At 42.1% G+C, this 72,089-nt stretch overlaps 1 protein-coding gene and 3 pseudogenes across 1 annotated transcript; 2 read left to right on the forward strand and 2 right to left on the reverse strand.

Annotated features, from left to right (window-relative positions):
- The first annotated feature begins 8,463 nt into the window (after positions 1-8,463).
- Positions 8,464-32,037, forward strand: LOC147451334 (DHHC-type zinc finger family protein). Its single transcript, XM_086520297.1, has 7 exons — positions 8,464-8,968; positions 26,812-26,904; positions 27,225-27,326; positions 27,548-27,658; positions 28,292-28,390; positions 30,067-30,162; positions 31,517-32,037. The coding sequence occupies exons 1-7, from the start codon at positions 8,696-8,698 to the stop codon at positions 31,631-31,633; spliced, it is 891 nt and encodes a 296-aa protein (XP_086376423.1). The 5' UTR covers positions 8,464-8,695; the 3' UTR covers positions 31,634-32,037.
- A 3,125-nt stretch (positions 32,038-35,162) lies between these two features.
- On the reverse strand, positions 35,163-35,843 carry LOC147451335 (uncharacterized; annotated as a pseudogene).
- Positions 35,844-46,742: 10,899 nt separating this feature from the next.
- On the reverse strand, positions 46,743-47,677 carry LOC147451336 (pre-mRNA-splicing factor ini1-like; annotated as a pseudogene).
- A 29-nt stretch (positions 47,678-47,706) lies between these two features.
- Positions 47,707-48,273, forward strand: LOC147451337 (uncharacterized; annotated as a pseudogene).
- Positions 48,274-72,089: the final 23,816 nt, after the last annotated feature.

Below are 72,089 nucleotides of genomic sequence, written 5' to 3' on the forward strand. Positions count from 1 at the left end.
GCTTTCCTCAAATTTTATGTTATGCTTGTTATGCATGAAGCTTTCCATCTTCATTGCATCACCTAGGTCGGAAGGAACACAAAGATTGTATTGTAACAAGTCTCTCTTAATGGGAGAAATCATCATACAAATGCCTATTGGAGGGGGGACCGGCTCCACATAAATCCGGTCCTCAATTGTTGTCATGTTCTCTAAATTTTCTCTCTTGCAATAGTATTGTTCATGCCAAGTTAACTAATTGCTATGTTTATGTTGCTATCTTCAATTATGATCACCCGCTCTGCTCACAAAGTAATTCTCAAGAGCACTCTCATTAATTTCCGCTACTCTCAAGTTAATAGGCCAATTCCATTACACTATGTGTGAGCAAGTTCATGGCACACTTCCATCGAGCTACTATCTTCCATAGCTAAGCCATGGTTGATTATATATGCTAGGTTTTCAATTGCATTGCAATTAGGGTATGCATTAAGCAAATATTCCGATGCTAGATTGATCAAGAACCCTCTCTCCACTTCCCTATCAATTGTCAATTCAATTTCATCCCATTTTGTATGCATTTTTTGTTTTTGTTTTTTTTGCATACTTTAACCCTCTAGTTAATTTTGTTCCAACAAGTGCTCACATTGTGTATGAGTGGAGAAAGGCTCAGTTGCAAGCTTTCAATAGAGTTATCAACATTTGCAATCCGAGCTTGGGAACCCCTTCATCACCATTGCCTAATCTCTTTTCTTTTTGGGTGTGTGTGTGAGTTCTCGTATGTGAGCCTCTACCAAAGCCGATTTAAATTTGTTTCTTTTGGCTCCCCTTTCACATGAGGCCATGTGCCCACTTGACTTAGGGGGATGACTCCTACAATAATGTGGTGGGGTTGTGGACTCGAATTGGCAGCATTTTGTGAATTGGGTAAAGTGAATGGATCCGAAGGGCAACACTTAAGTGGATTTAACCTACTTGGTGGGTCCGCGAGGGACCAACCATGCACCAACTCTTTTTTTTATGCTTGGATGTGAAGGCAAAGTCTGCTGTTGGGCCACTTTCAACTCCACACGCAACCAATCCGCAAAGCCCAAACCCCGCAAGGGTGATCCCATGGTCTGCCTCCTCAACTATCCAATCACCCTTTGATGCCATTTCCCACCAACTGGGCCACACAAGACACCTCCAAGCCCTAAGCCTAAAAACAATTTCTCGCAAAAACATTCAACTTCAAGGCAAAAGCTTTGAGGGGGACCCTCCAAGCTTCAAAAGGATCTTCAAAAAGGATTTCAAGGAACCTCAAAGAGGAGCTAAAGCTTCTATCTTCAAAGAATTCAAAGGCTTCTTTGAGCACCAAAGAAAAGAGAAATAGAATTCTCTCTCTCTTACTCTCTTTTCTACCCCCCTAAGAGCTTCAAACTTAACAAACGTTTATATCCAAAACACAATATTGCAATGTATGTATTCATCATCATTTACGGGGATGATCTTGTTCTAGTGCTCTTGTGAAGAGGTAGACATTGGCATTGGCACACCGCCAATAGTGAAGGGGTAAGCAATGTGCCCATGCATGCGTCAGTGAGAGCCTTTAGGGGAAACACTACATAGTACAGAGGAGTGTGTGGATTGTCTGTTATTCTACATACAATTGAAAGTGCCCTACGTATGTAGAAATTTGAAATGAAAGATTTGCGAGATTTGCGTTAGTTTTTTTGGGCATTGAGATTATTCACACACAAGACAATGTATTGTTGTCACAAAAATATGCTTTGGACATGTAAAAAAGTATGATATGGATGATTGTAAGCCTATTACAATTCCCTTGGATCAAACGTTGAAGCTGGGGAATGATTTAGGTGAAGTACTTGAGAATGCTACCATGTACAATAAGATTGTGGGTGGTTTGATCTACTTGACTATTTCACATCTAGACTTAAGTTACACAGCTAGATTGTTGAGTCAGTTTATGCAGTCTCCCAAGAAGCCACACTTGGATGCAGTGAAATGCACATTGTGCTATGTGAGTGCTACATTGGATCATGATGTTGAGTTGCATCCCTATGTTTACAAAGACGCGGATTGGGTTGGTAATACATACGATTGTAGGTCTACCAATGGATTCATGTTTTCACTTGGGAGTGATGGTATCACATGGAGCAGCAAGAAGCAACCTACGGTTGCTCTGACGTGTATCGAGGCAAAGTACATGAGTTTCATAGTGACGGCATATGAGGTAGCATGGTTGTGATTGCTACTTTAGAAATTGGGAGTACATGTATAGAGGCTGATTGCCATCTGTCGTGACAACCTTAGAAGCATACAATTGTCTTAGAACCCAATGTTTAATGCAAAGATGAAGCACATTGAGGTGCATTACCACTTTATCATGGCGAGGGTCTTGGCAAGTTGTAGATATCTTCACGAAGACCGTTGGAGCATAGAAATTGCGGTGATATTTTGAGTGATGCTTGGCATATGGGAGATGGCATTGAGCTTAAGGGGGAGTGTTGAGATCTGGAGCCCCTTGGTGGATAACATATCTTTGCAATGATACTACAACTGGACTACACCGACTTGGTCTACCTACTGGAGTGATGGCAATACAATTTGTATTGCCATGATCCTACCCGCTTGTGCTCAACCTGTGCCACATGCTTCAACGCATAACATTCAGCGTGGCCACAACCTGTCAGGACAAGGGTCCTACGGGGCAAGGCCCAACCTAGGGGGTCAGGGAACTAGGCCAAGGGCCTAGACTTGACCAGTGCGGACTGGGGATCCGCTTAGGGCAAGAGCTAGGAGCTAGGCCTATATAAGGGGTGGTAGGGAGGAGGATCCTATGTTCAGTTACCCTAGGTCTTATATTGGTATCAGAGCTCAGGGAGGGGGCAGCCATGGAGGAGGGGATGAAGCATGGCCTTCTCTTCTATTCGCTCTCTCGATCTCTCTCTCTCTTGATCGCCTTCAACATGAGGCATGGCCTCGCAAGGGCACTCTCTCTCGCTCTCCGTTCGTAGACAAGCCGACGGGGCATGCCGTGGGAAAGAGTGTTCCACAGGCGGGCGGGCGAGAAGAGAAGCCCGGCGTGTGCAGGCCCGCTTAGGAAGGATAGAGCCGATGGGGCATGCCGTGTGCAAGCACCCCTAGCAGAGGGAAGCTCCACAAGTCGGTCACCTCCAAAAACGCCTCAGAGGGGCTCTCTGGGTTCGCCCGGCCCTGTTGGACCTGGTTCGACTCTACGGCAGCCCCGTTTTCTCGCTCTGCGGCGCATCCTCGCATGCCATCTTGTCTGCGCGGGCGGCAAAGAACGCCATCGCTTGTATGGTATTTAGTTTCACACAGAAACGCCCTAAGGCCATTGGCCTTGGGCACTTAATAAAAAAACTAAGGGAGGGTGCCCACGGGCTCACCCCCCCAGTTTTAACCTCGCTTTACGGCACCATACCAAGCCATTGTATCGGGACGGAGCACGGATTTCTGGAACGCAAGACAATAGACGCAATATGTAGATATGCTTGAAAAATTTGAGAAAACGTGCACACACGCCATGATCATCAGGTTTGCTATTTTCGAATTCCCAATGTTTTCTTAATCCATATGTGAATAATTTTTTGCAGCATTCTATGGATAGGTTTCCAGAAGTTATTTTTTACTCAATGGCAAGGCCTACTGTTAGTTTGGCTAGTGGGTCTAAAGTTGTGGTTACCATATGGGCTCTACGATGGCGAATTTTACCAATGGTGTTCGACACGGTTTCAAGCAAGGATGTGAGGCAACAATGATTTCGACACTCGGTTCGAGGTTCATTAACATTCGAGCCAAGCAATCCAGATGGCACGATAGCAGAGGATGGCTTTTACTTCATGCAAGAGGGTTGTTTCTCCTCCTATTGGCCCTGCACCACGTCTATACGGTTTGCCAGATCAAGGGAGCACCCACCTATTCCGGCAAAGACCACGTAAGTTCTTTCGTTTCTTGTCATGTTATTATGTACATTCTCGGCTTTACATCATGATATTTGTCATCTCATAGCACAAAGGTGCATGACTTGCTAGACGAGATTGCTCATAAGTATGTCGATGTGCGAGCGGCTTCCTTAATTCATGCAATGGCAGACCCTTCGAGCAAGGCTCTCAGGGTTGAGTTCTAGTTACGTAAGCCGCTGATTGTCAAATGCATGCAAGCTTAGACATACGCTATCAGTTGAAGCATTATGCTCTTCGTCACCAAGTTGGTCGAATGGTCACACAAGGTGTCCGATTTACTGGAGTCGTGTGTAGACCGTCATATGTAACATGTTGCTTGGGACTCTCTTGCTTCCATGAATTGGTTTCCATCCTACTCGCGTGACAAGGTTGAGCATGACCTCGTATGTTGAGTAAGGGTACACATTTTTTATGCTAGCTCCCTTGTGATTGCATGTACTATGGTTTACTTGCTCCAGTGCTACCTGACACCCTGCTACGAGCGTGTGTTAGAGATTTCAATAGGGAATATGCAAGGCATAATTCAAGGGTCTCCGAGTTGCAACTTTCCTTTCCCCACACAAAGGAGAGACCAAGAGATGGGTTTCACTCTCCTATCTATGAGATAACCTTTTATCAAGCAGAGTTTGCATGCTATGAATGCACCACCTACAAGGCATGTGGGGAGTTGTAAGATGCAACACTAGAGCTTCTTGAGTTGTTGTTATTTCTTGACTTAGCAAGGCACACTTAAGATTTGGTAAGCAAGGCTTATCCGATTTCACGTTAGGCTATGAGCCATGTTTTTAACAAGGAGGCAAGCTATGAGCTTCTTTCTTGTAGGTATACTTGTTTCACTTCAGTGTGAAAAAATACGAATTTCTTTGGGTGTTTAGGAATGGCACACGATTTTTGATTACGAATCACTCCAGTGCCTATCACACTGCTATGAACATGTGTTCTATGTATGCATACACTCTTGCCTATGTGACTAATATGCACGGCATATACCGTATATCAGTCCTTTGCAAATTTACATTCCATTGTTTCTGCCGAGGACGGTATGCTTTGCAAGTGCTTCGGTAATGTCACTCTATGAAGGTGTATACGATATTCTCTACTATCAATGATAGTAATTAATATTTTTATCTGTTTCGTCTAGGAGACAACATCTCATCAAGCATTATTTGCGATCACGACATTCCTCACATGCATGGCATGTTGGTGGGTTTGATTGATTAGAGCTACTTACTTGTGATGGTGTCTCTTGGTTAGTGCAGGATGCACATAAAGTTTAGCAAGCACGGCATATCTAAGACAAAATTACACTATGAATTTTCTCACTACACAGGCAGATGGCTGCATGCTTATAGGGTAAGCTGCAAGTCCGGCATAAGATGCATCAGAGGACACAAATTGGGCATAACATATACACGCTCGTCACTTAAGGAAAGTTCCTCAGCCCAGCATGCTATTCTTCTCTCTCTTTTTCTTATTTCTCTCAAGAATACTAACAACTTCCTAAGAAGCTTTTCATACATGTTTTGTTTGGAAGTCAGCATGAGCCAAGGTGCTCTAACTCTCAGCTAGAAATGGGCCAAGATGCCATTCACATTAGTTTTCATCGGTTTATTGATTGAACACACACATGCTGGCTAAGAGCCATTGGCAGATCTTGGGTAAGATCCAACTATTGCCATTCCTTGGATTATTGTTCTTAGAATCGAACATATTTGCCCAGTGGAGTACACGTCGAACATCTTGACGTTAATGGACGAGCAAGAGTCTTTTCTTCGGAGGATTTCTTGCTTTCTCTATAGCACTACGAGTGTCTATGGCATCACAGTTTTGGGGTATGACCCAACGGGTGCTTACTAAATCACCCCATACGAAATAAGGATCACAATTTCATCTTTTATACTTTCAAGGAAAGAATTCCGCAATCTACCACGCGGTAGCGGGAAAATTCAACTTTTTTAGTTGACTCTCATCATTCTGTACACGTTTAACTAGGTTGGTCACCATTACCTTCTAGTTGCGCAGTTCTACTAAGGGTCTTACCAAGGCGTTTGACTACGTAGCTTCCACCCAACGGGTTTGGATTGCGAAGGCAACACCCAGGGTTTCTAGTGCAATGTTGCTTGTTTTTTCACAGGTGGACGACGTGTTCCTCTGTATTTGAATACGGGTAAGTGAACATTTAGTTTAATCTCCAGGTACGCATCTATTGATTTGGTGTTATTCCAGTTTTTAGTATGCATTGCTTGGTTTTTTCAAGTTGTTTAAACATGCTTGAATATTTCAGGGCATGCCAAGGGCAAGTCAAAACAAGTATTTTGGGCCGTAGAGTCCAACGTACATTATGCTGTTACAAATCCACTTGTAGGATTCGCTTTGGCACATGTTGTCACATGGGATACAACATGGTCTAGGGACTCAAGGAGTTCGGTTTAGCCAGTGTGGAGCAATGAATGAGGGTCCCTCTCACTCTTGTCGTAGAGTGTTCAGAGCTACCTCCACACACAAGTACATCTTATACTTGAAGGATGTCCTTTTTTACACATCCGTACAGGAGACATATTCCACATGTGGAGAATATGAGTCTCTGGATTGACACTGGCGCCATTATTTCAATTATGTGTCACGACAAAATCCCTAGGTGCTGGTCACATCTCTTTTCTAGACCATTTTTAGCAGGACGTATCAAGAGCAATTTCGTGGCCAGAAATTGTCAGATACTTAGAATGACTTGTTAAGGTACAAGTATTACTAAACAACATTACAGATGGTTGTTTATACATATAGCAAGGCTATAAGTTGTTAATGAAAAAGTTTCATTGTTTGTACTTAGAAGTGATCACTATTTCACCTTCTATTATGGTTCAGACGTTTCAGCAAGGCTTGCAAAAGATTGCAATTGAAAGTATTTAGTTTCTTTTTAGAACTATTTACATTCCTCTTTAAAATGTGTGCTAGGCGCATCACATTTGCCATAAGTATTGGCAAGGATCGCCATGGATATACAAGTTCGGATCTATTCTTTGCTAAATGCATGCACACTAGGTGTTATGGGCCCTAGTGTTTAGCAAAGGCTGATTTGGAACGGCATGCATATTCCTCAGGTTGTTGCTTGTGAAGCATTTTGCACTCTATGTGCACTATCTTTATGAGATTACTTTTGGGTCTACTACTCACCAATAGAGGTCATGGCTCGGTTGGGGCGTTTGTGGATTTTTTCAAGTTAACCACGATGGTTGTTTCGGACATTGTTGATTACTTACCAATGTTATACACTACTGTGATTCCCCGTTTACCAGTCATCTGGGACGACTGTCTGTAAACCGTGAGAAAAACACACCTCAATACTGTCAGTTATCCAAGGGGATAGGTAGACTACAAAGAGTAATCTTGTGCTAAAGGATCTGCTAAGAGCATACATTAGCAGCATGGAAAGTTACGCCAAGGTTTCCTTGCATTATTCCAGTACCTTCAGAAGATCTGAAAACTGGTTATGCTTTTGGACAACTCTTAGTTGTGGTCACTCCTTTACAGTACTCAAGTGAATTATAAATGGAGTTACCATTTAGACCCAGGTGGTTGCAAAAGGACAACAATGTTGAAAATCAAGATGTTGCTCTTGGTTTCATTGAACCTCCTCACTGCACCAATTATCGATCATACAGACAACTGGCTCACTTATGGGACGTCAATAAAGAAAACACCAGTATTCTTAAGAAGATATTACTACTTGTGTTTTCGAGGACGAAAACTCTTCCTTAAGGGGGGAGTAATGTCAGGACAAGGGTCCTACGGGGCAAGGCCCAACCTATGGGGTCAGGGACCTAGGCCAAGGGCCTGGACTGGACCAGTGCGGACTGGGGATCCGCTTAGGACAAGAGCTAGGAGCTAAGCCTATATAAAGGGCGGTAGGGAGGATGATCCTATGTTCAGTTACCCTAGGTCTTATACAACCACCCTTGTCGTGAGCTTGCTTACGGGCCACGATATGCATGCTCAAATCCTGACATCTTAATGCGACTTGCAGTCTCATTGCCAATTCTCATACCCTTGTAATGTCTTGCACAATGCCACATGCCTTCAAGGTGCAAGCATTGTTCGCCTTCACTTTTCACAAGCTAGAAATAGAGATGATTATCTCTATTATTAGACAACTAGCAATAAAGTGTTCCATCAAGAATCGGAATCTCTTCACACTGAAGGTTTTTTTATTATTTGGAAATTGCGAGGTCCAGCACGTTTTAGCATCAAGAAATACAGATGATTGTCTCTATTATTAGACAACTAGCAATAAAGTGTTCCATCAAAAATCGGAATCTCATTCAAATTTTCCTCTAAAGCATGTTTTAGCATGCCAAGAACGCCTTGAGCTCCATGCAGCTCTTTCCATCATAGTGTGTGGCCTCTACACTCTGCGTTTCCAGGTAAAATATATAACAAATACAATTCATAAATGGGAGACCAAGCCATATGGCCTCTAACCAATACACCGCCATATGGCCTCTAACCAATACGGGAGCCAAAGTAAGACAGCAGAGCCGGAGAAGTTGTGTAGTTTCGTACAGGAGAACACGAGATCTTCACGCATCGCGGGATACAGGGAAAGCCAAGGGTACGCCAACCACGGCACGGTGACCTTGTGTGGGGAGGATGAGGTGCTGCTTCTGCGGATCCGGAGGTGATCAAGAAGCAGCGACACTGCGCTTGTGCGGCAAGCGCTAAGGGGAGCCGTCATGGGCAGGAGAAGCTGCGCGTCGGTGCCTGTTATCTTGGTGGGCGCCCTTGTGGCTGTGGTGCACTATACTGTGGTCTTTGTGGTGATAGAAGAATGGCTTGGTCTCTTCAGTGCACCCGGCCTCCTCAATGCCCTCTTCTTCTCCTGCCTCACTCTCATGGCTCTGCTATCCTACATTCTTGCCATTTTCCGTGACCCTGGCCGCATTCCACATTCTTACATGCCAGACATGGAAGATGATCACATTTCCGTGCATGAAGTTAAACGGAAGGTATATGTTGTTACATATGTGCATTTCCTTTCAACCTTTTCTCTTGTTCTTCAGTATTTTAGGCAGCTGGCATTAAGCATCATGTAGCAATTATAGCACCGCCTGCTGCTCAAAATATACATCAAACTTGAAATCTGTCTTATTAATTGTTTCCAGACTTCTTGAATGATAATCAGTAATGACTTAACTTGAAGCAAACAAATGTGGACAGACAATAGAGGTGGTCATGTAACCGGCAGGAGAGGTGTTGCTCACAAACCTGCCAGCCACAACTTTGAAAAACTGGCATTATAGCACAATAGGACCTTTTATTTATGTGTGTACTGAGACCATAGGTTGTGAGAGGGCTGCAGAGATCCATCCAAAAGCGGCTGGCAGTTCAGTGAGTAGTGCGGAAGTGCCATTGTGACAGCCAGTTATGATGCAGAACCTATTACATCAAGAAGGTAAAATAAGTGTTCTAGGCCGCTTGAACGCTTACGGAGTTGTTTTGTATAGGACAATACACCGTATTACAATATTGATTTGCTATGGATCTGCTGGTGCAATCGCTAACGCTAGGGGATCTGCTATCTTGTGGTCGCCGAGGTGGCTCTGCAATGCAAAAACGCCAAGGCCGATCTGGAACTGAAAACGCTAGGGTCTCCTGTTGATGCTGAAAACGCTAGCCTGTTGGGGATCCTGCTGAGAAGGTGCTTGTTGAAATGAGTTTTTGCTACCTCTTCTGCCAGAAAGTGCTAGCGCTAGGTTTGCATATATACAAACTTAGAAAAATTGCCCTACCTACTTTCCAACAAAAGTCATTAAAAAATAATAAGTGAAAAATGTCAAAAATAGGGAAAATAGGTCTATGCACTATAAAATTGCTACTGATGCGATCTGACTGGAATTTGATGGTCATGCTGTGTGCAACCAGAGGATATGCATCTAATCTAAGTGTCTGGACATGCATGGTGTGCGAAGAGACTCACAAAAGTGCCAAATCACTTCCTATTCTAGACTGACTTGATTGAACTTAACCCTTGTCATGCTGTAGCTTGTCCACGGACACATAGGGTTGGATGTGTCACGTGACATGCAAGTTATGCTCTTACACGCGGAAAGGGGGGCATGACAAAGTGAGGGCACACTTCCTTTGAGTGCCGCGATATGAGGTGAAATTTTGCGCCAACGTAAGCGTCGCGAAGAGGAAGTAGCTTGAGGAAAGGATCGGCAATTCAATCATAAATCCAAGCCCGCACACAAAGGTATCGACCCGAAGACCCTGATTTTCCCTTCTTCTCTACCTGGTGCCAGTGTTGGTGGATCTTCATCGGGTCCGATTCTTTGTTAAAGGACCCTTGTCATCTCTTGGGACCCAAAGAAGAAGGAAGAGGTGGATGCCACTGTGGCCCGATTCTTCTATCACGACTATATCCCATTTGTCGCAGCGAGATATGTTTTCTCAATCTTCTCTTTCATTTCTTCCGTTATCATCGTTTTCGCCTTTTTGATACTAACCTCTTCTATGTGTGATCGAAATAGGTTGGAGTATTGGAAAGTTATGGTGCAACAGATAGGAGATAATGGCATTGGCTATGTGCCGCCATCTTCAGAGGCTCTCCGAACCACTTTGCTCGATCGAGAGAAGGCGATCGTGGAGCAAGCAACACTCAATATTCAACGGCTTTGGGCAAAACATGGCGTTTCCCTCATTGCCGACGAGTAGAGTGATACAAGGAAGAGATCTATCCATGGCCTCGTTGCATGGAGAGAGGTACTTTGTGCACTCTCCAGAGTGGCAAGTCCGCCGATGTTCTCTCTGCAGAGTGGACAACGGCCATAGAAATGATCGGTGAGCAACACGTGGTGGCCTTTGTCACAGATGGGGAGGCATCAAACCTGACAGCAACAGCTATTGTAGAGGGCCACTATCTGCATGTGACAAGTGTGCTTTTGCATGGCACTCTTGAACAATCTTCTAAAAGACATCGGCAAGCTAGACTCGATCGCTCCAGTCATTGCTGACGCAGTGAAGATTGTTCCTTTTATCAACAATCACAACTTGTTTCAGAGTGAGTATCTCAAGAGGTCAGGCAGCAAAGTGCTTCTAAAGTATTCAGACACCCGCTTCGCATTTAACTTTCTTCTTGTGCGCAGACTGTTTGAATGTCAAAATGCTGTCCGACTGGTCTTTATCAGTGATGAGTTCACCACCTCCCCTATGCAAAGACCGATGCAGGGATTTTGTGCAAGGATAAGACAGAGGATCTTGAGTTCTGGAAGGAGCTCAAGAGTCTAGACACACAGGTATAACCGGTGGTTCATTTGCTTTGAGTTGTGGATGGCATGGTGTCACCAGCGTGTGACTACTGTCTATCCTTTTTGTTGATTTCTTTCTTATTATCTATTTACTTTCACTTTTTGGAAACACCCCTCGGGAAATCTAACTGTCCTGCATTGCATAGCTAGTGTGGAACTGTCCAGAGGGAGTCCAGGCCTGAGGGCAAGAGAGCACTAAGGTTGGACAAGGACTATGGTTAGCCAAGTGGGGTCATTGACTAGCCAAAGTGGAATCCTTTGCTACAGAGGCTACATTTCAGTTCTGGATGTGGCCGCAGTGTACAAAGAGGGTCGGATGACCTAGAAAGATACAATGGCAGCATCTCCTAAAATTTAGGGAACTGCTATTTTGGGACCTGAAAATGTGTTGACGTCATTACCTCCGGAATGACAAGGGGAACATTTTCTTACTCTGCCGTGAAGTCAACTGGGCAACCGGTTGGGATATTTTTAGACGGAAACCCCGAAACGGGAAAATGCTTATAAATGTGCCAAGTGGCACCTTTTGGTGCACTTGCCTCATGCAACAAGAAGTGGCGCTGAATTTAGGAGGGGGAGAGCCTCATTTTCAGATTTGTCACAGGTTAAGAGCTATTGAGTGCTTGCTTTCCCTCTTATGCACAATGCGGTGCCAGGAGTGATGCTTTGCACGCTACGCACTGCCCTCTCTCCCCTTTGGTAGTATGTTATGCCCCTCTAGTGGGCTCTTCATTTGACCAATGTACAGTTGTGTGGGTTCATGCGCGATTGCCGAGGCAAGAGCCTCTTGCACAGGTACTGGATTAGCTAGCGGCTAATTCCCCCGCAGGTACAGGTGAATTCGGAGAGGTTTCACACATGTGTACAGGTAGGACAGCATGTACATAGTGCATCGATTTTCACTATTACCAGTATCAGTGTGTTATTTCTACAATAAGGAGGAGTTGGTAGCGCGTAAAAATTCTCGAGGAAGCTATCCACGGGCCGACGACATGAGGTAAGCGAGTGCGTCAGATGGCATCTAGTGGCGTCAGGAGGCCGAATGAGGTCAATATTTGCACGTGGATGAGTACAGACACAACGTGGGTGTTTGCTTGTGAGAATTATGCAGAAAGGTCATCATGAAGACCTTTTTTTGGGGCCACTTCACGTGGTGGCGAGATGCATTATTGGAAAAAAGCTGAGTGCAAGGTGACAACTATGCACTGCGAGGTCAGTTTTTGGCCTGTTCGGGGTCCGTTTGAGGTCATCTAAAAGGCCAAGGGTGCCCAACTAATAAAGCTAAGTGTGGGAACTGAAAAAAAAGAGAGAAGACAAAAAAAAACGTGGAGAAGAGAGGAGGAACAGTCGCAGGTGGGTTTTTGGAGCCTGTTTTGGCTGTAAACTGCTCATCCGAGGTCGGATTTGAGCACTTTGACATTGTAGACAGGGGTTTTGGGCCGTTCCGGACGCGATGGCGCTGTCCATTTTGCCAAATTCCTCACTCTTTTCCTGCTGTTTTTTTGTGTAAGTTTCTCCTATGAGCGAAGTTTCTGCTCTAGTTTGTGATTGTATCTGGTATCTTTTACCCATATTGTGTGAGCTGTTTGCCCCATTGGTGTTGGCCCAAGCTCATTTGTATCTAAACATCAGAAATTCTCCTCTTTTGAGCTGAATTTTTGGGTGTTTGTGTGTATGTGTGTGTCTCTGTGTGGAGTGGGCAAGTGGATAGTCTCTCTCCTCTCACTCCATAGGTGTGTTTCCTGTCTCGGCCAGGTGGTTGTGTAAGCCGAGTGGTGCCCCATAGTGTGTGTGTATCTTCCCAAGAGTGTGTGTCGGGTCGTTATAGAGGCGCTGTGTGTGTTTTCATCCCGCTCACAACGTCATCACTTTGTGACAGTTTAGGCCCCTCGGCCACATCTGTAAGTTGGCTCCATTCTTTAGGCTTTGACACTCAGCAGTTTGTTACAGAGATTGCAATGTGCATAATACATATGCCAGGGGAAACTCACCGCGAAGCATGGAAGGCAATGTGGTCGTGGAAGAAGAATCGAGCAACCGACCTATCCACCTCTTCCTTCAATTTAGGATTCCAATTTTCGTTGAGGGTGCTTTAGCGATGCGCAATGGAAGAGGACGGTGTAGATGCATTTGTCTCGAACGCTTGAGAGGTGGAGTCAAGGTTGGCTTTCCTTTGCTCTCGTGGTGTCGCCGTGGCGGAGGGGCCCCTCTTGGCTGCTTCCGCGACCTCATACACCTCGAGCTTCTCAACAAGCTCCAACCTCCTCTTGGGAGATACTCGAGGGCAAAACTTCACCTCGTGACCGGGTTCATGAAGAGGATGGGCTCGCACTTTGTTTGCACCACCCATTCTTCTGTACAGGCGTAGGTTGCGCGTCCATGGTCTTGCACCGCCACCTTTACCACGCGCGATAGAGTCGACTTCATCCCACCACGACCATGTTTGCACGGCCGGCCTCCTTCAAGAAGCTTGAGAAGCGGAGTTAGCTTGAGATGACATGATGGTGGAGAGAGAGTAGAGCTACGAGGAGAGCTTGTGTGGGGGGAGAGTAGAGGAGAGCTTCAAAGTTGAGAGGGTAGCAGAGGGAGAGAGTGGGTAGAGAGACTCAAGGGTAGAGCTTGAGTGCCCGTAGGTAGACCATAGACGGCGTAGAGTCTAGATAGCAGACGGTAGAGAGGAGAGGCTTCTCACTCGAGCCTTCATTGAACTTGAGAGAAGATGTGGCCCAAGGGTGCCTTCATAGGCTCCCAAGGGCCAAAGTCCCCCCCAAAAAGTAGATGTTGGCTGCCTTTGTTCGTTTAAAACGGTCACTTTTCAATTTTTTAAAAACTGCCCGTTCCCGGTCATCCCGGTCTGTCCCCGGTACGGTAGGCTGTGTTCCTGCCGATCGGATGAAAATCTGGCCATTCCCAGCCGTTCCCCTCTGTCTCCGTGCCGGTTACGGCCGTTTTGCGTCCCTAAGCCTCGTCCCCTCCGTCCCCTGTAACTATGCCTAGTAACTTGTGTGGTCGGTGTTTACATCGCACTAGACCTACATCTGCAGTATCCGCCGGTTCAAAGGAATCTTCATCGGTTATGCATCCACAAGCTTTAGAAGCAATCAACATCAGAAGTACTGAAAGAATCCAAATATAGAAGTTCGGTAGTTGTGCCTCACCTTTAACAGGGGGGGATGTCATGTGCGCACTTCACTTGCGCTACGTGAACATGCTTTTGCTACAGTCTAGCACGAGTCTTAGTGTAGGGACCTAACCTGGCACTTTGTGAGCCTCTAGCAGGACGTACATGTCCAGGCCGTTCATAGTTGCATACCTCTCTTGCAGAGTACAATCATTTCAGCATGCAAACATTTTACCGCGTGAACCACCCCTTAGTACCTTATTTTTTAATAAGGGATTTTCAGCCTATTCCTCAGTTGGTCGTGGGGCTGTCTTTGTGGCTGCTCGACCCAGTTGATTGGCATCCATATAAGGATGATGGCCAGCGCTAGCAGAGATCGAAAGACGCAGGGAAAGCAGAGCACCCAGCCGTGCCGCATGGCCAAGCAGAAGCCCAATGTTTTTCTCAGCATGACCCACCCTTGACCTTCAGCGTTTTCAGCCTTGGAGACCAGCGTTTTTCAGCCAGAATAGCCAGCATCCTCAACTTTGAAGACCGGCAGATTTCAACCCTAGCCTAGTCATTGGTTGCAGTCCCTCAACCATCGACATCGCTAGCAGATTCCGGCATTCAGCCGTAGCATCGTCGTCGACACAGTACCCCAGCACCTAGTACCCCTTGTGCCTTGACTCTGCATAAGGATCCACAGAACCTCGTTGTCGCCATCATTGTCGTCGACACAGAAGCCATCAATACCTCATCGTCGACATCATCGTCGTCAAGATAGACCCAACAGTACCTCGTCACGACATCATCGTCTTCGACATAGACCGAACAGTACCCCGTCGTCGTCATCATCGTTGTCGACATAGAACCTCTCAGTACCTCAGTACCCATTGGTATCCGGTAGTACCTAGCTGCTGAAATTTCAGTGTAACCGCGAAACGTTTCATTCTCCAAAGGTTTCACCCCGAAACGTGGTGTTTCACCCTAGGCTAAGGCCCCACTGAAATGTCTGACAGAAACACCAATTTTGTGTATGTAGAGTTATGTATAGACAAAATAGGCGTTCATAGTTCATGCTATGTTAACCTTGAAATAGCATATACATAATAAATAAATAAGTATTAATGGCCAAATTCTCTAAAGGGATTTAAAAAAAAAGGCATTTCACTCCAAGCGTTTCACCTTGCACGTGAAACGTTTCGGTTGTTTCACCCATTTCGCATTTCAGGCCTATTGAAACGCGTTCCGCGGTTACGTTGACTCAGGGTAGTTTTCGTACGACGTACGGAACGTCTTGTTCCGTACTGCGGGTCCCGTACCGTCCCGTCCGTTTCGTACGTTCTGTACGTTCAAAAAAAAAAAAAAAAAAAAAGCAAAACTCACAATTGTGAGTGGATTATATTGAGCAGCCCAAAAAAATTTAAATGGCTGTTTATAGCCATTGGCAGCTCTTGACTGTTGACTTAGGGCCATTGAGGGCAACTTTTGGGGCCGTTTTGGAGCGCCAATTCAAGCACTTAAGCCACATTCAAACATTGGATTCTATGTGCTAGGGCTCCACTTCTCTTATGCTCTCCCTCTCCCCCACGCTCTCCCACTCTCATCAAGAGTCATCATCCATGCTCTCTCTCTCTCTCTCTCTCTCATGCTCTAGCCTCTTCCTATTTAAGCAATGCCTCTCCATCTTGTTCTCCAACACTTCCAAGCTCTCAATGCTCTCAAGCTCTCAATGCTCAATGCTTCCATGTTCTAGCTCTCAAGTGACAAGCTCTAGAGACTAGAGTCTTGCCTCTCCATCTTCTCTCCATTGGGTCTCTCCCTCTCAAGCTCCCATTGAAGATCTCATATCGTCAAGTTTCTTTAAGTGTAAAGTTTAAACCCAAGGGCCTAAGCCTTAGACGTAAGAATTCTTTGTTTTCTTATTTTGAACGTACGTAACGTCATCGTACATCTTAATATTTTTTAGTTCGTTTAGTACCGCACATCATCGTACGTGTACAAAACGTACGGGACCGTATGAGACCACTATGCGCTGACTGCATCAATACCCATTAGCACGAGCATCTCAGTATTTAGCATCATTGTATCATCATTGTGCAATAATAAAGAAAGTACTTGCGTTGACAACAAAGCAAGGGGGACCCACGAGGGTTTGGGACCCGGCATACCGTGTCTTCTCTCTCTCTCTCTCTCTCTCTCTCGTCTCTCTTTCTTTCAGTTTAGTTCTTTCAAGTGAAGTAAAATGTCCCTTGTGTTTGTGCGGAATACTAGATCCGAGCTAAACACTTCCGTTGCACCTAACAGTATTGTTGAGGATAATGAAAGACCGGATTCGAGCATTGACACGCTCCCATAACTTCGCTCTTGCCGGGTCCTTTGGCTTTTGAAAGTTGCTCGAGACAAAACCTCCAAGGTCATAAGAGTCAAAGAGGCCATCGTGGTAGCTTTCCAAATGGCATGGTTGTCTCCATTCAATTGCCGATCTGAGGGAAAGGTAGGGAGGGTAGGTATCTTGATTGGTTGATCAGCTACGCCGGAATAGAACTGGGATCAATCTCCCCATTCCTCGTTGACGGTGGTCTCATCGCCGCTGAACCCATCCTCATGATGTACTTCATCAACGCGGGCTGAATTGGTTTCATAATCATCAGTCCTCTCCATGGTGTTGGAGAATTTAGGCATGTGCTAAGGCTGATGTCGAAGTAGAAGATAAAAAATCTGCAAATCTCTCCACTACAGCCGAAATCAGCCCCAAAAGAGTGAAAAAGGCAGAAAAAAAAGTAAACCATCTCTTTTCGTTGTGAAAAATCAGCACCACAATTTCGCCCAAATCACCGATCCGATTCAAGAGTACGCCGTGGCTCTGATATCATGTCAAAGGTGAAGCGGAAAAGGGTGAATCAGATGAGGAACTCGTCTACAACCGCTAGCAAAACACCTCTCCGTGATGGGCAGCCAATAGATCTTGTATCAATCTCGATGGATCTCTTTGCTGTCAAGGTCCTAACGCGGACCGCCCACGGAACGGGCACGTGCACACACCACGGGATGTGGCACACTGCAAAGGATGTGCAAGGGCAGCGCTAGCAAGGGAGAGAGGTAGTGCTAACAAAAAACACCAGCAAGAGAGAGATGGATATGATGCCAAAAACACTAGAGAGAGAAGATGCACTCTGCAAATAGCTAGCAAGGCTCCTAGGCAAATCTGAGAGAAAGAGAGATCCTAGATACAAATTTATAGGCCCATGGCCTTCCAAAAGCAATCACATGAAAAGCTTCAAGTCTCAAAAGCATCTGATTCCAAAAGCTAGCGCTAGGGCAGCTCCTTGATTTGCGGAAATCTGTACGGATGCCACGTCAGATGTTAGCGCGATTTGCGGCGTATTCTGCGGACGGCCGTACAGCGTGCCATGTCAGCAGTCAACGTGATTTACAGACAACCTGCCACGTCAACAATCCTTTGCGATTTCCTTTCTTAATGATTCTTGTGTCCCCCAAGGCCCCTTCGAACGGGAACCTTTAAGTTGGAATAACTTATACATTAAATCTTTGTCAGTTTCTATGGGGGACTTGCCACATCATCGTTTTGTGACAGCACCCCTGTTCTCGGGTCCACCTTGCTACCCGATTTCCAATGAGAAAAGTAAACTATGCCTTTTTTTATTCTACCTCAGATTTTCATTTATGCAATACACAACACTTAGTTTACTTATGCAAACATTAAAAATAACTTACCAGAAGCAAGAAATCATATGACAAGTTCATAGCTTGAGAACAAGCGCAAAACCCTCAATTGGACGGTACAATCAAATTAAGTTTATTAGTTTAGACAAGATCCAATCCTTATCATTTCCATCATCTCACAAGAGAACGCATAGTGCAACAATCACAACACAAATAATCGCACCCCTCAACTAACTGGTCCAGTTGAGTTATCCTCGACGCACCAAGTTACCTCTTGTGGGGATATATATACACCATCCTCGCTTTGGCAACCCATGGCATGGGGAGGCGTCCTCTCACACTTCAACTTGGTCTGCCGCTCTGCCGTGTATTCGTAGACAAGAGCCCTACCTAGAATTTGGGTCCAATCCAGAGGTAGTTATCCCAATGTGATCCTTCAATCGTCAGTGGTAACCTTGCGGGATGAGGATATGCCCGCAATCACCTCAATGCACAACCCGACATTGGTTACTTGTTCTTGGTCCCCTATCAAAAAGGTAACTGTTGGCGTTACTACGTCATGAAAAAGTCGTATGAACAAAAGTTTAGCAATCCATCTTGCTTCAAAAAAATCCAATCCTCATCATTTTGATCTTGTATAATCATCTCACAAGAGAACCTCATAGTGTACCAATCACAGCACAAACAATCACACCCCTCAACTGACCAGTCCAATTGAGTTACTCTCGGTGCACCGAGTTCTCTCTTGTGGGGATATACACCATCCTCGCTTCGGCAACTCACGACATGGGGAGGCGTTCTCTCACACTCTAACTCGGTTGCTGGTGAGCACCAAGCTCCACAGTGCATTCACACATGAATCCAATCCATACCAAGAATTTGGGTCCAATCCATAGGTAGTTACCCCAATGCGATCCCTCGATCGTCATTGGTAACCCTTTGGGATGAGGATATGCCCACAATTACCCCAATGCACTATGTCGCATTGGTTACCTCTTATTGGCCCCCCTACCAAGAAGGTTACCCTTGGTGTTGCCAAGTTATGAAAACAACTTTTGAACAAGTTACCTCTTCAAACATACCATCCATGAAAAAAGAAAATCAAAATTTAAATAAATTAACAAATCAACATGCATTTTTCACTCCAAACATCTCAAGATACTTCACATTGTGTGTGCTAATGAAAGTGAGAATTTCTTATTTGACGAGGATGCACCAAAGTTTAAGACGCCACGGGGTGAGGATTGACGCATCTATCATTGCTAAGGGGTTCAAGAGGAGGAGTTCCCACTTTAGCCATCTCCTCAACGTTGGGCTCCATGGTTGGTGCATCTCGTCCGTGCCGTTGACCATGACCTTGTCCTTGCAGCATTGCAAGTTTCTTGGCGGGAGAGTAAGAGAGAGGAATTTTGCTATTACTTGATTGCAAAGGAAGCGAGGACTATAATGACGTGACGATAATAGGAGGATTATATGGGGAGCCCTAGCTTGAGTGGATGTTGCTAAATTGGCTTTATCTGACAGAAAAATAATTCTAAATGAATTATTGGATTTATAAGTGAGAGGGTTTTCTCGCTTGGAACACCAAGGAAAAATAATTCTAAATGAATTATTGGAATTTTAAGTGAGAGGGTTTTCTCATTGGAGACATCCAAGTAATGACAGGAGCACTGTGAACGGGAATATCTGTAAGGCCACCAGGAACGGGTGCTTCTGATGCGTCACATCGGATGGGTGACAGGGAGCATCGGAAAGAAGTATCCGACCATCCGGGAACAGACATCTCTGATGCGTCATAGGATGGGTGACATAGAGCATCGCGTAGGAGATTGTACCGTACGTTCGGTAGGAAAGGACTAGGTGATGGGTGTTCTTGATGCGTCACAAGGTGGGTGACGGGTGCATCGGAAAGGGAATATCCATAGTCAGGAGGAGATTCCGAACTGTGTTAGAATTGTGCACAAGGAAAAGCAAGCACTTGAATGAAGATGGGTTCAGAGGAAACTTTGAGGAAAAACAGATGCTTTCTGAGAAAGCGGGATTGCTTGTTGGGAAAGCAGATGCTTTCTCGCGAGGAAGTCTATGTCTGCATTGCAACTGTGCATGTGATTGCATCTAAGGACGCCTGAGAAGTGCTGTGAAAGCATTTTTTAACTTATAAGGATTTATTGAGTTTTTGGGCTGCTTCAGACTATTTTTAAAATATACCGGCCGTCCACTTATCAAGTGGGCAGCCATCTGATAAATAAGGCAACAGATCAGCGAGCGTTTTCTCTCTCTCTTTTTCTAGTAGAACACCGAAAAAAAAACCGAAAAAAAAAATTTTGAAAAAAAAAAAACGGCCGCGATCTCTACTCGAGCAGCTATTCGTGCCCGTGGCCAGGAGGTATAAAAGCATCACATGCCCTCACTCAGAAGGGAGGATCAGTTTTTCAAGAAGGAGATGTTGTTGCAGAGTTCACCCGCAAAGAAGACGTTTGCCGGTGATGCCCATGATTGTCCCAAGTGTACCCGATGTCGCCAAGACCCAGTGCGCGAGTTCCCTCGCGAAGAAGTGCCTACGGAGCGTGTTTCCATCGCGACAAGCTGCTGTTTTTCTCTGTTTTCAGCCCATAAACGTCGTAGACGGGGTTGATTTACGAGAAGGAACCCGAGAACACACCTTTTTGTGTGTAGGATTGGAAGAGAGGATTTTCTATGTAGAGATCTCTTCCGGGGAATTGCTTTTCGATAACCGAGTTGCGTTCAAGCGTCGAGACTTTGAAGGTAACGATTTTCATGTTACGATCTCTGAGTATTTGATTGCAGGTGTACTTCCTCTTCGTGAGGGAGTAGGAGCAGAGGAAGGCATGAGCCTCTGCAAGAGAAAAGCGCTCTGAGGAACTAGAGCCAGATCAGCCCAAGGGTTTCGTACTCGAGTTTAGGAAGTAGATCCACGGATCAGAGAGAGGTAGTCTCTCAAGTTGTGATCCGGAACTTGGGAACTTGGGATTCCCAAGTAAGGACTTCGTGTCCGAGAAAGGAGAGTTGTTCTGCGGGAAGAGGACTCTGGAAACAGAGTTGGAGGGATGTCATGCCCTGAGTCTGGAAGGTGAGATCGAGAGGTGAGAACCTTGGTTCTCAAGGATTTGGAATAAGGAACGGAAGTTCCTTGGAATAGGGTTTTGCCCTAGGAATCGGAAGTCGAGGCTTCCGGGAACCATCAAGTCTTATTCTAGAACGAACGTGGTAATACGTTCGGTTCAAGTGCTTGTATAGACTTCTCCTCAGTAATAAAGATACTATTACGGGGGGGACCAGCCCATCTTCTGGTCCCGAGTACTGTGTCGATCTTCTCACTCTCTATCTCTCTCTCTCTCTATCTATTTCTCTGACTTCAGTAATAAGTGATAAATTCTATTTATCCGAATGTGTTTTATATTGTTATACGTCTTGAAAGCTACCGCTTTCATTCGACAGTTTGAAGTTGCCTTTGCAAACGACAATTTTTGAGAAGCGTCGAAGATGAGGCATGTGACCAAACACCTCAAGGGGATTGCAAGCACTTGGTGGTATACCAAAGCTCTGCAAGGAACTTACAACAAGACTTGGATTCAATTCAAGGCTGAATTTTTTGACAAATTTTTTTCCCCTACGCTTTGAGGAAGGCATCCAAGATGATTGGGATCGGTTTGCCCGATAGGAACACAAGTGAGTCAAAGCAAGTAGTGGTTCACTCTTGCCAAGGTAGCTCCACTCTCGACCCTCTCCGAGGGAGGAAAGATGAAGAAATTCAACAAAGGCTTTTGCCCGAATTTTGTAAACCCATCTGCAAGATACTTTGCAGCAGATGGTGGAGTCAACAATAAAAGCTGAAAGTGTACACCTTAGTGTACATAGAATACAATCCCCGCAGTGGGACGAGAACCATTGAACACAGAAACAACGAATTTTTGTTACCTCTCCTCAAAGGATACATTGCTATCCGGAGAAAATTTGGAGTAAGGGAATTCAATCTAACTCTTGAGTTTTTGAATAGAAGACCCTCAAACTTTAAGTGAGAGGGCAGGTCTTTGATCAAAGTTAATCTTTGAGGAACTCATCAACTGCGTATTGCTTTTATGCACGAGATATGCACGTGTCTAACCAGGACAATCACTTTCGAGTGTTTATGACAGCAAGGTTGAGTCAGAACATTGTTTTATACGATGAACTGCTTTGCTTAACCGTCCGGAAGGTCCATGATTGATCTGGTATCCGGTAGTTCTCCAACAATTTACCTGCTATTGCGGGTAGGAAATTATGAAGGAACCATTTTGAGCTTTCAAGCAAAGAAAAGCTTTCATGAAGCTTGAGTACTCTTTAAGCCCACACCCCTTACCCGGTAAGGGAAGATATAAGAGTGCTTTTCGCACAAATGAAGGAATACTCTCTTTACGAGGGAAGGAACAAGCGACGACTACGGCCTATGATCAAGGAATCCAAGGAATAAAATCCTAGTTTATTTGATGAGCGGGTTTTGCTCTGAGATTGAACCAAGGGATCGTCCGATTGAGCGTCTTCGCTCTAAGGATCTTACGAAGGGAAGGTAATTTCCTAGGCTCATTGAAACTTAGGTACACCTTTGGGTACATGGATAACAGACGAAGATGCAAAATACCAAGGAACTGGATGAGAGTTTGTTATACTCTCTTGAGCGCCTTTTTGCGCGTAAGGATATTCCGACACGAGAATCTCTATTTGAGGTGTGTTCGGTAGAAGGAATTTGAGTTTCTCTACGGAGAAGAGGTTTTCTGACGGTCGTTGATCATTGAGTACGCTATGTGCTTTTACCATTACAGTAGCAACTTTTGGTTGCGGTATATGTTTCTCCATGAGCAGGTCAAGTAGCATTTACACGCTGCTGGAATAAATTCGAACTATTATGTTCGTAAGAATATAGTTCGCCAACCGTTTCAAAATGGTAAGAATTACATATGGGAGAACATCCCTGAGAATCAAAGAGGGTTCGCTCTATTGTGAACCGGGTTTGAACGTACGTTCAGAAAATGCTATGGCTAGAATCCTATCTGCCTGAGATCTTGCAAGTTGTCATTGATGCTCGCAAGGTGAATCATTTATGATTTTGTAACGAAGAGACGCTAATGGGCGTTGGGAAAACACTCCTGGTGGTAATAACTCGCAGGACGAAAAGATTGGAAGAAAGTGCCGCCGTGCACAAGGAATCTTTGGATTGGAACCATCTGCCTACATTGAGTGACGGCCCGGAACAAGAACCGTCTCTAAGGTGATCGCAAATAGTGAAAGAAAGACATCGAGCTTAATGCTCTATGACTTGGGCATTCCCTATGTGGGAGGACACAAGAGGTTTAATACCCTCTGGACTAACATCGCAGGATTATGCGCAAGGACATAGACCTAGATTGATTTCTAGGAGGATTATTCTTCTCGGAATTGAGAAGGTGGAATTGAGTTAACAGATTCTTGGATGAGAAAACTTCCAATCTGTTGGAAAGACGTGAATGACGAGTTCTTACATGGCTCGTAACTTTAATGAAAGGTGAAGGATATCCTCGAGATACTAGAGAAAAGACATGAACCGGTAAGGTAAGTATTGAATTATTGAATTTTTGAATTTTTGTTTAATTTACTTTAAGTTCTCTTTTGAGAAAGGACTAGCTCAACTCACCATTGAGCAAGATTTGGAATCTTTCCGGTTTCTCCCCGGCAGTTCAGTTGGACCTCTACAGTTGAGGACAACTGTTTATAAGTGAGAGGGATGTTTCTAAATTGGCTTTATCTGACAGAAAAATAATTCTAAATGAATTATTGGATTTATAAGTGAGAGGGTTTTCTCGCTTGGAACACCAAGGAAAAATAATTCTAAATGAATTATTGAAATTTTAAGTGAGAGGGTTTTTCTTACTGGAGACATCCGAGTTCAAAGTATTCCTAGTGTGTCATTCAAAGTAATGACGCGAGCACTGTGAACGGGAATATCTGTAAGGCCACCGGGAACGGGTGCTTCTGATGCGTCACATTGGATGGGTGACAGGGAGCATCGGAAAGAAGTATCCGACCATGCGGGAACGGACATCTCTGATGCGTCATAGGATGGGTGACATAGAGCATCGCAAAGGAGGTTGTACAGTAAGTTCGGTAGCAAAGGATTAGGTGATGGGTGTTCTTGATGCGTCACAAGGTGGGTGACGGGTGCATCGGAAAGGGAATATCCATAGTCAGGAGGAAATTCCGAACTGTGTTAGAATTGTGGACAAGGAAAAGCAAGCACTTGAATGAAGATGGGTTCAGAGGAAACTTTGAGGAAAAACAGATGCTTTCTGAGAAAGCGGGATTGCTTGTCGGGAAAGCAGATGCTTTCCCGTGAGGAAGTCTATGTCTGCATTGCAACTGTGCATGTGATTGCATCCAGGGACGCCTGGGAAGTGCTGTGAAAGCTTATAAGGTTTTATTGAGTTTTTGGGCAGATTCAGACTATTTTTAAAATATGCCGGCCGTCCACTTATCAAGTGGGCAGCCATCTGATAAATAAGGCAACAGATCAGCCAGCGTTTTCTCTCTCTCTCTCTCTCTCTCTCTCTCTCTCTCTCTCTCTCTCTCTCTCTTTGGAAGAACAGCGAAAAAAAAAACTAATTTTTTTTTTTGAAAAAAAAAAAAGGCTGCGATCTCTATGCGAACAGCTATTCGTGCCCGTGGCCAGGAGCTATAAAAGCATCACATGCCCTCACTCAGAAGGGAGGATCAGTTTTTCAAGAAGGAGATGCTGTTGCAGAGTTCACCTGCAAAGAAGACATTTGCCGGTGATGCCCATGATTGTCCCAAGTGTACCCGATGTCGCCAAGACCCAGTGCGCGAGTTCCCTCGTGAAGAAGTGCCTACGGAGCGTGTTTCCATTGCGACAAGCTGCTGTTTTTCTCAGTTTTCAGCCCATAAACGTCGTAGACGGGGCTGATTTACGAGAAGGAACCCGAGAACACACCTTTTTCTGTGTACGATTGGAAGAGAGGATTTTCTATGTAGAGATCTCTTCCGGGGAATTGCTTTTCGATAACCGAGTTGCATTTCGAGCGTTGAGACTTTGAAGGTAACGATTTTCATGTTACGATCTCTGAGTATTTGATTGCAGGTGTACTTCCTCTTCGTGAGGGAGTAGGAGCAGAGGAAGGCATGAGCCTCTGCAAGAGAAAAGCGCTCTGAGGAACTAGAGCCAGATCAGCCCAAGGGTTTCGTACCCGAGTTTAGGAAGTAGATCCACGGATCGGAGAGAGGTAGTCTCTCAAGTTGTGATCCGGAACTTGGGATTCCCAAGTAAGGACTTCGTGTCCGGGAAAGCAGAGTTGTTCTGCGGGAAGAGGACTCTGGAAACAGAGTTGGAGGGATGTCATGCCCTGAGTCTGGAAGGTGAGATCGAGAGGCGAGAACCTTGGTTCTCAAGGATTTGGAATAAGGAACGGAAGTTCCTTGGAATAGGGTTTTGCCCTAGGAATCGGAAGTCGAGGCTTCCGGGAACCATCAAGTCTTATTCTAGAACAAACGTGGTAATACGCTCGGTTCAAGTGCTTGTATAGACTTCTCCTCAGTAATAAAGATACTATTACGGGGAGGGACCAGCCCATCTTCTGGTCCTAGTACTGTGTCGATCTTCTCACTCTCTCTCTCTCTCTATCTATTTCTCTCTATATCCTTTGGCTTCAGTAATAAGTGATAAATTCTATTTATCCGAATGTATTTTATATTGTTATGTGCTCCCGTTTGTGACAAGTGGGCTATTAATTTTGTAATTAGGGATAGGGACTAGGGATAAGAGGAGTTTGGGTATAGGGGGAAAGAGAGTGGTTGAGTAACCTTGAGATTATGGCACGCTTCGTGAGAGTGAGTGGAGATGGTGGGCAAAGGAAGCATAATGCTCATCAATGGGGGGAGCAATAGAGAGAGAATGGTGGAGGAAGAATTTTGCCAAGCTTGGGAGCTCTCAACATGATCCCAAGTGTAAGAAGCCACTTGATTTTTTTGGGAAAATGGAAGGGGGGAATTAGTAGCTCTTCCTCCACATGTGGAAAAGAGTGTGAATATAGAACCATTTTTCTCTCCTACATGTGAGAGGAAAATGGAGGGAATCAAGATCTCTCTCTCCACATGTGGAAAAGAGTGTGAATATAGGACATTCTTCTCTCCCACGTATGAGAGAAAAGAGTGGACTTGAACCAAGTTTAGAGAGAGGTGGAGAGAGAGTAAAGTTGGAGAGAGTTATTTCCAAATAATGAAGAAAATGGTATTTAGATTTTAAAACTATTTTTCTTACAAGTTTGAGGATGCGGTTTTCACTGTCTAAAAAATACATAATCGGTGCAAACGGTTGTCAAAATCCAATATAAAAGAAGTTTCTAGTTGCCTTGCAAAAAGGCGTAAATGTGTGAGTGCACCTCGAGTTTTTATGTCGTGGAACAATCTTAAAAGATCCCCACCGAGAAGTTTTGACCAACGGGCTTTGAACACAAGACTTTCTTCTCAAGAGGGAACTAAGATAACCAATTACTGCACTTGGGTGATTTTTATTTTTAAAATGTTTTGAATATAATATTGCTATTAAAAGATTTTATTAAAATCCTCCTTTCAAAAGGGGTTCTCATATGAAATGTAGATCGAGATACGCTGCAGTAGATTGTTTCTTTATATATGTTATTTTGAAATTTGCTACGGCTTCAATGAATAAATGATGATAGTTGTTTCTAACCTTTCTTGTCCTGTGCAGAGTGGAGATTTGCGATACTGCCAAAAATGTGCATTTTACAAGCCCCCTCGAGCTCATCATTGTCGTGTGTGCAAGCGCTGTGTTTTAAGAATGGTACACTTTTTCCTGCAGATTGAGTTTGTTTCTTCCATGTGAGAAAAACACTTGCTAGGGCATTTGCATCTTTCTTCTTGGAGCTACATCCCATGAGAATTTCTACTGCATGGCATCTCTGGTTCTGTTTGAGTAGGAATAGCTCTTTTGTGGTGATTTAGATGTAAAATAGTTAAGTTTCAGTTTACAAATGTTCTTGTATTTTTTTAGCATTAGGCATGTTTTAGTTAAGCTTCTACTTGATGGAGGTTTTTGTAAGTGTCACATGATGGATATGGAACTCTGCATTAATGACATGCAACTTTTGTTTAACTTTGTAGGATCATCATTGTATCTGGATAAACAATTGCGTTGGTCACAATAACTACAAAGCGTTTTTCCTTTTCATCCTTTATGTTGTCCTTGCGTGCAGCTATGCCTTGGTAAGCTCGAGTGGATAATTTTGTGTCCTGTTTTGTGAAGATGTGTGTATATGTTTGAGGGCTGCATGTGTTTAGTGCAGATTGTGCATTGATATGTATCTGTTATAAGTAGAAACAGATTAGCCTAAAAGGCAAAGTGATGACAAGGGTGTCCGTGTCTGTTTGTATCATGGAAGGATAAAGTGACCTAGGTGCCATAATGTTCCATTCTGGGATTACAGATACTTCTTGCAGGGTACATGATTGATTTCTTAGGGGAGGATGAAGAATTTCAGGGTGCTTCAATTAATCGACATGTCAGCACTTCAGTCTCTGCACCAATCGTTCTGAAAGTAATTCCCTAAGTATTCTTGTACAACTTGTCTCCTTCAATTTTTCTATTTTTGTCTCTACTGTAAATTTAATGTGTCTTCATTCAATAAATTCTAGTTTGCAAGTTCAGATCCTTCTAGCATTACGAAGGGTGTGTGCACAGACACACTTCAATTTTATCTATTGAACCTCTTGTGACTCTTACGTATTGGTCTTTTTCTTATCGTTCTCATAGTTTGTAAGCTCAGATGCTTCTGGCATTACGAAGGGGTGTGCATGTGCAAACACATTTTTCTCTTTAAGCAAAACCTTTTAAACAATTTGTTTCTCTTACCTGTCAGAAGTTTGTAAGTTCGATCTTCTTGTGCGTGTGTGGACATCACACACATGTATAGGTATGTACATATATTATGTATTCGTATTTACATATGTAGTATGCATGTATGTTTATACATATTGTTCGTTTTAATAGCTGCTGATTGTGGCTTCAGATTTCTTTTCTTTGGGCTTATCTGTATGTGGATAATGACTATCTAACATAGTAATCACAAATATTCGTATTTGTGTCTGTGTGAGAGAGTGTATTTAATGACTCACTGACAATGGATGGTTGTTTGGGTTAACCAATGTGGTCTTTCATTTGTGGTTGGCAGGTTGTTTGTGCAGTGATTCTTGTGCCTCTGACAGTCGCTCTTGTTGTTCTTTTCGGATGGCATGTTTATTTGCTGTTGAACAATCAAACAACAATAGAGGTACTGAAACACTACCTTACTACTTTGTGCACTTGTAAGTTCAAAATTGCACACCCTGCAGATCTTATTAATACTTCCTCTTATGGAAAATTACCAAAATACCCCTCATATTTTGCCAACAATTCCCCAATTTTTTTTCCAGGATTCCCAAAATACCCCTTGTTAGTCATTCCTAAAGACATTTTTCTTTGCAAATCTTCGTAGGAAGATTGGTTCTCTTTCAATAGAAGATGGTAGAACTACCATTTTTGACAGTATTGTGGACTCTCGCGATGAAACGGTTCATATTTATAGACACAAGTACAGATTTCTATTGTCAAAAACAATAAACTATGCAAAAATTGGAGCAAATCCATTAAAAATTGGTACAAGGGTACATTGGTCATTTTTGAAATTTGAGGTAATTTCCACAAATTTCAGGGGTATTTTGGTAATTTTCCCTTCCTTTTAATATGACGTGGTCTTTGACTGTCCGTTGTGAAAGTTCTGATATTCTTGCCAATTGCCTTAGAGTGGTTATTGTGACACCTAGTTTTTTGTGAGATGATTTTTACTCACCCTTTTTACACATGATTGAGTTGTCAGAAGGTCATCTTTTTCTTCCTCGATTCTCTGTTGAGTGTGATTTCTGTCCGAAGGTTGCCATTTCTCTTCAAGGCTGGCCAACTTTAATTTCATTTTGCACATGCCCTTAACAACGGCTAGCTTGGCATAATTTTCTCTTGGGGGTTTCAGCTTTGTGGAGCCTTTGGTAACTTCGCGCAACCCCTCTAGAATATGCTTATCACTCCTTTTTGGAGCAAAGAGCACAAGCAAAAGTGAAGGGGCTTCGAACTTCATTCGTGCAACCTTTTGTTAAAATCTTCTAGGTTGTGGGCTGATATAGTCAAAACTCAAAGCGGTAGCATTTGGGTGTATAATCTACAAACAGGGAAAGTTAATGTAGTCTTTGATAAATCATTGCCGTCTGCTCCTAAAAGGAGTTGACATAGAAAATAACCATGGCACGTTAGAACGAAAATCTGTTAAAATTATGCATCTCAAGTGAATGCCCAATGTGATCATAGTTAATTATTCTGTCATTTTAGGTACTTGGTTTACTTATTTGACACGAGTCTGGTCAGGCAATTCCGCGTGAGGGGTATTTAAGTCCCCCAAGAGAGCATATAAGAGGATCCTGCTCCCATTATAATATTCATCTTATTCACCGCCTAGTTGGTTGGCATATAAGAGCATCCTGCCCCCATTGTAATAGTCATCTTATTCACCGCCTAGTTGGTGGGTTTGAGCAATCTCTCTCTCTCTCTCTCACACACACACACACACACACACACACACACACACACACACACATTCTCTCTTTATCTCTACGCTTCCGCATCGTCTAGTTTGACAGGTTCATTTAGCCAAAGAACAGTCGTAGCCAGAGGTTAAACATGCCAGGCGCCAAACATCCTTCCCATTTAGAATGTGACCAAAGCTCTCGTGTGTTTTTGCAAGTGTCTAAAAGGTGGCGTTCATAGCTTATATTAAGCCCAGAAAAAAATTGTTTGGTTGTAGATATTTTCCACTACTAATCACCAAACTTGTTTGTCAAAGGGGAATCAAGCTTTTAAAGGCAGTCATATTTAATTTCTGGTGTGCATATCTTGTTTTGCTGGTTTCTGGCAGTGCAGTACCATGAGGGGGTGAGAGCTCGTTGGCTAGCTGGGAAAGCAGGGCAAACGTATCGGCATTTGTATGACATTGGTTACTACACAAATGCTGTCACGGTAATGTTTACCACTTTTTTTTGGACTTAATTTATCTTGTGGAAGGTTGGGGTAATTTTACTTTGGTTGCAAATGTATGGTCTTTCCTGACAAGTTTTCAGCTATTTATTTAATTGTATCTTTCAAGGGTTTCCTTGATTTTTTAAGTCACACAAAGGAAGATGTAAAAGTTGCATCTATTATATCGGTAGGCCAAAAACATGTGAGACAAAAGTCACAAAAAGTATGTTGGCTATTACTGTGCATTTGTGCATAAGTCACAAGAGCAAGGCTTTCATCATAGTTGCTTAGCAGCTTAGTTCTTTGGTTCTTTCTTAAGATATGTATGAGAAGATTTTGAAAGAGAAAGAAAAGAAAGCTTTATTGATGTCTTCTATTGGCTGAAGTCGGCCTATGAGACGGAAGAGTATACATGTGTGTTTTCTTTGGATATAAGACAAGAGTGTTGAAAATAAGCATGCTACTAAAAATTATAGACTTGCGTGGGTATGTAATATGTGTATGAGGGATGGGGGGGAAGGAGTTGGAACTGTAACGGATGTGAAACTATATGCGTAGGGGAGTACAACCATGGTATGCAAAATACCAGCGAGTTCCATCCAGTACCAAACTGGGGGTGTAGTTTGGCATGCGTAGGTGTGTAGGGAGGGAAGAGCTCCCGTAAAGTTGCAGGAGGGTTTGAGAAGGCCCGCTCTATCTCCCTGTCTGGTCTGCTCATGTCGTAGTCAAACCTCTCGGATGGCCCTGTGACGTACTCTGGGCCAGGCAGGTTATTCTAAGGAGAGAGAAAGGCAGTGAAGATTGCTGTGAAGGGGTCCCAATTATTCCTCTCAAGGGTCCCCCTCATAGTTACTAAAGTGGTATTTGCTTATGTATTGCATAAGATGATGTGTACGAAAAACTGTTCCTTGATGCACATAAATACGTTGTTTAAGTCATGCAATGATGGTATTTTTTGATGAAGATCCAACGTGTTATGTCAAAACATTTAGTTTTGCAGTTTTTTTGTCAATGCTTTGTGTGTTATTTTGTCCCTGGGACTTTCATCAACAAACCTTGGCTTTGAAGACATAGTAGTAGCATGTCCACGTGGCATATGGAGACATGTGCACGTGACATGAAGTATAGGATGCTTTACATCAATTTATGGGCAAGATAATATGTGAATATGTTAATTATCATCCCGTGGTCCAGTCAGAAAGTGTTGTACATCAGGTTTGAATAAGTTGTCGTTGTCATCTTGTTGGTCATGCACTTAGAAAGAGCTTTTAATTTTACAGGCTCAGTGGATTAGATGATTTGTTTAGTGAAGGTAAAACCACTTTCTAAACTGCCTTAAACTGTGTATATGCAGGTCCTAGGGCCAAATGTTGTGACGTGGCTCTGCCCCACATTTGTGGGTCACATAGGTTCTGGGTTGAGATTTCCTACATCGCATGATGGCACGGACGTTGATAGCAGCAGTGAGTGAGCAGCTCTGGCGTAGCATGGTTTTGGGGAGTACAGAAGTTTCCTCTAATTTCTTGGTCCGTATTCTTCTTGGTCGGATAGATGTTTGAGGTTTCTTTGGATTGTTCCTACGACGAAAAACCTTCTCGTCTTCTCCTCACAGAAGCTATCTCGGGACACTCGAAAGCACATCAATGGCATACATCATTTCACAATGTAAAAGAAATTTCAATTGTTGAGTTGGAAACCAGAGGCTCTTGTGAATTCACTAGAAACCATGAGTCCATTGTAGAATTCTGATGTGACAAGCTCGGAGTGTATGATTCTCAGGACTGTTTTGTATGAGGTTATCGCGACTCCAGCAAGGGAAAAGAATTAGGGGCTGCTTACAGCCCAATGGCTATTTTTAAAGGGTCTTGAGGTTCATTTGGCTATTTCACAAAAATCATTTGTCAAAAGATTAGCCTGAAATTTCCAAACTTTTTGTTGTTTTGGGAGAAAAATTTCACCAAAAAATACACTTCCGAGTGCTATTTTGTGAAAAATTTCAAAAGATTTGCCCAAATCATATACTTACACAGGCTCACGGATAGGATATATTGCCAATTAATCACACTTTTGAATTCTTCAAAGGGTCGTACTTTTTACCGTGCGATTCTCCACTCACTTGAATGAGGTGACAATAACACTCTCTTGACATACATGACACCTTGATCTAGTTCTTGTCAATGATATACTGTTATATATCATCCTGTATAGAGCATGATGGCCTGGCTTGTGAACCATGGGTTTTGTGCAAAGAAGTTAGAATTTTGTACACATCTTTTAGTTGCCTGACTTGTTGGTTTCTTATTCATATCAAAGTAAGCTTTGTGAGTTTTTCCATATGCGTTCTGTAGCTCCTCACGTGTTTGATAGCCAGTCAGGAAACAGGGCAAGGTGCAAAGAAATGCCTTAGCTTGGTTGGCACCATAATTTGTGTCGCCACACAAAACATACTCTATTTTTGTGGTGATGCAGCGTAAAACACATGGCTTTGGAAGAGGTCAAGTTTGGCATTTGTTATGGTTATTGTTCTACTTGGGAACATGTATTCCCTTGTCCTGCCATTATGCTTTTAGACTAGTATTTATCAAAGTGTGTGCTTGTTTGAGCCATGAACAATTAGTAATCTCTCATCATTACTGTATGCACAATTGACAATTTTTAAGCAGCTAATTGAGAGCTGATTACATCATAATTTGTTGTTGGTCTAAGTGATTTTAGCATGCATTTCAAAAGGAATCATTTAAAAGGCTCAAACCTTTTGATAGAGAATTAACCCCTAGCATCTAGGAACCATCTCTGAATTGAAGGGACATGCATTTAACAATCATTATATATCCCCTTGGGTGCTTCTCTCTGAGTTATGTAGGATAAATGGTTAGCCTATTGATGAGTTGTTCCCTTGTCTAAAATAATTGCGAGACAAACTAAAGGTGAAATAACCATCTCACTACTCTACCTATATTACATTGTCTATTGACCAAATAAAGCAATCCTCATGGTCCGCAAAGGTGACGTGTTTCTAAGAGGTATTGGTCTTTTTTTTTGTTGAAGTTTAAACCATAGTTTCATACTTCCTTTCAAGATGGTTTAGTTGGTGAGTAGCATAAGAAATTGGACATCTTGACATCACCACGTTCTGCAAATATACGATTCGATTGCAAAATTATGTGCATCATGTACATTAAAAATTTCGTTTCAAGATAGGAGCTTTATAAATTAGTGCCCCGATAGGTGCATTCTTTAGGTTTTGAATGGATTACATGCCTTGATGCACATAAATATGTTGTTTAAGTCAGACAAAGGTTTGAATGGACTCTAGGCCATGATTTACTCAATAATTTAACTATACAAAGGTTTGGCAAAATAATGTGTGTGTAGGTTCCTATCCAATTTACTACGCAATGTACCATAGCAATTTCCTTAACTAACCATAAAAACTTATTTGTAGGATAAAGAAGAATCATATATGTTGTGTATTTTTAAACATTTGTTTACATGGTAGATGTGGTTTGAAAGAATGAACAAATTAATTATTCATGTTCAATTCAAAGCTAATGCAAATATATCATAGAAAAGCATAAAACACTGCCATTGAAGGATCAGGAGCATGTTGGCAATCTAAATGGCATTATTTTTTAGGAAATATGCCGTGCTGAATTGTAAACACTATTCTGTTATTGATCCTTCGGGTTGAATATCATTTGATTATGATAAAAAAAGAAGATTTAGGATTTTAAAGCAAAATTCTTTGTTCTCCCAAGAATATATCATGCTAGGAAAAGATCATGTTAATGCAAATACTAATAGTATCTACTTTCTTGAAATTAACACAATTTTATAAGTAGCCATTTCCTTGGGCAAGTAGATGACTAAAACCTATGTGTCAAAGTTCTGCATACAAAATACCCTTTGAATAAATTGCACATGCAAAATCTTTCGCACATTTCTTGTAAGAATTGAGCTTACAAAACCTACAAAAAATGTGCTAGATGCCACAACAGTATCACCAAAACAAAAATCATTTACAATACATTTGTTGTCCATAAATGATTATATCCAAACATTTTTCTAAGGGGAGGGCACTCAAAAGAGCAGATGCCTATTGCATGTCGTTATTCTCCACTCTACATAGTTTAATTGACATCATAACGTGGAGGGCTTGACATGATGTGTTCTCCAATGACTTTTATCTAGGCATTTGTAGAGAGAAGGTTCCAGATGAGCTGTTGGCACTTAGAGAGACCTTCTCTGAGCTCATGATGTAGACTCCAGCACTTGTGGCCAAGGTTCCCTAGAAGCTCGTGCACTTCATGTAAGGCTTATAAATTAGGGTGGGTACTAATTAATTGCATTCATAATTAGGGCATTAAGTTAACATGCTAATCTTATAAACAATGTAGGCAACAAAAGTGCAAAACAATAGTAAAATAAGAAAATTGATAGGATGAAATTTGTACAATGGGGTGTGTGTGTGCTCATATAGCACCATGAGAGGTAGGATGCCATGTGTAGCATTAATCCACATGTGCTAGTGCATGGCATAGGAAGTGGCACTCTTACGGTGGACATGGGTACTCATGCAAAGTATAGGGGTGCTTTCTACTAGAGTGCGTGAGAGTAGCATCATTAGAGGTAGTACACATAGGATGGAAGAAGATGTTTTAACCCTACCAATCGTCTCCTTAAAACCTAATTTCATCATATGATTGCCTAAGATACATCATGCCTGGTTTCAGTGGACACAGTAGGTCATGGTTCATACAAGGCTTTCTTAGATAGATGCATGGGTTCAAATTTGGAATGGCAACATAACATAATTTAGTGGACAGACTATGCTATGGTTCAAATTTGGATGGCATCATAACATGACTCCATGGACACACTATGATGTGGTTCATACTTGGATGTATCATGCAATGGCGTAGATGATAGTTTTAGTGTGTAGGGATTTATTGTTTATCGTTAGTGTGATGTTATCTTCCTTGTCATGTGTCCTATCATTGTTAGAAGTCATAGTGATCATCTTCCCACAATCTATTGTGTGCAAAAATAGTACAATAAGTATTTGATGCCTTGTGTGTTGTGAATTCATGGTAGAAGATCCCCAATGCATAAAGAGCTAGCAACACTAACACATTGAGCAAAATTGTGACAATCATGCTTGTTATTCCCTTGTGTACTCCTAACACCCGAAACATAATCATGAAGGCTGAGAACACTAGGTGAATGATGACATGTCCACACTTGAAAAGCTTTAGAAAATGTTGATTGACGTGTATGGTACGAGGCACAAACTACGTCATTGGAAAGGACACATGAATTTGGCCTCCTTTAATACCATTTGAGATGATGATCTTGCTCATTGAAATGTTCAAGAAGCTATACACTAGAGCCAAAAAATTGGCAATCACTAGAGCCTCATAACACTCAAGTGCATCAAGGAAGGAGAAAAAGGTAGTGCGGTTGCGTATCTCAATGAGACCAACAAGGGATATGATGCCATAGAGAGGTGCCATTAGCGCAGTAATGATGATGAATTTTTGCTCTTTGGGATTGCTCTAATGGTGCAAATTCTTGGCTATTAGTTCGATGATGAGCAATACAGATAAGAGCACACACCCACTTGCCCCAAGCAAAGTCCATTCCCATCATCGCAGGCCCAAGCTGTCTACTAAACTCTCCATCGATATCTTATTAATTTGTTAAGGCATTAAGGCTCCACGATTGTTGTCTCTCTAAGTGCGTTGAGTGACGGATTGGTAAGATTGAGGGGCCGATGATGAATATGGCCAGACATGATTTGTGCAAGGTGAGAAAGAGAAACATGATGCTAGTGGAGTTTGCAATGATAACACTATTCCAAAAAAAGAGCGAAGTTTGAATTTAAAGGTCAACTTGGAGCTTTATTCTCATGAATACTAGGCCCACTTTTCAAAGCATAGAGAAATTGTTTGCAGAGAAAGCCACCTTGTAAAAACTAGGAGTACACTTATTAAGCAAGGGATATTCACAAAAAATAAAAAAGGGATATTTACATGATGCGAATAATAATGGAAAGATCTCACAATTATTAACGAGCCTTACATTAATCTCAGATACCACTTGTAAGGCTTATTAATAAGGGCATATAGTGATTAGTCGAATTCATAATTAGGGCTCTAACTTAACGTGCTAATCTGATACCACTTGTAGCGTTTATAAATTAGGATAGATAATGATTAATTGCATTCATAATTAGGGCATTAAGCTAACGTTCTAATTTGATACCATTTGTAACATTTATAACTTAGGACAAATAATGATTAATTGCGTTCATAATTAGGGCATTAAGTTAACATGCTAATCTGATAAACGACACAAGCAACACAAGTGCAAAACAACACTAAAATAAGTAGATTGATTAGATGCAATTTTTACAATCGGACGAGTGCTTAAATAGCACCATGAGAGGTAGGATACCATGCGTATCATTAAGCCACATGTCCGAGTACATGGCATAGGAGGTGACACTCTTAGGTGAGAGGTAGTGACGTAAGTGGAAAATAGGTAGTCATGCAAAGTGTAGGGGTGCTTCCCACTAGAGTGTGTGAGAGTAGCATAATTAAAGGTGAGAGGTAGCGACATGTCCTAGTACATGGCATAGGAGGTGGCACTCTTAGGTAAGACGTAGTGACATGTAGGTGGAAAATGGGTAGTCATGCAAAGTGTAGGGGTGCTTCCCACTAGAATGTGTGAATCATTAGAGGTAGTACATGTAGGATGTAAGTAGGTTTAACCCTAATAGTTCATAGTTAGGAGTAGAGAAGGCGCTTTCCAAGGCATTGACTAGAAGGAAAAGTTTTGCAAGTGCACATGGAGACAAAATGGTTTCCTTAATACCAGGTACATACATAGCATCCCTAAGTGTGAAAGAACTAGTAGTTGCAATAAGCACAATTGTTCCAAATTCCTTAACTAAATAAGAAGCATTATTGGCACACATGAAAATATTCTGGTTAAGAACACTCTTAAGAGGCATAATGTGCTTAGTTTCACTATGTAGACATTGGGAACGGGCCTTAGACAAGCACTTGTATGTAGCTAGGTTACATAGTCAAATTTAGTATTTACCAGCTATAATTATCACAATAAATATAACAATAAAGTCACTCAGAGTCTAGTCTAGGTACTTATAAATAGGACCCGGTATCTCATTTTTAGGGTCTATCACTCCATAGACTACAACGTGTCTTTGTAATCATTGATTGTTGCTACTATTGTCATTTAGATTTATTTTATCGGTACCTGGTGCCAGTTGTACTTTCCTTTAGTATTTGAGTATACTTCAGTTCTCGTGTATTGTGTCTAGTTTCTGACTTCATACGTTCATTTCAGTTTATATCCTATTTTTATATTTGTTTGAAGTTTGAATCTGATTCTCCATTTGATCTGACATCTAACTTTTAATTCTCCAACCAAGAATAGCTGTCAAAAGTAACCAACTCATTCCATTTTGGCGATCATTATGGTGATCTAAAGCTCTTGGACAGGAACCTATCTCCTAGTTGGAATTTGGATTTATTTAAACAATTATAATGCCACCTAGACAATTAGGAAGAGAAAGAGAGGCCTATCACAATATTTGTAGAGGAGCATGACCATATCAACATGGTGGTTGAAGAATCAGAGTAGGGCTTTCAAGATGAACTTGACTTTGAGAATGAGGAGATATATGCCAACCTTGATCTGAGAGATATTGATGAGCTTGGGGGCACTAAGCACTCTTCTCAATCAAGGAAGAGGCATTAAGAGGTCTCAAAGACACTCTCGGTTGCATGGGTCTCATAAATCAGACAAGAAAGGCAAAGTGAAGGATAAAACCGATGATAATGATAATAGCAGACAAAGCAAGAAAACAATACATCAAAAGTGAGATAAGAAGAATGATATGAATACTGTAACTAAGATTGATGATCAATATAATGATATTAGGATGTTGATATGGATCACTACAGTAAACACATGCATAGAGAGAAGAATTTCACTTATAAAGAAGTCCAAACACATAGAGTGAGAATCAAACCATCACAGGTCCAGACACGAGGAACATTCTAATGATATGAAAATTTCCTTTCGATATTTAAGGGTGGGAAGAAGGATGAACCAGATGTCCATACAAAATAATTTCGAAGTATGAAAAATTAAAGAACATTCATGAGGATGAATGGGGAAATACTTTCCATAAACACTGAAGGCTACAACAAGGAAGTAGTACTACCACTATCCAACCTGGAAACTAAGGACATACAACAAATTGATAAAGGCATTTTGTTTGAAATATAATGACAATAGAGGCAATGAAATATAATCTTTGAGCTGAACAAGATCAGAGAGAAGATGAAGATATACCATGTGAACTAGACAAGATCAAACAAGGCAAGCTATCAGTCATGAGTTATGTACAAAAGATTAAAGAACTTATACGATAGCTAAATGAACCACCATCAAAAAAAAAAAAGTGTGCCTGGTCCTTGAGTGGGTTTAAAAGCAAGAAGCTTTACTAGTACGTGCTCCACTAATCCAAGCACAAGACTCAATGTAGTCATCTTCATACTGGAGAGAAGATTTGCAAGGTAAGGCTTCTATGCCCTCTGGCAACTTTGTCATTTTCCAAGTTTCATTAGCCACAATCATGCTGTACTCAAATTGCATTGCATGCTCCCACTTCATGCTATCTTCTATCTCAGTGACCAATATATAGTTTAATTCTAGCTAAAATTGCTCAAGGGCATGAGATACATGTGTAGTTCTCCTAATTTCTTGATAGCTAAGCTCTACTCTCTTAGGAGACGCAATAAAGCACGGCTTGGAGCTGATCACTTTGGCCATCTGCAAAAATTCTTCACCACATCATTTATAATTAAATCCATCAAATCGGCCCACTTTCCTTTCCTCATATGCATCCGCAACCACTTTCTAAGTAAGGGACCGCCTTCTTCCAATGCATGTAACTTATGATGTATGAGTCCGATCCACAGGCTATCAAGCATGATTGAAAATGCTCATTGAAAACCATCTTTTGAAAGTTCAACCAACGCAAAACTTCAGAAAATAACTTAGCAAAACAAAGCCTTACCAACACTCTAGTAGACTAAGTTGTTTGCATAATTGAATTTGAGGTACATCTCTAGTAGGTACATCACTAGTATTGGTAGGTACATCTCTAGTAGACTAAGTTGTTTGCATAATTGAATTTGAGGCTATGTCTTTGAATCTCACTTGCAATACTCAATCTATTTTACAAGCTGTATGTGCATCTTTGATTCATTAAAGATCACTTGTGAGCTATAAATAACTGTCCAAGATTTTGGGTGCGAGAGATGATAACCCATCTCTCCATCTGCACCATAGCCAATGAAGATGCATTTGTGTGACTTGGGGTCCAACTTCTTTTTAAGCTCTTTAGACACGTCAAAATGCCTCACATCTAAACACATGTCATTTGTCATGATAAGTATTTTTTCTTATCCACATCTCCTACAAAATCTTGTAGTTCCATGGTGTGCTAGACAACCTATTATTGATGATATGCCCCGTTGTTATAACATCCCCTCCCCAAAACTCTTGAGGTAAATTTTCCATAAATAGCTTAGAAGTGACAAGCATTTGAGTAGTCTTATTCATGCATTTAGAAAATCCATTTTGAGTAGGGGTGTATGGGGTAGTGAACTACCTCCTAATGCCTTGTTTGCTACAAAAGGCCTTAAACTTAGTGGAGATGTACTCTCCCTCATTGTAAGTGCACAAATCCTTCAACTTCTTGCTTGACTAGTTTTTTGCAATGCTAGGAACTTTTGAAAGACACTAAAGACTTTGTCTTTCCTCTTCAAGAGGTAGGCCCATGCTTTTTGAGTAGAGTTATCTATGAAAGTCAAGAAATATAATGTCCCCTATGCAAAATAGGCATGCATAGATCACTATCAACAAAATTTAGAGGATTTCCTAACGAATGGCAATTAGGTAAGCCTAGTTTTTCCCCGGTATTATGCAATGCTCATACAAGATAAAATCAAAATAGTCTAACATAAGGATATAACCAAAACACTATAACTATTTTATTTCCTTTTGATTTATATGACCAAGTCGGCTATACCACAAAATTTTGGCTCATTATATTCCTGTATGTCTCTTTTAAAAATAAGAAAAATAGCTTTCAATATCTATTTTTGTCCAATTTTGATTTAAGATGCTTGATTGATAGTATTGGAAGGTTCTAAAGTAAAAAATAAGGTCGTTTTCATGTTCCAATAAATTAAACGAAAGTTTGGTTCAGTTTTGAGAAAATCCGTAATTTTAAACTTTTTCATGTTTTTATGCTTTTAGGTATTTTTTGCAAAAAGCAGGGTCGTATCCTTAATCTACGTGTTTTGGGAAAGCTATGGTTCAATTTTGTAAAAATATGCTTTTTGAGCGCTTTTCACGCTATTTTTAGCTTTTCATGATTTTTAGTTTTTTTTAAGTGAAAAACGAGTCCGCTTTTTTATTCTAGTGACAAGGGGAACCCGTGGTTCAATTTTAGAAAATTTTGTTTTTTTGTGCTTTTTATGCTATTTTTAGCTTTTGTGCTTTTTGGCGTTTTTGAAAAAGCATTGGCTTTTTAGGATGACCTAAACATATAAATATTAATTCTAGTATCCGTCAGATTTAAAAATGACCACTCGGAGTAAAAATGGAACCAAACGAGATTTTTACGGGAATTATTTTTATAAAAAGTACCGTAAATACTCTAGGGTAGTACGAGAAAGTCATAATTATGTCGGAACATCACGATGCGGCATAGTCTAGACAAGGTTCCATTAGTTGGCCGGATACTGTTCAATTGATCAGTTTTACTGTAGAAATTGGATGGTAAGTGAGAGAGTTGACCACCAAAAGCAAAGGTATGTTTTTAGAAAAGTTTACAAAAAGCTACAGCTATTCCTAGCCCAATAACTAGCTCTAGTTTTCTGGCTTGGGCATCACTCTGGCTTGCTTCAATGTCTATAAATTGGCAGGGAGTGCTCACTTTTAAGTGCCGTCTGTTAAGTATACTACCGCAAGGCAATACTTACCTATTATATAGAGCGGTGAAATTTCTTCATCACCATCTTCATAAGCTCTTCTCTCTCGTTTGCGGGAAGAAGAAGAAGAAGAAGAAGAAGAAGAAGAAGAAGAAGAAGAAGAAGGATACTCTCTCTCTACTTGCTTACTATCTCCTCTCTTGTTTCACGATGTACGCGCTCTCCGGAAGCTCTAGTGGTGAAAACCTCTGCGTAGCTCTCATCACTGCTCTCTTGCGGCAAATCAAGAAGCCTTTCGACAGCCCCTAATCGATTCTAAAGCACGGTGAGAAGCTCTAAACTCCATAGCCATCATCACCTCTCTCTCTATGCCGTTTTGTTGAGTAGTCACCCTCTAGGTGACCCTCTAGGTGATTGTTTTTTCGTATATGAGTGCATGTATGGATTAAAAAGTACGTATGAAGTTTCTCCATGATTATTTCATCATGTTTAACATGCTGATATACACACACGATATGTTTATGTGATAACGTGTGTGCATAAAAAGCGCTTTTCGTTTCACGTCATATAAGCGATAGGAACACTGTTTTGGTCATAACTCACAAACTGTTATGAATTAGTCCGAACCATTTAAAGCAGAGATAAAACACATAATTTAGAATATGTTTTCTCGTAGGTGTCATGTGAAAATCACGCACGAACTAAGAGATATGGGCAAAAAACAGCTTGCTGCCCACTGCAGAGTCAAAATTTTTGACTCCAGGCTCATTGGAGAACCACTATATAGATTCACCGGATGGGCAAACCCACTTAACTTGTTAAAAATATTGATGAAACTTGATGATAAATGTATTTAGATCTCCATTATCGCCTTGGGTATGCGAGTTATTAATCATTCCATAACTGGTTTTACCTATGCTTGTAGGGGGGGGAGTACTATATGACGTCGTGAGTTAACAGAGCCGCTTATGTATGATTTATGGTTTGTTTTGGTGAGTTGATTTCACTTATTAGATGTCCATAAACTTATGTGAGGGTGTACGGTTAAACAATCCGAACCACATAGGTAGATATGATTAAAGTGGCTTTCGTTTTGGGTTATCTTTTGTGGTATGAGTATCATATGGGGGAAGTGATGTGATAGAGTGCTAGTCTATGTTATGGAGCTGAGCTTGATGCATTGGTTTGAGGTCAAACATTGCTCCCAAAAATGTCAAAAAGTTGTTTTTGCATATACGTGAAGTTATGGTTTATGGTTGACCTAAAGGTCGTGGCTGTTTTGCATCCTGTTTATGGTAATAGAATGTTATCATATGATGTATGGAATCTTATGGGTTGATATGTATGCCTAATGCGCATGGGTATGATTGCTTTCCACCTTTCTAGGTCAAAACTAACCCTATGTGCTAGAGGGGTGAAGCGCAGATATGATGCATCAACTTTGCATGGCTAGATGTTGTCAAAATTTGATTTTTATATCATGTTTAGTTGCTGGTTGGACTTATTTTATGCATGCAAAGCTCATGTCTTAAGAGTCATACGTGTGCGGACTCTGATTGACTGTAGGGGATATGTCAAACTCCAAGTGTGGGAGTCGGTTCATTGTGAATATAATTGGTGGTTAAGGGCTGAGATTCCCTCATGGCTTATGGTTGTGGTTTTTGTGGTGGAAGCCGGTATGGCTCTTGGTTTTTTTTCTAGATATGTTTATGTTGCTGGAATTTTCACAGCCATGTTATGTTCTAAAGGGGTTTTGCAGGATTGGTTGTGCCTCACCCGTGTGATGTGATTTGATTATGATTTATGGTTTTGGGATTAGATCATGAAGTGATCTGGATGGTTTATGGTTGACATGTAAGGATAGAGACCCTGTACATTCTAACTGCTTGGAAAAGATTGTTTGTGCATATGGAAAGTGCTATTGTGATTGGACTCACGTGTTATGTTTCTTGTGGTAGCGTCACTACAAGACTAGGATCACCTACATCGCTTACCCTTAGATAAAAGGGTCGTTGACTTGGGGCTTTGATGGATCGAGGGTGTTGCCTAGGTCTTCTTCTTTTTGTTAGGATAATCTACACGGGTAGTGCGTTGGGGGTTGAATGACCTACACACCTAACGCATTGGGGATTTTGCGTTGGCTTTGCCTAAACACTCGGTGCTGAGCATCGAAGAGGCATGACGCTTAAAATGGTATGGTTGGTGTTGATATCGTACCACCTATTGGTACTTGGGATCCTTTTAGAGTTCGCGCTCATGGAGGGAGGCAAAGCGGCCTAAGCTTATGTCTGGCTCAGGTAGGTTGGAGGGAGTTCTACCAAACATCGAGCGAACTTATCTGAGCAAGTTCAAAACCGAGCAAAGTTGCCAAGTGAGTTTCTCACGTATATATATACTTCTTTTCTAAAAAGAGATATCACACAGAGAGAGAGGTAGATAGATAGATAGATAGATAGATAGATAGAGAGAGAGAGAGAGAGAGAGAGAGAGAGAGAGAGAGAGAGAGAGAGAGAGAGAGAGAGAGAGAGAGAGATTTCTCTAAATCCAATCAATAAATGTCAGTACCATTGCTCCCCAATCATGATTATACAAATCTAGTCATCCTTATACATGTCACCATTGCTGGCAAAAATATGTTTTTTTGGAAACTTAAATATAGATCAATTGAACATCTTAGTTCATAAAGATGGAAGATGCGACTCCTTTCCATTTTGGATCAGTGTTTGGAAAAATCTAGCAAATGTCTAGAAGGCCATAATTTGTTTGTGACAAATTTCAATCGCTTTTGAGCTTGTGTCTGCTCAAGTCAAGGTGGTAAGGAAATCTTGCTAGTTGGATGAGGAAAAGGGTTGCATCGTATTGACATTCCATTTTTTGTAGATGATAGAGACTTGCCAAACCAAGAGCTACCATGTATGTCCAGTAGGAAGAGCGCTATTAAATGAGAGAAGATGCTTAGATCTCTATCTCTCTCTCTCTAAAAAAAAGAAAAAGAAAAAGAAAAGAGAAACAATCATTATCACCGACTATTTTCATCATATACAAAACATCTTTACAAAAAAATGTTGAGCTTGGAGAATCTCCAAGAAAAGTCTTTCACTTCTAGGGACCAAAGCTTACCAGGTCTACTTCAATCTTTGACTTATCTTTCTTCTCTTTCACTTCACCTTGCACATTCTCCCACTTAAGTTTTAGTCCTCATGAAAACCAAGCCAATGTGTGAGCACAACCAAACTACCTTGTAGGATCTTCTCTCTCTCTCTGTCTCTCTCTCTCTCTCTCTCTCTCTCTCTCTCTCTCTCTCTCTAGAGCCGATTAAAAACTCAAAACAACCAATTGAAGGAAGGGAAAGAGGATAGAATCTGGTTTGACAATTCAAGAACTATGGTTTTTTCATGTTCAAAAGCTAGGCATACTAAAGTTTCAACACTTTGCTTTGTGAAAATTAACTCATAAAAAAATTAGGTTTTATGTGTGGTAATCATAGGTAATTGGCCTTGCCCTTATATTAATGTAGGTTCATTTCTCATTAGTCCTAGACTTTTAGTGATAGTCTTAATACTCCATTCATTTTTAACATGACCTAGGGCTATGATTAGGCTTTAGTTTCTTTAGTCCAATTGCCATACGCATCTCATAATGGAAGAAATAAAAATAGAGTTTAATTGTAAAAAATGCCGTTATTTTGAGAATTTTCCTCTATGGATGTTTGTGAAATTGATTTTTCCCAGGAACACTGTCTGAAGCATGTGAACCGGTGCTCTCTCTCTCTCTCTCTCTCTCTCTCTCTCTCTCTCTCTCTCTCTCTCTCTCTCTCTCTCTCTCTCTCTCTCCACGCTGAGCATACACTCATTAGAAGTATAACAAGCTCACATTTGTCCAAAAATGATTTGCAAGAAAAACCCAGTAGCAGTACCACAAAGTGAAACTTACTTTAGTAGCACTACATTCTAGAGAGGCACCTACCTAAGATAAATTAAGCTAATTCTCTGGAATCTCAACATCCCCATCGTCAATCTCTGTTTGCAAATCCATGGGATCCTTCCCATCCACAGAGAAACCAACAGAAATGCAGTGTCAAGAATTTCCTTTGCTGTGCCAGCGAGATCCTTTGCCATTGAACATGGACGCATCAAATGGGCAATCTCAATCAAATCATCGAGAGAAATGTTGCCATTGTGCTTGATGTTCTTAAATGTATAAGGAGAAGGAAGAGGAATCTGCTGGTCGGAAACCACCTAAGAGATCATGTGGCACACTAGCATGGAGCAAAACCCTATCGCCAATGCTAGGACTGAGGCAAGCAGAAGAAGAAGAAGAAAAAGGAAATTGAGTGCTCCAGCGGCTTGCATGGTCAGATTAATAAGAGGAATTATGACAATGCAATTATGAGAGTAGCCACTGGCCACCAATCATGAGGAGCACCTGCAGTATAACAATGTCATAAATGCAAATTATGGCATCTTTGCTATTTCTGACAGTCGGCTTCATCATTGTGGTATTAATTATGCATTAAATGGACAGGAATTTGATTGTTAGAGCTCGCCCTCTTCGATATTAGGAAGGGAGGTAATTGTTGCAAGAAACTTAGAGCAGATTAACAAGGCCCTTAGCACTAATCATGAGCAGCTCCAGTTGCCTTCAGAGAAGGCTGTGTTCACACCAGAACACAGGCGCCCACCACAACAGTACTCGTTCTTGAGCAACAATTATAACACGTCTAGCTACTATTTCAGACCCGCGAGGAGCAGCAGCTGCAGCAATGCATTCATCTTCTTCCTATCGTGCTCGGGATCCTCGAGGGATTTGATCACAAGGGCAGCGGTGCTAATTGCTCCCTTACTTCTAGTCCAACTCTAGTTCAGAGTCACCATTGAGGGAGCCACCCATAAACTCCACTAGACGGTAGACATGAAGCTGAGTGATGCATGTTTTGCACCCATGATGAAGATGCAATGCTGATAAAGAAAGGACAACAAGAATATGAGGAGGTGGTTTTTATCTGTTTAACAGGAGGGGAAGTTGGAGATGTCTCTTCATTGGCGCCCAAGATCGGGCCTCTAGGACTGTCGCCCAAGAATGTAGGAGAGGACATCGCCTAGGAGACTGCCAAGGACTAGAAGGGCCTGCGCATTATCGTCAAGCTCGCTGTCCAGAATCGTCAAGCCAAGGTCACTATCGTCCCTTCCACTATCTGCGAGGGATCCAATTTGGACGGCATCTCTCCTGGTTTCCTCTCCTTTCTTTCTGTTGCTTCTGCTTCTGCTCTCGCAACCTTGTGTTTCCCTCTCTCTCTCTCTCTCTCTCTCTCTCTCTCTCTCTCTCTCTCTCTCTCTCTCTCTCTCTCTCTCTCTTTCTTTTTGTTTGTCTATCTGAACGGGTGCAAACCTCCCAAATTAAAAAGTGTCATTCTTTGCACTCTTACATCTGCAAGAACATGCCATCATAGCCAACAATAAGCATGACACATTTCAGCTGTATGTATGCAACACCCCCCAACCTCATAGGTCACGACAAAGCAAAAGGTTGCGAGAGTGCACTGACCTATCTTATTTTGAAACCATACTTCTTATGTTCATAGAACAAATCAGTTTTGGCACTGCCAAGGTTCACAATTTTGGGGCAACCATCTCTATCCTTGTCCTGCTGGGTGCACTCTTTGCAGTAGTAAGCATCAGAAATGTTGGCACCTCCGCAAATGATGCAACGCCCTTGGAAGGAGCCATAATTGCACTCATCGCACACTCAAACAAAATACAGGGGTGCACGTATGAATCGCAAATCACGCACTGACTCCCATGTCTGCTGCTGAGAGAGGAGGGAAAGGATGGAGGCAGTAGTCTACCTGTGGGGTTGACAGTATATGAAGAAGCACTGCTTGCAAGGGAGAGCACTCGGCAATTGAGTTTTCTTCATGAGCAAGGACCTGATGGTGAGGTCACAAATAGGGGACATTGCAGAGATGGTTGGGCTCTGCGGATAGAGAGTAATGGTGGGACCCAGACAGCGCAGCGCCCCTACGGCTAGACATTCCCGGGCTTCCCCTTCGCACGCTTCAGTGATGACCGCCTGCTCGTCAACCTCTTGGGTAGGTTTCCTTCGCGCTTCTCGCAGAGTTGCCATTCACCATGGCTGCTCATGAGTGCCCTACGCCCGCTTGCCCCACGTATGCTGAGAGAGTCTCTTTAATTTCTCTCTCTCTCTCTCTCTCTCTCTCTCTCTCTCTCTCTCTCCAAAAAAAAAAACCTCAACTCTCTCAAAGAGCGTGCGCCGGCACGTGCTCTTTGAGAGAGTCGAGTTTTTTTTTTCTTTTTGAGAGAGAGAGAGAGAGAGAGAGAGAGAGAGAGAGAGAGAGAGAGAGAGAGAGAGAGAGAGAGAGAGAGAGAGAGAGAGAGAGAGAGAGAGAGAGAGAGAGAGAGAGAGAGAGAGAGAGAGAGAGAGAGAGAGAGAGAGAGAGAGAGAGAATCCATCACTTGCATTCTGCGTTTGAGTCTGTCGTAGTACTGCAATGGCGAGCTCTTCTTATGTGGGTAGCAACAAGGATCTGGCACTGCTGCTTCTTGCCATGCTTTTGGTGATGGGGGTGGTGAGCCTCGCGAACGCAGTATTAGCGATGAAGAGGATGCCGGAGAAGAGAGAGAGCTAGGTTTCGGCCTGCAGCGGCCCTTGGAGTTGGCCTCACCAGAAACTCACGCATGTAAGGGAGATAGCTATAACCCAGCAATTGCAGACTCGTATGAATTCCTTGTGAGAGAAAGCACGGTAAGCAGCTCCTCTCAGGAGGGCGTTTTGCAGTGCATTCCTGGTTGGGAAGAGAAGAGCGCCTGCGCCATGCTTTGTCGCCATCGCAGGAAGATCAACCCCTTTCGAGGCTCTGCGGCACCTTGACAACGGGTGGGGACAAGGGCCACGTACCTATGGCGGGAAGGGAAGCGGTGGTTATGATCAGCATGGTGGTCAAGGTGGCAAGGGCGGCTATATTAACAACTACCATGGAGGCGACCAATGCAAGGGCCATGGTGGTAGCTGCGATAAGGGGCATGGCGGTCATGGTGGCCACGGCCCGCATGGCTAGCTCGCTAGCTTCCAACTATAAGTGCTGGCTAGTCCTCTCTTGTATCTAAACTGCTAGGTCTCTTCAATAGAGTTGCGGGTTGAGTAGATTGTTCTCTCTCTCTCTCTCTCTCTCTCTCTTTGTTTAGTGATATCTTTAGCTTATTCCAATTAAACACCAATTTCAAGTGTTGTGCAGCATAATGCAAGTTTAATGTCTTATCATGTCAACATAGGGTAATGTCTTAGCATGCCAACTGCTCTCTCACAATGCAAGTTTGATGTCTTATCAGCAAGTTTAATGTCTTATCATGTCAACATAGGGTAATGTCTTATCATGTCAACTGCTCTCTCACAATGCAAGTTTAATGTCTTATCATGTCAACATAGGGTTCCCTTATGCTGCACAACACTTGAAATTGGTGTTTAATCAGAATAAGCCAAAGATATCACTAAACAGAGAGAGAGAGAGAGAGAGAGAGAGAGAGAGAGAGATCTCCATGACGAAGAGTAAGTAAAAGCGATTGCGGCATAAGTAGTCATGATGATCAAGCGTCGCAACAATGGACGTAACAAGCATGGAAGAGGCCACACCAACCCCATCATGTGCTCCAACTATGGGCAATGTGTGCCCAAGGACAAGGCTATCAAGCGGTTTCTTATAAGGAACATTGTTGAACAAGCTGCTCTGTGAGATGTGCATGATGCTTTCATTTATGATGGGTATGCACTTTCCAAGCTTTACGCCAAAATGCAGTACTGTGTTTCATGCGTCATTCACTCTCACGTTGTCCGTGTAAGATCCTACACAACAAGAAGATTTTGGGAGCCACCACAGAGGTTTAGATGCAAGGAGGATATGTAGAACCACAATCAGCGTACCAATGTTCCTGCCGTTAGGAAGTGAAGAGGTGTCTAATTAGTGCATAAGCAAGGAGGGGAAGAAGGCTCATGAATTTTGACTTCTATCATAGAACTCTTCAAAGACACATGCTACGAGCATTGCCACTGTGGTTGAAGCGAGCAATAAGATGGACATTGAGGGACTTTTGAGTCTTTTGGACGGGCTTGCATCTGATGTTTTTGAAGTGTCTTTCTAAAGTTTTTTTTTTTTTTTAGAGAGAGAGAGAGAGAGAGAGAGAGAGAGAGAGAGAGAGAGAGAGAGAGAGAGAGAGAGAGAGAGAGAGAGAGAGAGAGAGAGAGAGAGAGAGAGAGAGAGATAGATAGATAGATTTTATTATCGTCCTCGGAGGTCAAATATGACCTATGGGACCAAAGTTACATGTGATGTAGTATGTGTATGGCTGATGAGTGACTCTCGATGCTCCAAAATTGTAGTGATGAGAGTTGCAATGGAGAGCCCACACTTTGGCTGGGAGAGGAAAGTGGAGAGAGAGAGAGAGAGAGAGAGAGAGAGAGAGAGAGAGAGAGAGAGAGAGAGAGAGAGAGAGAGAGAGAGAGAGAGAGAGAGCCTGACTTGCTTCTGAGACTCTGAGAGTGTGTGACAGAGAGAAGCCCTACAAGTGAACAAGAGACACGACACTGGAAATTCACTAAACTCGGATGTTGAGAGTGAGTGACCAATGCTCAAAAAAAACTTTTTTCCAAAAACTTGTCAAACCTACATGTTAGAAACAATAGAGGTAAACTGACTAAATCTGAAGGTTTTTATACCAATTTACACAATTTTTTTTTCAAAATTTGGAGGTTTTCTCACCTTCAACTATAAAATTTAGAGGTAAATCTCAAAATTTGTAGGTGGGGTTACATAATACCTAGGTTTTTTGAGCATTGTGAGTGACTTATAGAGGCGGCACTGAGTCTGAGAGAGAGAGAGAGAGAGAGAGAGAGAGAGAGAGAGAGAGAGAGAGAGAGAGAGAGAGAGAGAGAGAGCGTAATTGGCTAGATTGGTTGAGAGCATGCACACCCCTTCCATGTAGAGCTCGCTGCTCAGTGGCGGAGTAAGGCCCACTTTTGTGGAACTCTAGAAGAAGGTGGAGGTAGGGATTGTTGAACAAGGGCATCGGCGCATCAAAGTCATTTTTTAAGCGCGACCAGAAAGGCTGGTGTTTGAGAAAAGATTCCTCAGCTGTGATCCCGTAACTGTGGAAGACGAACCTCGTTCTCTCTCTCTCTCTCTCTCTCTCTCTCTCTCTCACACACACACACACACACACACACACACACACACCCAAACTCTTCATCTTTGTTCTCATTGAAAGATGGGGCCGAGGTGATTGTGAAGGCATTTCATAAGAGTTGATTGCCAAGATGTTGCATGCAAGTGGTGATTATCATACATGTTGAAAGTACCTTATGATGTTCATCACCTCTCCCGCCCTTGTCCATAGAGTCCTCATGATTGGGGCCTCCTCTTTTGCAACTCACCATGAAAACTCTAAGAGTGTCCGTAGTCCATGAAAACTATTATTTTCAAGTATGTGTTATGAGGGATATTTTCCTTTTCCTCTTCGTTTCTCAAGTGTCATGATTATACACTGAAAGATCTTTTTTGCGAGCTAGTCAAAATGGAGTCACTCATTCAAAAAAAATTATCGCCAATTTCAATAAGGTACAATCTAGCACCGAAGATTGCAAATACACATTGTTCATATTGGCTCCAACCTACCAATACAATCTACCAAATCTACTTCTTCTATAACTTCTTTAGAAGCACTTTCCATAATAATATGTATTGAGAAACCCTCCTCCCCGCTCCACAACATTGCGCATGCACACGCACGCACACACACACACACACACACACACACACACACACACACACACACACACACACACACACACACACACACACACACACACACACACACACACACACACACACTTACTTTTACTTGTCCAAGCATCTACCATGGCTTTAATATTGATGAACACAAGGTGTGATTCAGAGGAGGGAGCATAACCTTGGTTAATCAAGGAGTTAATATAAGGGTGGATGATTAAATTCTCCATAAGGAATTCTCTAGACGTTTAGAGACAATGATAGATAGATTGTAATATGTAATTTGATGCTAAATGTTTCTATTATGATTTAAGTTCTATGTACCTTGTGGGGTTCTTCTCTTTCTTATGATTTCTCAAAAAGGTTTGCTTGGAGTTTGAAATTTCTCATCTTGCAGTCAACCATGGCTAGACACATAACCATTTATGGACGACAATGTGGCCACAAGATTGTTCTTATGTTTGACGATAGCATCTATGCACTTTCTATATCTTTTGTGATACAACGTTATGAAATAATAATGCATTCAATTTGCATCCATTAACTCTAATGTGAGAGCAAGTGAAGATAAAGGCTATTGAACTTGCTAGTGGTGAACAAATCTTGCTTCTCAATCATGACCAATGTCAATTCTAGAAGGTTCGCATTGCTATTGAAAGCACACAAGGCATTGGAATGAAGGACACACTAATAATAGTCAGATGGTCCCTCCAGAGTAGCTAGTATACTACATGCAATGCCTTCACACAAAGCAACATGCACATGGCACTCAAGCAAGCAAAGGATATCATTCAAGTTCAAGAGCTACCTATGCATTATGATGGACATGTGGCATTTGAGTTACCATCTTTTGGTCTATTTGTGCACGAACTTATGAAAATTGCAACATGTGAATTTACCATGGAGAATAAGTTTGCACAAATAGAGTTTTGGAATATGCTCAGCAAGATGGTTCTGAAGCAAGGATATGATTGTGTATCAATGTGTGTGTGAACACATTAAAGGAAGAGTATGGCTCTTTTGTTTGAGACTATTTGAGATGCAACATGGTTACTTTGCTACACTATACTCTATAGAGTGACTATTGAGATCTTGATCTAATATTTTTCATTGCTTATGCTGGATCGGTTTCTTGTCTGCTCGGAAGTACTCACTCGGGGATTGGGATTCCTCGGTTGGAGGCGTTCTGGCTCGCTCCCAACAAAGTGAAATTCTCTGTGTCCGTAGTAGAGAAGAAGTGGATGGGGGGACCGGTCGATCCCTACACAGGGTCCGATGCTTTGCTAGTTATTTTGTCATAGTCATTTTGATGTTATGGTATACCCAGATTTTGTCATTGCATTAATACATGGTTGCCTGTTCCAGTGACATGGGCATTTAAAGACTCTCGATTGTCATTCTCTCACGTCTCTGTGCACTCTATTTCATCCTCCACTACACTCTCTCTCTCTCTCTCTCTCTCTCTCTTTTTGCAATGTGGTGTATACATATATTCACCCTCTACAATGTTATATTTTTCTTGAATACACTTTTATTCATAACACCCATTCAGGGGTAGCACTAGTCGCTAGGTACCTCTGGATGCAGTCCGGCTCATGGCCTAAACGCCATGCTTGGTCGGGCATTGAGAGCTCCTCCCTATGCAAACGCTTCTGCAACTCTGATGTATATTGAAAATTGTATAAAGGTGTAAATTGTATATTTGTGCATAGACCCTCGGGGAGGGGTATCTCTCACCTGGTATTAGGGCCTGTGCTTAAGGTTATGGGATAGCTTGAATCCTGATACTAGTTGGGTTAGTTATGTATTGTGCACGCATTCCTGCATGTTGTTTGGAAAAGGATATTGTATTCATGATGCATCTGTAAGTGACTTTGGTTGGTGGTACTTGTTTTACTTGTATTCTTGAATGGAAGTACTTGGTTTGAAGTGTTCAACGATGATATTGTAATTTCTTTGAATGTTTGTTTTGTAGTAACAAATGGCTCCCAGAGTGACGTCTGAATGCTTTAGCCAGGGGAATGAGGTTTTGGCCATGGTGTTCAACACTATGGCAACACGGTTATTGAGAGATGCAAGGGAACTCTTTTACTTAGAAATCGGGACCAAAGTCTTTGGCATGCCAAGAAGCACAACTTGTTAGAAGAGTGTTGACCATAGTTACCTTACCCATCACCAAGAACCCTTTCGTCAATTCTTTATCTACATTGAAGACAGTCTAAGAGATTGGTTTTCCAACCTCAGGCTACTTCAACTCAGAATATGGCGAGGCCTAGAAGACATGTTCTACTACTTGGCAATGCGCTCCCGAATGTTAAGGATTGCTAAAGTTGCTAAGAAGTTTGAAGCTCTTGCAACTGTCATAGGAAAAGAATAACTATACACCATGTTGTCATGGGCGAGGTCTAAGGGAATACCATATCATGAGAGTTAAAAGAATATTTACAATATTGGCTCTGAGACATCCATAATATTGTAATGGAATATTAAAAATAAGATTTTGATGAATAAAAGAGACATAGACTCAGTTTTGGTTTACATGTGTACTAAGTTTTCTCTCTTTTTGTGTTGTTTTTAGATGGATCTTCTTAATTGGCTAGATGAACTCCCAAGTGATTTTGCATAGAGGGTCTTTTTCAATTATGCGGTTGGATTCAGTTTCCATTGGGGAATTGAAGTAGTTCGAGCTTCAAAGGGGACTAGAGACTACCTTGTTCCGAGCACTTATGTAGCATGGGAATTATATGTTGAAGCCCAACCTCAACATCGAACACAAGGGCCTGAAAGGTTTATGACCAATTGACAACTTTGGGTCAAGGAAAAGATCCAAGAAGGTAACGTTAAAGTACAGGGATATGTTCTTTACCTTGTGTTCTCTTTTGGACATACCAAGTCGAGAGCTCATACTTAGTAAGAAGGCCCTCATGTTAAACCAAAGATATGGATTTTGTGAAAGTGTCATAATCAGAGTATGGAAGAAGTCAAATGGTTGCAACCAATTCTATTATTTATCCCAAGATTGGTTCAATAGAGTCTATGGACCTATTATCATATACAATCCTCAGAATGTCACTATTACCTTTAATGACTACGAGAAGCCCATGTGCATTAGTAACTTTGCCCAAGCGCCACCAATGGAAGTGAACTTGAGTAGATATTTCTACAGAGATGATATAAATAAATGGCATGCTCATGTAAACTGCTTTATGGATTACCACCCACAGATGTATCATGAGGAGAGGAATGGTACAAAAAAGAAGATGCAAATTTTAGTACACAAGTTGAAGTTCTAAACTTTGAATCTCAAGATGTGAATAAATATAGGGGTAGAGCTTTGATTGTAGGAACCAAGAATTGATTCATAGGACCTTTTCGTATTCATGTATCTCCCTAAAGACACTATGAATCTTTTTGGTTTTCTACTATTGTAAAAATTGATTTGGATATGACTCATATTGTTTTGAGGACATAATATTTTTGTTTGAATCTGGATTTTATCATTCTAACTAACTTGAGTGATGGGGTGTGTGTGTAGATGACTGACATCTTACCTCGGGGGATATGGGCGGATATACTCTCCTGCCTTATGATGGAGGAGCATCATCAAACATGAGTGGAAGTGCAAAGGCTTGTCACTATGATACATAATGAGATATGGGTGGGGAGACTCAAAGAGTGAGCAACCCCCTATACACTTATGCTATGTATAAGGTATACAAATCAGTGGTGGGCGCCCAGACTCTGGGCGGCCGGGCAAGGCACAGGCGCCTATACCCCAACAATGGAAGGCAAAAAATCATAAAGTTGTAGAGTCCCTTTTTGGGAAAAAAGTGTATCCTTTGACCACTCTTACACCTCTCTTACACACCCACCATTATTACACACATGGCATGCATCTATTCGTCAAAATGTTACTCACCGCCATCATCTTATGGAAAATAAAGAGGCCCTTCTAGACCCCATCCTCTTCCTAATGACTTTGTAAAAAGCATTAAGCATCCCTTACCTCAGTCCCAAGGCCTCAAACACCTTTGAAGGTGGAGAGAGCTAGCAGGGAATGAGGGTAGGAAAGAGGAAGAAGATAAATTCATAGGAGAAAGAAATAGTTCCTCACTTATCATCACTCTTCCTACTTAGCATACAGAATAGCATAGTAATGAAGATGAAGAAGATGACAAGCTTAAGCATTGAAGCATGGCTCTTGGTTGGATTTGCATTCCATAGCCAAGAGTTTTGGTCTAGGATCTCAACTTCTCTACAAGATTTAGAGAAGGATATGGAGCTCTTGCACTTTGCACCTCACACAAAGAGTGTGTGTGTGTGTGTGCGTGTGTGTGTGTGTGTGTGTGTGTGTGTGTGTGTGTGTGTAGGAGAGTATAACCCCCAAGCTAGCCCCCTCCTTGCTTTGGTCGACCCCCTCTTCTAGAACTACCTTGCACTTGATTGGACCTCCTCAACCATGGCCAATCACATGCTTAGTGCATATCACAAGCAACAAGGGTAGCCTTCGGACAAGTGTCCCCCTTTCCCCTTTGAGAGAGAGGACAGAGGACTTGATAAATGCATAAATAATTAATTTAATTAACTAAATTATCATTGGACCCCTTGGAAGGCCAATCGATAGACCTTAGGCACACCATGAAGAGGAGCTTGACAAGTGTCCTAGTTCCTTTCTTTATACTAGGGATGTACTTTTAATTTTGAACACCTTATCCCCTCAAGCACCTTAGTCATGGAGCACCTTAAGCACCTTATTCAGTAAGCACGACAAGAACCTTAGTCAGCAAGCACGACAAGCACCTCAATCTTGGGCCGGTTTTCCACCTAAAGCACAACCCTACCTTGTCTAAGGTCAAAGAAATTTTAACATTAACCTTTGGAGGTTTTTAATGAATCTAAACCTAAGGTATTTAAGCTCCATTAGCTAGCCTTGCTATTTGAGAGATCATCTCTCATTTGGACCCCTTGAGCCTTGGGCCCGTGTTGAGATAGATCCATAAGCACATGTCTATATTCTAACCCTTGTTCGTGTTTATTCTTCCATATTAAATGATCATTTTAATATGAGAAAATCATTTGGGTTGGTTAGATTTTATATTTTATGATATTACCTCTCTCTTGAAATCATAGTCGTCCTTGACTATGAGGTAGAAGAGACAAAGGCTTGGTCATTAGTTAATGTTTCTTAGCGGGGAGAGGATCCATTTTTACCCTACGATATCATTCCAAGATGGATGAATAGTCTATTTGGGGCTTGGGAGACTTAACTGCCATAAGCATGTCTGCTCTTGAGTCCATTTCATTCTCCCAAAGTAGAGTGACAAATTCTACTTTGTGTTTGAGAGATGTCGTCATCACAAGCATGATTCTAAGCATGCATACTACCTAAATTTGTGCACAATAAAAATGAAATTAGTCTTATAAGACAAAAACATTGGTCATTTAAAAGAAACATGTACATTTTCTTACTCTACTGTAGCATTGTAAGCTTTGACAAGGTTCATACTGTCCTTAAGCTATATTCCTTGCATCCATCTAGCATCTTCAAAAGGATAATTTTTGAACTTAATAAGATATCGTTGAATAATCTTACTATGTCGTAGTACCTTATCTTCATGCGGAAGGATAGATTCGGGTTGTAGTACCTCTTCTTGGTCTTAGATTTTGGGAGGGTCTTCAATAACTGGTTCACTTGGTGGCTCTCTTTTGTAGGGCTTAAGCAGGCTCACATGAAAATCATTGTGTATGATCCAATGGTTGGGTAGCTTGAGTTGATAAGCCATCTCATTGATTGGCTTCAAGATTTGAAAAGGATCATAGTATTTTTTGCTAGTTTAGCATAATAATTTTGATGGCCTGAAGGATTTTTGCCCGTTGTTTGTCTCAATCCAGTCTGGGAAACTTAAGTAAGACCCAATCATTTTCTTTAAACGTTAAGACCCTTTTGTGGTTGTCAGTAGTAGCATTTTGCATACGCATACTCTACAATGGGTAAGTACTTTTTCCATTGTGAACGTTGATCTGCTTTTGTAACATAAGTTTTTAGTAGATCGAGTATCGTAAGATTGGCTATATCACTTTGGCCATCCATTTGTGGGTGATAGGCTGAAGACAAATTCAATCTTGTACCTAGATTTTCACAGAGACCTTTCCAAAAATTCGTGGTCATTGTAGGATCTTTATTTGACACAGGAGATAGATCATTGTGAGTAGGGATAGACACTGCATTAACTTTAACTCTTTGTGAAAGTGCATCGGCCACGATTGTGCTTACCAAAAATTGCAAAAGAAAATTTGACTACCTCATTTGTTTGTTAGAAATCTTAGTTTGCATCATGAAGTACTTGAAACTTTGGTGGTCTGTTTGTAAATAAATGTCGCCCCCAATAGATAGTGCTTCCATGTATCTAGGGCATGTAAAATAGCTAAAAGCCTTTCTCATAAATTCTCAAGACTCGCTCATCGAAATTGAACCTTCGGCTCTCATATGCTATGCATGCCCTTCTTGAAGTAAGACTGCTCCAAGGCAATCACCACAAGCATCACATTGGACCTCGAATGGCTTTGAGAAATCTAGAAGCATAAGGACTGGTTGGGAAGTAAGCTTCTTTGAGCTTTTTAAAAGCATTTTTCTCCTTAGCAGTCCTAGTGAGTACTTAACGTTTTTTTGTTAAGTCATGTAATGGTCCTGCTATTTGAGAGAATTTTTCTATGAAGCGTCTATAATATGCACACATACAAATAAAGCTTCTTAGCTCATGTAGATTCCTTGGATTAGGCCATGCTTTTATTACCTCCAACTCTGATAGATCCATACGGATACCATCTTGAGATATAATAAGACCTAAGTATTGAATCTCTTGAAGGAAAAATTCACTTTTCTTTTGAATCTTGTTCTCCATCAATGGTTGAAAAATCACCAAGAGATGTTTCTTGTGCTCCTCCAAGGACTTGGAGTAGATGATGATATCATCAAAGAGCACTCCAATGAATTTGCGGTCGGGTCTAAATATTTTCTCCATTAAACAATTGAACATGGCTAGTGCATTAGTCAAGACAAAGGCATGACTAGATATTCATAAAGACCAAACATTGTACGAAACACGGTCTTTAATATATCTTCATTCACTATCTTTATTTGATGATAGCCACTTTTAAGGTCAATCATGCTGAAGTAGGTAGAGCCTTGTAGCTTATCAAACAGATCTTTTACACAAGGTACATGAGATCCATTTTTGATAGTGATATGGTTTAGTGCTTGATAGTCCACACACATGCGTTATGTACCATCTTTCTTTTGCACTGAAAGGACTGGAGAAAAAAAGGGAGAGGAGCTAGGACTCACCATCCCTTTGTCTACCAATTCTTATACTTGCCTCATGATCTCCTCTTGTTGAGCTTAGGAAACTCAATAAGGAGGCTTGTTAGGCGGTGAACTTCCTGGTAGCAACTCAATTCAATGGTCATCATCCCCTCATTTAGGAGGTAGTCCATAGGGATATCATTGATGAACACATCTTGTAATCTTCTTAGAAAATTAGACAAGTCTAACTCTTCTTGATTGCTACCATTTACATTTGATGAAACATTAGGGCCTTTTCAGGACTCTTTGACAAAAATCATGTACACAGTAACTAAGATTTTCAGTGATTTATCAACAGTAGTAGGATTTACAAGTGGTATAGTACGACAAGACTCACTAGCATCTATTTACATGCTTTTTTCCCTGTAGGTAAAGTAGGATTCTCCTTTCAGGGAACTTCTGAAGGGAGCAAAGCAAACCCCGAACCCCGACGACCTCTAAAACACCGGGGACCAAATGGCGTGCCTCGAGCCTATCATGGTAAAGCAAACAGGGCGCACCACCTAGCTTCAGCGGCTAGGACGCAAACAACACACCACCATAACAAAGTTTTCATCCAAGAGAGATGGATGCTTGGGAGTAATGATGAAGAGGAAGGGAAATGAGATCAAGTGAATGAGAGAGAGAGAGAGAGAGAGAGAGAGAGAGAGAGAGAGAGAGAGAGAGAGAGAGAGAGAGAGAGAGAGTGAGGGAGGGGGTATTGCGGCTTAGTACTTAGGCACCACAGAAGGATGGCGAATCCGCACACCCTTCACACATACACAAGCTCACTCCAAACACAAGACTAGGTGGCGATTCCGCACACCTCACATGGGCAAAACATTGCAGGAAAACATACTCACAAAACCTCAAGCTTTATTTAGAGAATAAGGCGATGAAATGGGGAGCATAGGGTAGGGGAATGAGAAGGGAGAGAGTGGTAGAGCACATGGCGGATAGGTGGGAGTTGATGGCGAAGACTCGCACGAGGGTTATGGCCATCATCCTTCATTTAGCTGCCCTTCATCTTCCATAGCCCAAGGGTGTAGAGGTCATGCTCAAAACGAGCATGGTGATTGCGGTGATGGTGATGGTGATGGTGTGGGTGTGTGTGTGTGCACTATGCACACACAATGCATAGTGTATTCTTTGGTGATGTTGTGTGTGTGTGTTTTTTTTTGTCCATGGTGAGCTCTCATGGCCTCCTTATATAGGGAAGGAGGAGAGGATTTAGCAATATTTTTAATTGAAGTGAGTGTCCCACTCTGGTGACTAGGAAAATGGGGTGCATGTGACTGTGGCTCCCATCTTTTCTCCTCATTATTTAAAATACCAGAGTCAATAGGGAGAGAGAAGAAGAGAGAATGTGGGTAGGATGTAGAGGATAGGAAATATTTACAATAGTCTAGCTTTGGCTAGACATAAGCTTATTAGGGAGAGAAGAGAGAGGTAAGAAAATTATAAGAGAGGTTGTCGAAGGTGGATATTTGTTGATGAGGATGGATCCTCCAAAAATGGTGATAGAATCACTCTAGACTTGCCAAAACCTCATTAAAAGAGCCTTGTCTCTTTTAATCATGCTTGAAGACTTGTAGAACCATAGCCATTCTAGAGGGAAGAAAAATAGGGATGGCCTGTGTCACCATTACATGAGAAAACTAGGGTCCACTACAAAAATCATAGCTCCGCGTTCATAAATCCAAAAATTTTAAAAAAATTTGAGCAAAAAGTTGAGATCACGAGCTACATCTTTCATGTTGAACTCTCCTTCAGATTCGGGGTTCTTCTTTACTTAGAAAATTCAGCCAAATAATGTATTATTTGTGGCTGCAAAAGTCTTTTGGTGGTCCCCTTTGAGTGAACTTCTCTCTTGCCTTCAAGTGTAAGCTCCTTCATGTGTATGAAAACATGACCTAGAGTTTTGAAAAGATTGGCAATCATCTAGATGGAGGTATTATTGAAATTTGAAAGTGGGGTTGAGGTTTGAAAATGAAAACTAGTGAATAAAATATTTGGTAGGGTGGAATAATATACATACATGAAAAATATATTAAAAAATACTAAAATATATAATGTAATTTATATATATTTAATATTTAAGGTCAAAAGAGAGATCAACAAAGAAATCTCACTTATTTATGCTACATCGTGATTGATTAGCATAAGTCTTATTTATTTAATAAAGGCTAAAACGTTTGTGAAAAAGGAAGAAAAAATCAAAATTAACTTATATAATGGAAAATATTTTGGTAAAAGGGCAAAAATATATGGGGGGGTTCCCATGCATGGAAAAGCTTGCCTCATTAGCCCTCCCCCTAAGGCTAGAGGCATTCATGTCTCTAGCTCTGTTTCTTCTTCCGCTTAGCTGTAGGATCCGATATCGAGTTGCCTTCTGAACTAGCCATTCCATTTGGCCATTGGTGAGATTTTTGAGATATTCATGAATCTGTAACAGGTCCGGGTGATAGCTTGTTCCTTGGAATAGTGTCGGTTGATTAAAGGGGAAGCCCATGGCTTCCAAAACTTTGTGCGATTGTCCTCCTGGATCCCAAGTGAAAAATAGGATCATTGTCTACAGTGTCCGAACAATAAAATTTGCATGCCAAATTGGACCAAATTTGTAACCACCAGTAGCGAGAGGGGAAATGAGCATCTTGGCTCCATCAAAGACAGAACTGAAAATTATGATTCCCAAGAGTGTGCCAAGAATCCACCATATATGGCCGCCTTGTTGGTGTGGTGAGCTCCAGTTGTTTTTAGAATCCTCCTTACTGCCATGATTGGAAAAAACTGCAAGAATATCATGCTTCTTTTGGGTGTGCTGAAACATGTCAGCTTCCTTTACTGATGCTAATAGCAAGCCACCTACCTTGCGGCTTAAATACAAGTGTAATCCACTTACCTTTCTCCAAAGAGAGGATGCACTATTTGTAAAAAATTGTACCAAATTACGAAGGAGGTCTTCATTCTTGCATTCTATCAGGTTTTTGTCTATCCATGGCTCCTTTGCTCTTATCTCCATGCTGATCTTCTCTAAATATGTTATAACGGCTAGCCATAGCCATAGGTCTGATGCATCCCATGCAAACAAAATGCTGTGTTGTGGAGGAGTTTGGAACATCCTTAAAAGGTTGGCAACATATTGATCATCAAACTTACGATGAACATCCTCACATATACTGGAGGCATTACCCATCTCCAAGTTTATAACACCCTTCAGTAGACTAGAGACATTACCCATCTCTAAGTCTATAACACTACACAATAAAGTCTTGCTCGGCTGCCAAGCCTCTGGAGCAATATCCAACTCCAAAACTTCAGTCATACTTACCTCTTCTTTATGGTCCTCAAGTGAAACTTCCTTGATGCAAGATTCCTTTAGCTTGCTACACTGTCCTGGGTCCATGCTGGTGCGCAGGCTTCCGTTTTCAAAGCCCTCCCCTTTGCTTGATATGTTGTCCACCTTCTGCAAAGCCTTGCTAGCAGGCTGGTCTTCCTCTTCTCTTGTATCTTTCATGCCCTTTGCATTCCTCTTACTCTGACGAGGCCTAATCAACACTTTACACCTTCTTACCCTTACTGCCCAATGCTGTCGATTGATCGCTTTGGTGCCTATTTCATTCAAGGTTAAAGATATACTCACATTTGTAACAAAATTTTCTTGACTTACCTCCCCCACCTGGGTAGCATCTTTTGATTCTTTAACCTCTTGTTCCACTGCTTCAGTTCTTTGAATAAACTTCTCGCTTGATCCTTCTTCGGTTACCTTCATCTTGACCTCTTCTGCAAGACCAATGATACTTGGTGTGCGGGTACCAATTGATGGTGGGCGTAGGATGATTGTAAGTGGTGATTATGGCGGATGTAGAATTTGTGTTGGTGGGGCTGGTGCTCGGGGTGGGGGTGTTCTTTCTCTAGGGGGTGACAATTGGTTCCTCCTACCTCCTCTATTATAGTTTTGTCGTGGTTTGGGACAGTAGTACATACCGTGACCGTATTCTCCGCAGTTGTAGCAGTGATACTCTCTGTTTTGTCGTCGTGCTCTTCCAGGGTCTTGATCTCTTTCTTGACTCCTCCCTTGCTGTATTAAGTGGACAAACAAACTTTGCAGTTGGTCAGTAATATGGGCTAACATATCTTGTTGGTCATCTCTTACCCCAAGAGACGGTGGTGGTGGTGGAATGGTGGTTGTCATTGTTGCTGGTCGACGCGATGTTCCTGCTTCTATTGACTCGATTTCTTTGGCTTTCATTCGCAGCTTCTTGTCCTTAAGGCGAGCAATCTCAACGGCTAACTCGTACGTAGCCGGGAATCTACCTTTCACCTTCTCCTTGAGAAGCGGCCATAAGCCATGCATGAACCGATCTTTTTTTTTTGGAAATCGGGTGTAGCTTCCTCCGTTGCCAGTGACTCAACCCACCGTTCCCACAAATACACAAATTTGGACTCATAGGTGGCATATTCTAAAAGACCCTCCTGCTTCAAGTCTCTCAACTTGTCCCACAACTTTTCTGAAGTGGTACCTCCCCCAAAGCGCCTCTTAAAAGCGGTTTTTAAGGGCTCCCAGTCATCCTTGGTTGCTTGTGGAAGTGCATTGTACCATGATCTAGCTTCTAGCTTCATGAGATGCTTAAAGATTCTAACCTGGGATTCATCCGTATCTTTGTTGCTCACTACACATGCTACTTCAAAGTCATCTAGGAAGTCTGTTACCAAATCCTCCCCCTTTGTTCCTTTAAATGTTGGAAATGCTACACTTGCCATGATTACTGAGAGAGAGCTAGAAAGACACACTGCTTAGCTTGCAAAATTTTTTCTTCTTCTTTACAAGGAGGCGTGTATACTCTCTTATACTAGGACATAGATTAAAACTTCAAACGGTACATTGCCTTGTACCAAAGGTAAGACAAATGGTTGATCTGATGCCAGAACCTCCAAAAAATGCTCCCCACCCGGCATGGTGTCAATGACGTGCTGGTAGTGAGCCTTCAAATCCAATATTACCTTGATTGAGCGTACACGTGTTGGTATGTGTGATCTGTCTTGAGGTAGGTTGTACTGATTCATGTGAAGCTTAGAGGTGCTTAGTCACTGTCCAAGCTTGTGGGAGAGGGTGGTGTTCTTTCCTGAAACAAACTCAGTAGATCCCTAGTTTCTCTAGTGAGAGTGTGAGCCAATGATTCCGTTATCTGTGCTGTAGCATCAGGTGCGACTTGAAAACTGACTGTGATAATTACCTCGGTGACTTGAGTTATCCGATTCTCAAAGTAGAATAGTGTTGATTCTCTATTGTGTAGAGCTCCTTCCATTTTGTTGTTGTGGGTTGGTTGTAGGTTGCGGACATGGTTGGTTGTAGGTTGTGGACATGGTTTCGACCTTGTCCTTCTTCTTCTTGGCACTTGGCCTATGTATATCCACTAGGTTTGGCATGTTGGTTGACTCTCCCACTGCAAATCGATTACCGCTACGCCTGGCACTCGAGCTTCGATGGAGATGCGGAGTTCGTCTAGTTGTGCTTGGAGATCTTCTTCTTCTGTCGTCCAATTAGCAAATCCTGCTAGACATTCATCCATTCACAATAGTTTAGGGGCTTCAGCCTTCTAAACTGAAGGGTTTCATGAAAAGGTCCTCAGTGGGGGCACCAAATGAAGGGAGCAAAGCGAACCCCGAACCTCGATGGCCTCTAAAACACCGGGGACCGAATGGCGCGCCTCGAGCCTGTCATGGTAAAGCAAACAGGGGGCACCACCTAGCTTCAGCGGCTAGGATGCAAACAACACACCACCATAGCAAAGTTTTCATCCAAGAGAGATGGATGCTTGGGAGTAATGATGAAGAGGAAGGGAAATGAGATCAAGTGAGAAAGAGAGAGAGAGAGAGAGAGAGAGAGAGAGAGAGAGAGAGAGAGAGTGAGGGAGGGGGTATTGCGGCTTAGTACTTAGGCACCACAGAAGGATGGCGAATCCGCACACCCTTCACACATACACAAGCTCACTCCAAACACAAAACTAGGTGGCGATTGTGCACACCTCACATGGGCAAAACATTGCAGGAAAACATACTCACAAAACCTCAAGCTTTATTTAGAGAATAAGGCGATGAAATAGGGAGCATAGGGTAGGGGAATGAGAAGGGAGAGAGTGGTAGAGCACATGGCGGATAGGTGGGAGTTAATGGCGAAGACTCGCACGAGGGTTATGGCCATCATCCTTCATTTAGCTGCCCTTCATCTTCCATAGCCCAAGGGTGTAGAGGTCATGCTCAAGACGAGCATGGTGATTGCGGTGATGGTGATGGTGATGGTGTGGGTGTGTGTGTGTGCACTAGGCACACACAATGCATAGTGTATTCTTTGGTGATGTTGTGTGTGTGTTTTTTTTTTGTCCATGGTGAGATGTCATGGCCTCCTTATATAGGGAAGGAGGAGAGGATTTAGCAATATTTCTAATTGAAGTGAGTGTCCCACTCTGGTGACTAGGAAAATGGGGTGCATGTGACAGTGGCTCCCATCTTTTCTCCTCATTATTTAAAATACCAGAGTCAATAGAGAGATAAGAAGAGAGAATGTGGGTAGGATGTAGAGGATAGGAAATATTTACAATAGTCTAGCTTTGGCTAGACATAAGCTTATTAGGGAGAGAAGAGAGAGGTAAGAAAATTATAAGAGAGGTTGTCGAAGGTGGATATTTGTTGATGAGGATGGATCCTCCAAAAATGGTGATAGAATCACTCTAGACTTGCCAAGACCTCATTAAAAGAGCCTTGTCTCTTGTAATCATGCTTGAAGACTTGTAGAACCATAGCCATTCTAGAGGGAAGAAAACTAGGGATGGCCTGTGTCACCATTACATGAGAAACTGGGGTCCACTATAAAAATCATAGCTCCGCGTTCATAACTCTAAAAATTTTGAAAAAATTTGAGCTAAAAGTTGAGATCACGAGCTACATATTTCATGTTGAACGCTCCTTCAGATTCGGGGTTCTTCTTTACTTAGAAAATTCAGCCAAATTTTGTATTATTTGTGGCTGCAAAAGTCTTTTGGTGGTCCCCTTTGAGTGGACTTCTCTCTTGCCTTCAAGTGTAAGCTCCTTCATGTGTATGAAAACATGACCTAGAGTTTTGAAAAGATTGGCAATCATCTAGATGGAGGTATTATTGAAATTTGAAAGTGGGGTTGAGGTTTGAAAATGAAAACTAGTGAATAAAATATTTGGTAGGGTGGAATAATATACATACATGAAAAATATATTAGAAAATACTAAAATATATAATGTAATTTATATATATTTAATATTTAAGGTCAAAAGAGAGATCAACAAAGAAAGCTCACTTATTTATGCTACATCGTGATTGATTAGCATAAGTCTTATTTATTTAATAAAGGCTAAAACGTTTGTGAAAAAGGAAGAAAAAATCAAAATTAACTTATATAATGGAAAATATTTTGGTAAAAGGGCAAAAATATATGGGGGGGTTCCCATGCATGGAAAAGCTTGCCTCATTTCATGTTGGCAGCCATGCGGTTGAACCATGGTGCCTGTAGGATAGCATTCTCATGTTGGAGAGGAGAGATGTAAAAGTCTTCTTTGTAGATGTAGCTTTGGACATGAAGACTCAACTTGTCAATCAAGGGAGTAACGGAGGCTTGTTGTCCCTTGCAAGCAGTATCGGCAATTACAGTGTCTCCCATCTTTAATGCTTGAATGTCCAACTTGGTGGCCAACTCCATTGTTATGAAGTTGTGAGTAGAATGAGGGTCAAACAAGCTAGATCAAAGCATCATGATCCCTTACCTTTGCCCAAGCATAGGAGAGAGGCGATCCTTTGCAATAAGCATCCTCTTTTGGAGCTTCGATAGTGGAATCTCTAGGAGTCTCATTGAGGGCATTTTTGTTGGGCAAAGAACGATAGCCATGTCCTTGCTCCCACACTTAAAACATTTGCGGTCCTTGTGAAAAGCTTCAAGATCTTTAGGAGAGAGTTTAATTTTACCTTTGTAAACTCCCTTCCTCTTGGACCAATTTTGTTGTTGTTGTTATTGGAATTTTCTTGGGAAGAATTTTGGGCATTGGTTTTCCCCTTTGCATCACTTTTGTCTTTGTTTTCCATGGGCTTGACATTCCTTCTAGCACCTTGTTGGAAATTGATGCACGAAGCATCCATAATGTGGTTGAAGGAGTACGAGCGGAAGTGTGACGCGAGAGAGAGTGCGAGAAGAAGAGCACGATGATATGGTGAACTCGCTCTACTGTAATGTGTAGAGCATAGTGAGTTCTTATTAGGTTTTTACAAAAGAATATGTGTACATACCTGGCGGCCCGTCCACTTACCTAGGCGACCACATTGGGCTTTATACCCCAACAACCTCCCACTTAAAGTCCAATGTGGTACTTTAAGTGTGAGAGAAGCTACTATACAAGCTAATATACAAGAGATGTAGAGAAGTGATGTACTACCCTACACCTAACTGCTTGCGAAAATGCGCAAGGCTCTCTGAGGGAAGTCTTTTTGTAAGTAGATCAGCAGGATTTTCTGTGGTGTGCAATTTGACAAGCTGAAGTTTCTTATCCTCGAGCATTTCCCTGATGAAATAATACTTCACATCCACATGATTTGTCTTTGAGTGATAAACTGGATTGCAAGCCAATTGTATAGCACTTTGACTATCACAATATAATATAGGCATCTCTTCTTTGATTCCCAAATCTGTTACTAGTCGATTAAGCCAAATTGATTCTTTGCATGCCTCTGATGCTGCAACATATTCAGCCTCTGTAGTAGACTGAGTAACACAATCTTGTAATCTAGAACGCCATGATACTACTCCACCAGCCAATGTAAAGACATACCCTGACGTAGACCTTCGGTTGTCTAAGTCACCTGCATAATCTGAGTCTGTAAAACCCTTTACACTTAGCTCCTGACTCCCATAGCATATGCGCATACTCTTTGTAGCTTTCAGGTATCTCAATATTCCTTTCACTGCCTCCCAATGTTTCTTGCCTGGGTTTGACATGTATCGACTTACTACTCCCACTGCAAATGCAATGTCTGGGCGAGTAGCAATCATTGCATACATCAAACTACCCACTGCAGACGCATATGGAATCTTATCCATTTCAGCCTGTTCTTCCTCAGACACAAGACTGTTCTTCCTCAGACACAAGACAATCTTGTTTGCTAAGTTTCACATATGGTGGCAATGGAACACTCAATGCCTTTCCCTTCTCCATATTGAAACGTTGCAAAACCTTGTGAATATACTCTGTTTGAGATAACCAAATCAACTTCTTTGATCTGTCTCTCTCAATGCGCATACCAAGTATATGACTTGCCTCACCCATGTCTTTCATGTCAAACGATTTTGCCATCTTTGACTTCAAAGCTGAAATTTCTTCCAAGTGCTTGCCAGCAATCAACATGTCATCCACATACAAAATAAGGATCAGCCAACTGCCATCCTTAGCCTTCTTTGTATATAGACATTGATCGAACTCACTACGTTTGTAGCCTTGAGAAAGCATAAACTTGTGGAACTTATGGTACCATGCCCTCGGTGATTGTTTTAAGCCATAAAGACTCTTTAGCAACTGGCACACCAAATCTTCCTTGCCTTTCTCAACAAACCCTTCTGGCTGCTGCATGTAAATTTCCACATCTAAATCACCATGCAAGAACGATGTCTTGACATCCATTTGTTGCAACACCAAATCTAATATGGCAACCAATGCAAGAAAGCATCTCAATGTAGTCATCTTGACCACCGGAGAGAAGACTTCATCAAAGTCAATGCCTTGTTCTTGCTTAAAGCCCTTGGCAACAAGCCTTGCTTTGTACTTTGGCTGACTATCATGAGCGGTGATCTTATACTTGTAAATCCATTTACAAGGTAGAGCCTTTTTGCCATGTGGTAATTTAACTAGCTTCCATGTCTGGTTTTTATGCAGAGCTGTCATCTCTGACTGCATGGCCAATTGCCAATTCCCGGAGTCCTTCATTTGCACTGCTTCCTTGTAACATGAAGGCTCATTGCAATCAGTCAACATGACATAGTTCATAGATGGAACAAACCTATCAGGAGGTCGCGTTGTCAGGAGTTTTTTGGAGCAAGGGATTGCGCATCTGAACATATACATGCATGGTGCATCAAATAAAGAATTGCCCATTTTTCAGAGCCAGGTGGTTACGTGGGGCCCACATGTGTATAGGTAGGACAAGGTGTACATAGTGCATCAATTTTCACTATTACTAGTACCACTGTGTTTTTCCTACAATAAGGAGAAGTTGGTAGCACGTAAAACTTCTCAAGGAAGCTATCCGCGGGCTGACAACATGAGGTAAGCAGGTGCGTCAGATGGCATCGAGTGGCGTCAGGACGTCGAATGGGGTCAATATTTGCACGTGGATGAGTACAGACACGACGTGGGTGTTTTCTTGTGATACTTATGCAGAAAGGTCATCATGAGGACCAATTTTTGGGGCCACTTCACGTGGTTGCGGGATGCATTATTTGGAAAAAATGAGTGCTAGGTGTGCGGATGATGCAAAAAGGTGACAACTATGCACTGCGAGGTCAGTTTTTGGCCAGTTCGGGGTCCGTTTGAGGTCATCTAAAAGGCCACGGGTGCCCAAATAATAAAGCTAAGTGTGGGAACTGAAAAAACTGAGAGAAGACCAGAAAAAACGTGGAGAAGAGAGGAGGAACAGCCGCAGGTGTGTTTTTGGGGTTTTTGGAGCCTGTTTTGACCGTAAACTGCTCATCCGATGTCGAATTTGAGCACTTTGACATTGTAGACTGGGGTTTTGGGCCGTTCCGGACGCGATGGCGCTGTCCATTTTACCAAATTCCTAATTCTTTTTTTGCTGTTTTGGCTGTGTAAGTTTCTCCTAATGAGCGAAGCTTCTGCTCCAATTTGTGATTGTATATGGTATCTTTTATCCATATTGTGTGAGCTATTTTCTCCATTGGTGTTGGCCCAAGCTCAATTGTATCTAAACATCAGAAATTCTCCTCTTTTGAGCTGAGTTTTTTGGGTGTGTGTGTGTGTGTCTGTGTGGAGTGGGCAAGTGGATAGTCTCTCTCCTCTCACTCCAGAGGAGTGTTCCCTGTCTCGGCCAGGTGTGTTGTGTAAGCCGAGTGGTGCCCCATATTGTGTGTGTGTATCATTCCAAGAGTGTGTGTCGGGTCGTTATAGAGGCGCTGTGTGTGTTTTCATCCCGCTCACATTCTTTTGGTGCCCCCACGGAGGATCTTCTTCGAGTACCTTCTGCTTCGAGCTTCAAGCTTCGAGATTCGGGGCTACAGGTTATAGGTTACAGGGATAGGTACAGGTACAAGTACAGGTACAAGTACAGGTACAGGTACAGGTACAGGTATAGGTACAGGTACAGGTGATTCACACAAGTACAGGTAGCTGGAGTACAGTGATATACTAGTATTGGTGTCACTTGCAGCTGTTGTGGGTATGCATCACTTGGCGCCTATTTGAGCGCATTGTCTGCTGGATTGTACGTTACTTGTGGAAACTGCCATTGTATGCATTTGTGGAGCCATACTTGGTTGTATTTGGCAGTCCCAACCATTTCTGAGACTTGGTTTGGAAGATAGTCATTTCTGAGACTTGACTATACGCGATTTGCATTAGCCTTCGTGTGAGGGTCGATAGCGTGAGGTTTTTATTGAGCTGGGGGATTCTCAAATGTGGAGATCCTTTTGGTGATACAGGTAGCTGGAGCACCCTTTTTGTGACCTCGCCATAGGCTATGTACTAGTGAGTCCTATTTGATGCTCGGGTTCTATTGTTGACAGTTTATGCATATATATACAATCTATATTTTGGGTTCCTACTGCTCTACTTCTGCGGAAACGCTGCCAAAAGTTTTCCAAGTTATGATGGCTGGTTTCTTGGTCTTTTGAGCCATTTATGCTGTTATGCTGCTGAAATTTTGGCAAAATCAGAGGTTAAGTCAGGTGTGCCTTTTTGGGAGCTTCATGGTTGGCTTTAATGGATGATCAAAATGGCCCTCAATTCACTCCTTTTCATTTAACTCAGAGAATCTAGATAAATGTTCATGTGTCCAGGAATATTTTTTTCCAGCAGCGCATAGTCTTTATGTTCGGGCCGAGAAGATTAAGAGAGATCCTAGAATTTCCTTTGCCTGCTGTAATTCCGATGATAGTGTTTGTCCTTATCTAAAGTTGAGCTCCATTGAAGTTTGTGGGAATTGAGTCAGTCAGAAGTTTTGGGTTCTTGCATGTGTGTTCAAAGGGGTTCTCAAAGCATCATAATTTGGGTAGCCATGGATTTCTCTTATCCGGAGTTTCATGGAAGAAGTGATGAAGATGTGGAAGACTTTTTGAAAAAGATGGAGGTTGCTTGCATTAGCAACCAGATTCATGACCCTGCACAAATGTTACGTCTTCTCAAAATTTGTTTGAAGAGTGATGCACGAGTTTGGTCTAAAGCATTCGAAGAGGAGTTGCATGTGGCTGATCCACTTGTAAGATTGAGTTGGGACAATCTACGGCATGGGTTGGAAGTGGAGTTTGTGAAGATAGAAAATCCTGACAAAGTGTGGCAATAAGTACAAGGTTTGGTGCAAAAAGAAGGTGATCCAGTAGATGCCTACATACGTAAGTTCTCATTGGCATGGGAGCGGATGTGCAAGGCCTTAACACCACAAGTACCCCCACTTGACATGATGAAGAAGGACAGGTTCTTGGCTGGTCTTTGGGAGAATATACGTTGGAGAGTGGAGCTAAAGAAGCCTAGGACATATGAAGATGCACTAGAGGTAGCAAGGAACAAAGAGTGGAAGTTGAGGAAAATGAGCCAGTTAGGGGTGGAGTCTTTGCCCATGAGGTCTGAATTTCAGCCTCTACAGTCTTTACAAGGTCGCATGTCAGGGGTTCATCATGAACCAATGGTTCCTGTTACTACTCAGGTTATGCCAGCAGTGGTCACTACATCAGTGCAAGATGATGAGCAAGTGGTAGATTTGATGAAGAATCTCAGCCTAAACATGCTAGGTCAAGTGGGAAATAATCGAGGTTGAGGGAGGCATGCAAATCAGCCAGGAGGTGAAGAAAGACCTAGGAATGGTGTTGGACAAAGCAATGGTAGGTTTTGGTGGCAGACGCCCACATGTTACAATTGTGGAGAGTTGGGTCACATCAACCCGTAATGTGATAAGCCACCAAGGATGGGGGGAGACATGTATCCATTGCCAAGACAGGTGTTAACTAGGTCAAATGATTATGGCATCGAAATTAAGGGAGATGAAGGAACTAGTGGATTAACCCAAGAGGAAAAGGGAAAGACAAAAGTGCTAAGTGTAGTCACCTTGGAGAAGGCATCAAAGCTAGAGGATACATTAGTGATGCCTATTGGGAAGAGGACCACAGAGGATAAGGAAGGAAGAACTGCTCCAGGTCCTAGTAAGAAGAAAGGAAAGAGCCATGAAGGCGAGGATGTCAAGGCCAAGAGGAAAAGGAGAGCTCGTCGAAAGTTTCATGTTTCAGATTTTCCACTAGGGGATGGGCAATCAAGCTATGACTTGAAGGAGGATCTGACGAGCAGGAAGGAAGATGTTACTTTTGGGCAGCTTATAGAGATGGTGCCTAAGCTAAAGCGACAGTGGAAGAGGATGGTTAACCCAATGGAGAAAGAGCCAGAGAGAGGTTCAGTAAAGGTGTTGGCAATGGATGAGTTACCAGACATTTGTCCAATAGTAGATGTGTGGCATAAAAGG

This window comes from Adiantum capillus-veneris, chromosome 9, assembly GCF_014529385.1.
Source record: "Adiantum capillus-veneris isolate H3 chromosome 9, ASM1452938v2, whole genome shotgun sequence".
NCBI classification, from domain to species: domain Eukaryota; kingdom Viridiplantae; phylum Streptophyta; class Polypodiopsida; order Polypodiales; family Pteridaceae; genus Adiantum; species Adiantum capillus-veneris.

Coding starts and splice junctions, on each gene's coding strand:
- LOC147451334 (XM_086520297.1), top strand. CDS start 8,696: ATGGGCAGGAGAAGCTGCGCGTCGGTGCCTGTTATCTTGGTGGGCGCC. Junction 26,905..27,224: donor AGCGCTGTGTTTTAAGAATG/GTACACTTTTTC, acceptor TTAACTTTGTAG/GATCATCATTGTATCTGGAT. Junction 28,391..30,066: donor ACAATCAAACAACAATAGAG/GTACTGAAACAC, acceptor CTGGCAGTGCAG/TACCATGAGGGGGTGAGAGC.